This window comes from Pinus tabuliformis, chromosome 3_2, assembly GCF_031772625.1.
Source record: "Pinus tabuliformis cultivar Carrire ecotype Pingquan chromosome 3_2, CPIR1, whole genome shotgun sequence".
NCBI lineage: Eukaryota > Viridiplantae > Streptophyta > Pinopsida > Pinales > Pinaceae > Pinus > Pinus tabuliformis.
Window position 1 is genome coordinate 176,140,022 of NC_142302.1, and position 72,089 is coordinate 176,212,110.

The 72,089-nt window shown below is 38.3% G+C and overlaps 1 protein-coding gene, 1 non-coding gene and 1 pseudogene across 6 annotated transcripts; 1 reads left to right on the top strand and 2 right to left on the bottom strand.

Annotated features, from left to right (window-relative positions):
* Nucleotides 1-8,580: 8,580 nt before the first annotated feature.
* On the top strand, nt 8,581-9,658 carry LOC149180359 (OVARIAN TUMOR DOMAIN-containing deubiquitinating enzyme 12 pseudogene; annotated as a pseudogene).
* Nucleotides 9,659-31,942: 22,284 nt separating this feature from the next.
* On the bottom strand, nt 31,943-43,687 carry LOC149180360 (protein CORTICAL MICROTUBULE DISORDERING 2-like). 5 transcript variants are annotated; one of them, XM_089416077.1, is made up of 5 exons: nt 43,329-43,687; nt 42,421-42,512; nt 42,082-42,252; nt 40,845-41,919; nt 31,943-32,615 (listed from the first exon to the last, which is right to left on the bottom strand). In XM_089416077.1, the coding sequence occupies exon 4, from the start codon at nt 41,853-41,855 to the stop codon at nt 41,082-41,084; it is 774 nt and encodes a 257-aa protein (XP_089272203.1). In that variant the 5' UTR covers nt 41,856-41,919; nt 42,082-42,252; nt 42,421-42,512; nt 43,329-43,687; the 3' UTR covers nt 31,943-32,615; nt 40,845-41,081. The 5 variants fall into 5 exon arrangements, with proteins under 5 accessions (XP_089272203.1, XP_089272202.1, XP_089272200.1 ...); XM_089416076.1 differs by having other exon boundaries at nt 40,845-42,252; XM_089416074.1 differs by lacking the exons at nt 42,082-42,252; nt 43,329-43,687 and having other exon boundaries at nt 42,421-43,318.
* On the bottom strand, nt 43,622-43,693 carry TRNAD-GUC (transfer RNA aspartic acid (anticodon GUC)). The gene has a single exon. It is a non-coding gene; the product is annotated as a tRNA-Asp (tRNA).
* Nucleotides 43,694-72,089: the final 28,396 nt, after the last annotated feature.

The following is a 72,089-nucleotide window of genomic DNA, read 5'->3' on the forward strand; positions in this document are numbered from 1 at the left end:
ATATATATATATATTGTTAAGACATGTCTCGTTATATTTCTTTGAAATTAATACATTCATGATTTATCCAATTGCTACCTAATATTAAATAATGCTTGTGTTTGTCGATAGCTAGAAGATATTGATGATACACCTACTAATATGCAAGTTCAAACTGGGTTATTAAATTTGGATGGGATGATCCAAACCATCCTTTAAACCACACTAAGGTGGAAAGAGTAAGACTGCATAGCACACTACCAACTGAGAAATTTGAAGAGATTATGAGATTAGCATACATTGTTGAAATGCCTCCACCTAGCCTTAATGATGATGATGATAGTGAAAATGAAATTCATGAAGAAGGATTGAATGAAATTATTACAGGTTTCTTTGGGGATGGAAACAATGATGACGATAATGATCATGTGGTTGGCAGTAACAACGATAGCAGGGGTAATTACCACCAACGTAATCTTGATGATAACAACCTGAAAGACTCAATCAAGCAAGAAATTAAGACACAGTGTTCAGATTAGGTGCAAGAAAAACCTCAAAACTTGCATGTGCATTAATATTATTAGAAATCAAGTCACTATTTGGTTGTTCAAAAAAAGGATTCACTACCCTACTGAAGTGATTTTAAATCTATTTCTTACTTTTCATTGTCAATTGGTGTACGTAATTTGTAAACATTGATCAACTTCGTTTATATTTCTTTAAGGGGATTTTAAAACCATATATTGTATATAAGCATTCCTAGTATAGATTGACATATCAAACGTGTATATCATAATTCAAATATTCAATTGATCTAATCTTAGGAAATGTTATAGGGCACTAAAAACTAAAATATTCCTTGAAGAGAATGTGTTAACATCAACTTGCAAAAAATCACATCAGTTGTTGGTTGTGTTGGGGATTAAATATAAACAAATTCATTCATGTAAAACTGATTGCATTCTATATAGATGTGAATTTTTCTACAAGGTAGAATGTCTTGTGTGCAAAGAGGAGATATTGTACAGATATACAAGGTACTATAGTTTCAAAGAAGGTTTTACGTCGCATGTCAATTATACCTAGACTTCAATGAATGTTTCATTGCAAGTCACTAGCACATTTGATGGACTGACATGTAATGAATAGGAGTAAAGATGGATTGATGTGAATTTTGGCCAACTCCAAAGAAATGAAACATAGAGGAAAAATGGCCAAGAAAATTCAAATAAGAAACCCGTAGTATTAGGTTTGGTCTTGAAATTGATGGAGTGTGCCCATTCTCTTTCTTGAGCTCAAATTATAGTGTTTAATCAATCAGATTGATAGTATACAATATTCCCCCATGGATGAGTGTTATAAAGGAGCACCTTATACTGACTCTCATTATTCGAGGAAAACATCAAGTAAAAAAAATGGATGTTTATCTTGTGCCTTTTATTGATAAGATGCAACTACTATGAAAAGGCATAACAATGTATGACATATCACGTCTTGCATCAAATAGGTCCCTCACGTTGTATGGTGTGCCATGTTGGACAATTCATGATTTCCCAAAACTTGGTGCTTGTTCTAGTAAGATAAAATATTTGTGTATTTAATAATAATTCATTTCCATCCCAACTTTCATACTTACGTTTATACTATTGTTTTGATGTTATTAACATTACTTATTGAATTGAAGTGCTTAAAACAAAGGGGATATTTGCATGTCCAAGATGTGCAGAACAATTTCAACAATGTTACTCTAAAAATATACATAAATTTATATATGCAAACAACAAGGTTTTTCTACCATCAAATCATAAGTTTAGAAAACACCAAAAGAATCAATTTGATGGAAAAGTTTAAAATAGAGGCCCTCAAATGATTATGGGTCAATGTGATTTTCTTAAGAAGTATGAAGATGTTGAATCAAAAGTTTGGGAGTATTTTTTTATCACGGTGATTCAATTGAAGAACCACAACAAGTTGTGGTTAATATGCCAGAAGAAATGAAAAGGAAATCCATATTTTATGAGATCCCTTATTGGAAGGATCTATTAATAGCTCACCTATTAGATCCTATGCACATCCTCAAAAATGTCCCAAATTCTATATTTCAACATATATCAAGCAAAGAGAAGGACACCTTGTCTTCAAGGAGAGATATTGCTCTTTCGTGTACCAAATTTGATAGAAGACGTTTGTGGAAAAATATGGAAAGTGAAACATATGCAGAAGCTCCATGGATTTTGAAAAAAAAAGAGCTAGAACAACTAAAAAAAAGTCATTCGTGTGAAAATTTCTGGATCTGCACATCAGAAATCCTTTTGCAATCACTGGTTTATCATCTCCTACTTGTTTTTACATTCAACAAGTTATTTAATTATTTAAATAGTGATGAAAACACTATTGTAGACTACACATACATACAGATCATGAACTGAAAATAGAACGAGACAAATACACAAGGGACACCGTTATTTTTTGACAAATGTCCCCGGAAAAACCCAATGCAGGAAAGCCAGTGCAACGCAGAGAGAGTTTTTATTATTAAGCAGTAGTTTTGAATACAACTTTAGATTCCTTGTATGCTATCCAGTTACAGAGATAAAAATATATTGGCAAAAACCTAAGTGAGATTACTCACTTCAACCGGAAAAATCTCTCCATTCCGGCAATTGGATTGACTATCCTCGCCAACAACTGTGTTTCCCCTTCGCAATAGTTGTGTGGGCCTACGTGGAGCACACTGGGACATTGCGCTGCATCCTCTTCCTCCTGGATCTTTGATGTCAGCCTTATCAGTTGATCCTGCTTGCTCCCTAACTGAATTTAGACTTTTTTTGGAGGGTGGCTCTACCCCTGCAATGGCACTGTGTCAAGCAATGCATGGGCCCTTCCTGGCTGAGCGTCAATCTCCCTGGGTCTGCGCTGCCTCATGCAGTGTCTGTCTACCTCTCTCTACTATGTATTCGAGGTCTTGGAGAATATCCTCCAACCTCAACTATCTCGGCCCCTCTACTGCAACAAATCACTTCTTTGATTTTCTCAGCAAACCTCGCCCTAGAAAAATCAAACTAACTGATCTCTCAAGTGTATCTCCAACTGACCCTCAAGCCTCCTCTTATACATTTCCTATTGATGAATCAACAGTTGATATTAAGTCCCTAATCAATGACTAAGATTAAAACATATTTGATCTTCGTCACTTAGAATTTTCTCACCCATATTCTTATTAATACCCATTAATATTTTTATTTTCCTAAGTTTAGACTTAGGAACCCTTTAAAAATATTAATTATTTTAATAAATCCTCATCCGGGTGGAATTTCTCCAAATGGTTTTTGGGTTATGGAGATCTCATGTGTTCTAGCCCCTCCACAAAATTCCGGAGCTAGAGTACATGCGATGCTACCTGAAATCAACACTCCCTCTTAGCGAAGAATGTGCTCTAATACTTGTCAATAGAAGTATTACACTGATCCACTGCATTAGTCCTCTATGCTACTGATGCTTGGCTTGATGCCCTTCATCCACTGCACTATTGCTTCCTGTACTGTTTCCCATGACTTTGCCACTGTCACTGCTACATTTGTACTGCAGCTCCCTCTCAAAATGTTGCCCATAGCACTACCACTGCTAACTGCTACACTGCAACTCAGTTGCTGAGAAGTAAGAAACTGAAACTATGACCCAAAAACTGACATGTTGGTTAGTATGGATGCCTTGTGATGCTGAAGCTACCTCTACTGCTAATATGTGCTGATCCTTTGTGGCTATTGCGTTGTTGCAAACTTCTATGTGCCTCTCGCACTACTACAACATCCACTACGCTACCTTAGACTTTGGCACTTTAGCTCTGCCACTGTCACTCCATCACACCTCGCTCCAACCAACACCTGTCATTTTTCTATTATCTTTAAGGGCTCTCGTAGCCGTATGTGATCCAAGAGTTTGGGCACCTCAAAGATCTTGCCCATCCCTGTAGTCCTCTCGACTACAACTTGATGTCGCCCCACCTCTTCTCCAAGGTGCATGAGCACTCATGGCACAATCATCATCATAGCCTTCCCTGTCATCTTCTGCTAGAGCATCCTTCGAGTCAAGAGCCTCCTCTTTGCCCTTCTTTCGGGGGCACTGAGTGGCAAAATGTCCAAGTTCCCCACACTTGAAGCATCTGACCTTGGAAATATACTTCTTCTTCTGCTTTTGTTTCCTTTGCTATCTTGATGATGCGAGAGTTGCATCCTCCTCCTCCTCCTCCTTCTTGACATGGGCTCCTTTGCCACTACTCCCTGCCTTGGTCAACCTCTTGATCTCTTCTTGCCGAAGAGCTGCCCACATCTCCTCCCAACTAGGGAGAGTCGCTCTACCTAAAATACTTTGGAAAAATGTCTCCTAGTCCTTGGTGACTACATTCAGGGAAGTCCTGACCATGAACTTAGGATCTGCTGCAGACCCCACAGAATTCAATTGGTCGTGAATCCCTTGCAACCTATGGAAGAAGGATCGATCTCTTCTCCCTTCTGCATCTGGTACTATCTTAGCTGATTTTCTAATAGCATCTTCTATTGGACGGAAGTGCCCTGGTACAAGGTGGTCAATGTTTCCCACATCTCCCTTGTTATGTCCTTCTCAGTAATGTGTGGGACCACATGACCTTTGACCGTGTCTAGAATCATGCATTTATCCTTCGCCTGGGCCTCCTCATACTTCTGCAGTGGATCAGCATCGATCGAAACAAAAACTACTTTCAAGGCATAGTCCTTGATGCGATGTTTTTCTAGGACTGCTAGGATCCTAGCCTTTTAGATGACAAAACTAGATGTTCCATCCAATCTGTCCTGATCCCTCAGTCCATTTACAACCATCTCTGTTAAAAAAAATAGGACTGGTTCTCTTCTCCCTCTCCTGCTGTTAAGCAAGACTTGGATCTGGATTTCTTTGGTGCTAGAAATCCTCTAAGGAACAAACTCCTCTAGACTCCCTCTGAGTCTTGATTTACTTCATGAAAATCCTTCGACCAAATGTTGAATCAGTCCTCTGCAATCCTCCTTTGCTGCTGCAACCCAAATCTATATTTCTTTGGCTAGAAATATGTCAAGGGAGTGACTCCCTCTACCTTGGCTCTGTCTCCACAGACATTTTTCTGCACCAATAGAAACAATGCCCCATTAGCTCCACTGATCGAATCCGCACTGCTTCTCTAGCCACGAAAACTGACTAATTCGAGCCTCTTAGGCTTTGCGCTAGCCCAGAGAGCTGATGTGGTCACTGCATGAGCTCCTCTCGGGTATTGCGTCACCCTCTACAGGCTCAAAATGTTGATGCAGGCACTGCGTGAGCCTCTGCGTCACTCTTGCAGTTGCTCTTCTACCTTTGAGACAACACTGTCACTCAGGACAACTGCTTCTTCATAGAAAATTCTTTAGATCTCCCAGCTGGTGTCTTCAATATCATATGATCTACAATGCTTTGATATCATGTGAAAATTTCTGAATCTACACATTAGAAATCATACTGCAATCATTGGTTTATAATCTCCTACTTATTTTTACATTCAACAAGTTATTTAATTATTTAAACAACAATGAAAACACTATTGCAGACTACACATACATACAGATCATGGATTGAAAATAGAACGAGACAATTAAATGAGAGACACCATTATTTGTGGACAAACATCCTCGAGAAAACCCAATGCGGGAAAACCGGTGCAACATATAGAGGGTTTGTATTATTAAGCAGTAGTTATAAATACAACTTTGGATGCCCTGTCGGCTATCCAGTTACAGAGATAAAAATATGTTGGCAAAAAGCTAAGTGAGATTACCTCACTTCACCCGACAAAATATCTCCGTTCTACACAACTAGACTGACTATCCCTAGCTACAACTGCGCTTCCCCTTCACAGTAGTTGTGTGGGCCTGCGTGGAGCACACTAGGACACTGCCAGCACTGCGCTACCTCCTCTACCTCTTGGAGCTCTGATGTAAGCCTTCTCGGTTGATCCTGTTGCTCCCCGGCTGAATTTAAACTTTTGTTGGAGGGTGGCTCTACCCTTGCTCTAGCACTGCGTCAAGAAATGTGTGGGCCCTTCCTGGCCTAACGTCAGTGTCCCTAGGTCTGCATTGCCTCCTGTGGTGTCTCTCTGCCTCTCTCTATTGTGTATTCTAGGTCCTGGTGAAGATCCTCCAACCTCAACTATCCCTGCCCCTCTGCTGCAACATATCACCTGTTTGATTTTCTCAGCAAACCTTGCCCCCGAAAAATCGAACTGACTGATCTCTCAAGTGTATCTCCAACTGACCCTCAAGCCTCCTCTTATATTTTTCTTATTGATGAATCAATGGCTAAGATTAAAACAAACTTGATCCTCGTCACTTAGAAGTTTCTCACCCATATTCTTATTAATTTTCCTAAGTTTAGACTTACGAACCCATTAAAAATATTAATTATTTTAATAAATCCTCATCCTGGTGGAATTTCTCCAAACGGTTTCTGGGTTCTGTAGATCTCATGTGTTCTAGCCCCTCCACAAAATTTCGGAGCTAAATCACATCCGATGCTACCTGGAATCAACAATTCATTCAATGAGGACACCCTATCCATGGGTCATCACTCGAAAAAGCTTCTACAGTTGATGGACACCTGACATGATTTAAAACACGTGATTTTCATAATTTCATGAAGGTATTATCATCATTTAACTTTTACTAGTAGCTATCGTACCCAAATATTGTAACCATTGGACTCCTAACACAACATCAACACCACCCGTTGAAATGGAAAACATTGAACTATTCAATACATATTCCCCATCGTTAGCTTGATATTATGGCACTTCCCTGAGAAGTTTATAGTTCCTCCTTTTGCAACCATCACTTGAGACTCTGGTGTTGGATATAGAAAGTAATTCAATTCCTTGGCTATCTTACAATGAATAAAATTATGGGTATTACTCAAATCAATGATCACTCTTACCTTTTTATTCTTGATATATCCTTCTATCTTGAGAGCTTGAGTGGTAATTCCCGCCAATGCATTACAAGATATGGTTAGATTCATTTCCTATTTCTCTAGCGTTGGTTCCTAGTGTATATCCTCTTTTATGTATGTTTCTTGTTCCTTTTATTCCTCCTCTTCACAATCAATGTAAAATAATTTATTCTCAGTACACTTATGACCTTTAGTGTATTTTCTATTACAATTGTAACAAAGTCCTTTTTCTCTTTTTTCCTCTAGTTGATGTGGTGTCAACCTTGTAGGTCGTGGGAGGCTAGAAGCAGCAACACTTCCATCTTTATAGTTGTGAGTGGTAGACCTCCTTGTTGCCATAATTTTGCTTTAAACTTTTCTTACCACATTGAATGCATTTTCCAATGAATTAGGTTCCCAAAGGAAAATCTCATGTTGGATGTTATCCTTTAAATTTTCGTTGTAGCTGCTACAACAACACCCAAAATTTTGGGTACTTCCAAAATTTCGGGTCCCCCATGCTTGCCTTAAGCCATTACAGTTATGATCGAGCTTTGGAATTGGTTTATTTCCCCATGACTCATTTCCTTTAAACCTTGTAAGTGTCTCCCCTCACATTATGCATGTTATCTTTACTCTTCTTGACTTATTTCGAGGCTCTACCACACAAATGCACTAGGGTTTAGGGGAATACCTCTTGTCTATAACTTCATCTCACCATGGTCCTCATTTCTCCAAATGGCATTAAGGTTGGAAGGCATTCATTGTTTTAGTGATGCATTAGAAGTCTCATGTGGCCTCCAACTTTATTTCTCTACCATGTGCACTGTAAGAGAACAAAGACATCTTGCGTTGTCACCATGGCATCTCTCAATTGCATTAGGGTTTATGAAGCTACCACCCCTGTCATACATATTTAGAACCCTAAGTTGTCATGATCAAGGATCCAACCTTACTTTGGGCTAATCCTCACTCTCCAGAATGTATCTTCACTTCAAGGCACTCACATTATAATTACCTCATCACCACGGGTAGCACATAAATGTCAAAGTTTCTTACAATTAGCATTCCCATTAAAGTGCCCAAACTTTGATTTGATTTTCAGATTTGAGCATCTCTTGTTATTTGTAATTATATTATCACCTCCAAATTTAATTGTTTGTATTATTTTAATTATTCCCTTCTTTCTATGCATGGATTTAAATGGAGTTGAATTGGGCACATATTGAATGGAGAAGGGTGAGATTGAACAATAGGGACCAGTGAAGCAGCTATGATCGTATTACTGCATATGAGTCTTTTGTATGCATGTTTCAATGCATATAGTTGTGATCATATTACTGCATATGAGTCTTCTGCATTCATGTTTCAACGCATATATGATATTGACTGATCTTCTGCCAGTGGACAACTTCGTTAGTATGGTGCACATTTGAAATGTCGATTATAGTACAATAGGTTATATACTTGATTAGATCACCTAAGAAAGTTTTCAAGGCATATGCCTTCTGTATTGGTGGATAGGTTGAAATAGCAGTTAACTGATAAATTATACTTTGATTTTAACCTTCAGTTCAACATATAGGTCCTTATCTGAGCAATGACACTTCAAGGGAAACTAAGTTTTGTGAAAAAATGGTGACATATGAGCCAGATCCACATGTTGTCCGTTGGGGTCTCCATATTCTTGATGGGATTCTTTTTTCAATACAGGTCGTCAAATTAATGCCACTCAATTGAGTGACACTAATTTATATCGGGGGATTCAAGTTATGGAACCTCAATTTCCGAGAGAGTCCATGAATCTAGAGAATGATGAGATCATTGCACATGCCCTTCAAGAATAATTATCCTATCTGGTAGTTGTAGAAGCATTAGGTGACCCACACCCTGTCGAATATCATTTATAGGCCTCAATTGTTGCACATGATTGGCTTGGTCCAAGCCATAAAATATGTAGTGAAGGCCCATGTCATGTTAGGAACAATGAGAGTAAAGTAATTAAAAGGAGGTTGCAAGTCCATGCTCAATTCTGGAAAGAAGGCCTCAAGATGGTTATGAGGTTATCTATACATCTCTTGAGCTTTCAAATGAGTTTTCTTCTTTGGATGGGGAAGTTGGCAAAATATTGACGCGGATGAATTATGTGCCTCATATTTCTAGTATTAATGGAGACATTGCTACGATGGATGAAGCAACCACAAACCATCGAAGGTTGTTGGATAGGTTAACAATATGATTTAAGTGAACTCATAATTCCTGGAGATGGAAACTGCTTGTTTCAAGCACTTTTTGATCAGTTTTATCGAACTCTTGAGCATCATGAGTTTGACAGGCGACAAGTTGTTAATTAGCTAAAATTCAAACCAGAATTGTATGAAGGATATGTACCTACGACATATGATGGGTATCTAAAAAAAATTTAGTGATGATGGTGAATGGGGGCGACAACGTTACTTTGCAGGCTGCTACAAATTGTTATGGAGTTAAAATATGTGTGGTGACATCCTTCAAGGATACTTGCTTCATTGAAATTATACCAAAAGTTAAATGTTCAAAACGAGTGATATTCTTGAGTTTTTGGGAAGAAATACACTATAATTCCATCTATCCTAAAAGGGAGCCACCATATTTTTGTGAAAATAAGATGAAGAAACATTGCATGGAAGATATTTTCTTTGACCACCAAGTTCAACTCTTCAAAATGGAATAAAAAGTTGCAAAGGGAGATTGAGACTTCTGGCATGGGTGTACCATTGTACACAATCATGAAAAAGGCAGGATGTAACCAGGGTTGGTGAAGGCCAAAGGAAAAATACCAAAGACAATAGCTATCATGGAGAACATTGGGCGTATGTGGAAAAACATACACATGGAAAAAAGTAATTTCCATTTCACTGAGTCGCAAATGTGAGGCTTTCAACCTCTTCCAGTCACATGTCAGGCTCATAGTGGTTTCTCACTACAAACTAAGTTTGTGATTTGTGACCTATTGCAAGAATAGAAAACAGACAACCCCTTATCATACCAATATAAAGTAATGTGTAAGATTGTTAAAGGGGTGTTAAACACTTTAGGATGCAAACCAACGTGGGAATAAATAAAGTTTATATGAATACATGTCCAAACCAATATCAAAGAAATTTTGTCCTTTTGGTAAAGGGGTTAGGTTTCAAATTTGCTTGACACTGAAACTGCAAGAAAAAAGAAAGAAAGAAAGAAATTATTTTAACGTCCACAAGGCTAAAGATAGCATATGGGACAAATTGCTTCTTCATATGTTTGATGTATTCGACCCTTTTTTTGTGAAGCTTCAAAATAAATGCTCCCAGCTTCTCCACAAACCCCTCGCTAAATAGATTATCCCAAGAGCTAGCTGCCAGCATATCTACATAATTTTCTCTGTTGTCTTTGAAGGCCTCACATTCTAAAATGAAATGTTTTTATGTTTCCACTTTTCCAGAAGTCTTTCCTCTCACACTTCTTTTGGCATTTTCCAGCACCCTGTTTCACAACGAAGTTTATGAGAATTAGTCCTTAACTAGGCAATAAGAATTTTGGCTCTCCAATAGATATTGGCCTCTATGTATGCTTTTGGTTGATCACTATGAGTGGGATTAAACACTTCAATATAGTATTTTTTCTTTCTTCCTAGCTCCTTATCCCAAGTAAGCTTGTGGAACCTTTCCATGACAAAAGCTTTCATCTCTTTGTTGTTTATGGGATACGCATTCAAGCAAATACCCCATTTACTAAACCAATTGTTATTTTTCTGCATCCAAGTATTTTTTCTCTTGCACAATCTGTCATTAAAGACAACCTTAGGTCATCTACCCTTTTCCATTTGCTCGATTTTTTTTAATTACCTTACGAATTGCACCATAGCAATTGCTTCAATACGAGCAGTCCTTGTTTCACTTAACAATATAGTATAAGTAACTTCACTTTTAATCTTGAATTTGTTTGTAATCAAACACTTCTGAATTTTCTCAATTTGTCTCCACTACATGTCAGATGTAATGCTGGCCCATAGTGCACAGCCATATAGAATTGTCGGAATCACTAGAAGCCCAAAAAGAGTTTGAGTGGTTTTACAGTCCCATAACTCTACCTCTCTACACCTATTTTGAAAAGCATAAAATGATTTCCAACCCCTCAAAGTTCTTTTCTTTCTACAACCATTCCAGCTTAAATTTTTATTGAAGTCAATTCCGAGATTTTTGTAATCCGCAACTTCTTCCAGGATGTTGCCTTCAAAGTAGAACTTATGTTGGTTATATTTTATTTTTTTAGAGAAAACCACTACTTTCGTTTTGTTGATATTGACTTGCAATCCCCACACTTCTACAAAAATTCTCAAGGGATAGTAAGTGCTCTTGCAAACCAAAAGCCGATTTAGCAAGCAGAATAAGGTTATCTGCATACAAAAGAATCCTTATAACAAACTTGCCCAAATAGATATTGTCACCCCCTTGCGAATTTAACCACTCCTCAAGCTTGTCGATATATAAACCAAAAAGGGTAGGAGACAGTGGGCAACCTTGCTTGACCCCGATATCGCTTTTGAAACTTTCTTCAGAAATGCTTCCTGCAGTTCATTTTGACTTTCACCTCTTCATACAACTTATGCACAGCTGCTCTCAAATGTTTAGGAACCCCAAGTTCCTCCACTCTGTGCCAAAGCTTATCCCTATGAACCGAGTCAAACGCTTTTCTGAAATCAACAAAGCAACAAAAGACTTCTTCCTTTTTCTCCTAAACTTTTTCAATGATGTGCCTTAAAGTTATACAATGATCAATTGTGGAATGCTTAGGCCTAAAACCTGCTTTCCTTTTAGCACGCTTATCTCTTTCTTCTGCTCAATCGCTAATTTTTTTTTCTAGCATGCTTCGAAATAGCTTTGCAAACAAAGGGTTTAGCATGGTGGTCCTATAATTGGAGGGATTATTGATGTCACCGCTCTTAAAAAGAGGTATTGCAAAACTAGTTGTCCAATCTATGGGGAGCCCCTGTTGTATGATGTTGTTGAAAATTTTTGTAATGTGAGGTGCAAGAATTTTTTAGCCCCACTTTAGATATTTTGCTTGGATTTCAGTTAAGTCTTTTGCTTTTCCCACACCCAACTTCTTGATACCCATCTCTACCTCTTACACCGGAAGAGTTCAGTGTTAGTATTGACCAATGGGGAAGGGTCACCCTTGGGATCTTGCTCATAGAGTTGTTTTTCATAGTCAAACCATTTAGAAGTTGTAATACTATTTCCAGTTTGTATCTTTTTCGGTTGAAGCTCCTTCCAAAATAATTTGGGATTATTTTTCGCAAGGAAGATTAGTTCTTCCCTCCTTGAAACCATGAAATCGGTATTTTTCTTGCTTAATAACTGCTTGTAAGCTTTGAGCTTTATGTTATCCTTGTTTGACTCTTTCCACATTCTCCTTGCCTTTTTGCATTCCTCGTCAAACCAAGCATTAACTGGAAAGCAATTTGTTTCAGACTTCTTAATTTTGCTATTTTGCACTTTGCAAGTGCACATTGAATTAATTGTGTTAGTTCATGACAATGAAGGTTGTGAATTGTGATTTTCTCCTTCTCGAAGAGCCTCTCTAGTGTCATTTTGAAGGTATTACAATTTTTTGGGGTCAAAAGAATTATGCCCTGTGGGAGGTTTTGCTGGACATGCTGAATTTTTTACTCTAATTGTTTCTTTCCCGTCTAAGAGAAACATAAATAAATTGGCTTGTGATCGGATTTTAAGTCCCACGGCTGATCTCCAATCAAGACCTCCTCCATTTTCTCACACAAATCATGTGAGCAAATTACATAATCTACTACACTTGCTCCATTGTAAGTATTGCAAGTGAAATTACCGAACTTTGCTCATCTAGTCAAGCCATTACAAATGACTAAATCAAAGGCCCCACATAAAGTAAACAATTGTTCACTAAAGAGATTACAACCCTTGTCCTCTGAAATTCTTTCCCACTGATGATTACTCTCTTATGTAAGCCAAATAGGCTCACAATCATCTTTACAACAAAGAATGCTAGCTTGCTCACTTGCAGTCCTAACATTGAAATCACCCACTAAAAGGACTTCACCTAGCTGCGAATAAGTTGCAATATCCGCTTTTAAGACTGCAAATGGATCTTTGTAGTCAAGCCCTCTACTTTTGTAGATTTTTGAAACATGCAGCGCAAAATAGCATGCTGCGATTCTGATGTGGTTTCCATTTTCTGATATTTTTAACCAAATGAATTGCTTATTTGAGTCTTCTTTTTCTAACTGAATGAGACAGCCTTCTTTCTCCCTTACTAAAACCATGATACCCCCATGCCCTTTTCTATTCCCTGTTGCCTTGTTCCACATTGCCATCTTCCAGTATCCTTCAAACAGAGGTGCCTTGCACCCTTCATGCTCATGTGTTTCTATGAGGAAAAAATATCTCTATCTTCCGCAAGAGGCTCTAACCCAGGTCCTCGTCTCCATGGGTAACCTCTGCAGTTCCAACAAACTAATCTTAAGGAAACCTGTGTATGACTTGATTGCTATTTATTTTGACATGCAAGACTCACATTTGAGTCTTTGTCCTTGCTTTACCATACTAACCTTGCTTCATGATTTCTTGTTGAAGAGTTTGTTGCATCTTCTTTATTACCATTTTGCTGCTCTGTTTTGGAAGGAGGTCCAAATCGCACTATCACAACTTTGCCTTTATAAATCCATGCTCTCTTGCCTTCATCTCTTGCTGCCCTAACCTTTAACACTTCCTCTCTTCTTTCCTCTTGTTGTTTTACATTTAAATCTTCTTTTAGGAAAAAATGAGAACCCCTCAAGAGATAGTTTATAAATCTTGATAAGTGTTAGAAATAGTAATTACTCCCGGATGAGGAGTTGGCTAAACATAGAGAGTCAATTAACTTAGTGATTGAGTGTTGAGTCAAGTCAAGTGATAGACGACTTTTAGTGTGGTTGCATGTGGATGCATGTCAAGATATTTTAAGCAAGTTGCTAGTTGGAAAATGTTAAATACCCTTCATCGGATTCATTGTAAGAGTCATGTCTTGTGTGATCAATAGAATAACAACAACTCATGTTTTATGTGTGAATCCATGTTTTGTTTCCTTCGTCTTTCCAACAAATTGGTATCAGAGCAACACTACACAGAGCGAGTGAGAACAAATATCTGTGAGAGGAGAGAAATATATTTTATCATAGTGAATACTATAACGCACCTTGTAAGTTACATAGAAGACACACAAGGGTTCTCAGCGTTTTCTAAGCACGCAGGTAAAACCAAATTTTCGTGGCGTGAGAGGACTAACTCTGGGGTTTGTCATCGTGCAATGTGTTAGTCGCATGCCCCTAACACATGCCCTCATCACGAGAATCCCGTTAGTGTAAACAATTCGTGGAGTTTCGTAAGTTTCAGGCCTCAATCAATCACGGTCGCGTTAATCAAGTGGAGCAATTTTTAAACAGGCAAGGAAATTTGCTTAAAGAGGGTCACGTAAGTTTGTTAAGGAGTTGACTCAAACCAAAAAGGTTTGACCCTTAAAAGTTTGTTAAGCAGTTACGTAAATTTTAAAGGAGTCATGATAAAGTGTTTTTCGAATTCAAAAAGAGGGTTTGGAAAAGTATTTTTAATAAACAAAAAACAAAATTGGTTGGAATTTATTAGAAAGGAGAAATTTTTAAAAGAAGGGTTTTATTGAAAATGATGTTTTTTTTGTCAACCTAATAAAAAAGAAGCCTTGGATTTAAAAAAAAAAAAAGAGTTTTTATTGACAAGAGAATTTAGGGCTTTGTAAAGTCCGTACAAGTTTTGGTGTTTTGTCAAGCATGACAGTTTTTTGGGTGAAGATTGTGCTTTATGGGGGCGCATATTGAAAATCATATTTTCGTTCAGGGGTGATATGGAAGATAGCCTCATGCAATCAGGAAAGAAATTATAAGGCAGAAGAAAGACCACAGTCATAGGTCGCAAAGCGCGACTGAAGCATATTAATAACAGAAATCAAAAAGAAAAGACAAAGATCATTGCCATGATTAGAGAGGTTCAGGCCACAACCAAGGAACTGAGAAGTCTAGCAGAAGACAAAGAAAAAATCGAGGGTGATTGGTGTATCTTTGATCTGCTACCACCTCCTATGTTTACAAGTGAATATTTTGATCATTGGGTTATCAAGATGTTAAATTTTCTTAGAGCTAAAGAGTTAATTGAGGATGGGTCTAATAACTCATATGATGCAGTATGTGATGTTTTAACATTGAATTTTATAAAATATGCATTGAATGAGAAGTGTTTGTGCAAGGTATAAAAAGCTACAACCTCCAAGGAAGCGTGGAAGATCTTGGAAGTAGAGTTTGGCACAAAGGAGAGTGACATGCAGCAGCAGGTTATGTCACAAGCAAAGAAGTTAGCCGCAGATATGAGATTAGATGAACAAGACTCTGAGAGAAAAACAAATCTTAGAGAATCCCACTCAAAAGTGGATGATGGTTATCAAGACCATAAAATTGAAACCCATTATGCAAGCATGCATATGGATGAAGAAGATGCAACAAAGATTGCAGAGAGAGAAGCAACAGCCTCTGTGTGTGAAACAGAGCAAGAGCATATAAATGCTCAAATACTCCACTGTAGCATGGATGATATAGATGACGGTGAATCCCATTATGATGAAACACATGTGGATGATAACGGCAAAGTTATATGTGAATTGGTGAATCTAGCCGCAGCTGATGGATTTGGTGAAGTTGAAATTGTCAATGAAATTGACAATGAGCACATGCATGCTCGGATATCCCACCATAGTGTGGATGAACATTATGTTGATGATATGTGTGTTTTGTTTTTTGATACAAAGATTGATTGTGGAAATATGGTAAGCGCCATGTTTGATGAAGCATTGAAGAGTGAAGATGTCATTATAGCAACAAGATATGAAACAGTTGGCACTGCTCATGAAGCAGTATGTCATCTAGCATCAATTGATGATCAAGAACATGATAAAGTGATTGAAGAGTTTTTATAATAATATCCATTAACAACATAACAGTGGAAGACAACCTCCATGCAGTTGAAAAGAAGGCAGATGTAGAGCAGGAGGCTCTCACTAAAGAGAGTCATATGAAAGATGTTTTTAACATTGTTTTTGAATATGCAGGTGTTCAAAATAGCATGGGAGTAAAAGTTGAAAGCAAGGTTATTAATAAATTTGATGCAGATTTGAAGCTCATTGAAGAATGGATTTAGAAACCAATAGAACAAATTGATGTGAGTCTTAAAGAAGCAGTTGGAATAAAAGAATTGAATGAAATGGTGAATATTGATCTTGAGTGTGCATATTACAAGAAAAAAGCAGTAGTACCTAATGATGAAAGTGAAAAAAATGATATGAAAGACAAATATGAATGCATTGAAACCATTTTTGAAGATCCAATGTTTTGGTAGCAATCCATAGTTGAACGAATATTTGAAGAGGAAGTTGTAGAGGACATGATCCAATTGTTTTTCAGAACAAGTTCAAGACAAGTCAAAGAAAAATTGCAACAGCAACAAGTGAATAAAGCCTACAACAAGAAAGTTCAAGAGAAAATGAAGCAATTTCGAGGATTTGAAATTTGGAAAAAGAGAAAAAGAAAATGCAAAATTGTAAAAGCCTTGAGTCATTGTAAGCCTAGCTAAGACATAGACCAGCATGCATGTTTGTGTGATAGTTAAGTCATGTTGATTTATGTTGAGTTATGTTGAGTCATACGGTCATAATTAAGAGGGAGTGTTAGAAATAGTAATTACTCCTGCATGAGGAGTTGGCTAAACATAGAGAGTCAGTTAATTGAGTGATTGAGTGTTGAGTCAAGTCCAGTGATAGATGACTTTTAGTGTGTGGTTGCATGTAGATGCATGTCAAGATATTTTAGGCAAGTCGTTAGTTGGAAAAGGTTAAATACCCTTCACTGAGTTGTGTGATCAATAAAAGAGCAGCAACTCATGTTTTGTGTGTGAATTCATGTTTTGTGTGTGAATTCATGTTTTGTCTCCTCCGCCTTTCCAACAATAAAAACAACCCATCAAACATGTATGTCACCATCACTGAAAACCGATACAAATCAATAATATTGCACCATCTTGCTGGACATCTGCTACGACTAGAATCCACGTATTAACAGCGCTGGCAGCATGGTTGAGCTTAACCTTAATAATGAGGCAATCCAAACGCATCACTCGGGCCCATCGAAATCCAGGGCATCATGCACTATGCCAACAAATGCCTATGTTGAAATTATGATTGTGCCAATGCATGTTGGATATTTTTAAATGGGAAAATACCAAAACCAGCAAAATATTCACCACAGAGACAATGCTCTGTTTACTCTGCCCAAGATCTTTTGACAGGGAACCTCTTAAAACCAAAATGACTCAGAAGACACCATTACACAGTCACAAAGCATTTCTATTAATTTAAAAAAAAAAGAACTGATACATATTTCATCCTCTGTGCAAAGAAGGATTCACAAAACAAAACTCTCTTTTTTTTTTTTCACTGATTTTCCACTGCTGTGGAGATTACATAAACAATCCTCTGTTCTTCAATGGAAAGAGGAAAACATTACATCCCTGTTTTTCTTTTTAATATTTCGCACTGCTGTGCACCCAAAAAAAAACTATCGCAACTCTACGCAGCCACCACACCATTACAAAAAAAAACTACAACACATAAACTACATTTATGTCAACGTATATATAAAAACATATATAAAAAATATAAAACATATTAAACGTGCCCATAACTATATTAAAGGCATGGGACGTATGCCCATCACATATTAAAATTCCTCCACCAAAAAACTACGACAAACATTAAACTCCATTGAATTCCTCCTACGGCAGTCAACGCATAAGTTTTTTTTACTCCACGCAAGATGTGATTTGACGCGAGTGGAGGGCAACTTTGGAAATCGACGGCTGAGATCGAGCGCCCTGATCACTTGGCTGATCCAACGAGGTTCGCACACCAACCTCGGGAAAACAAAACGAACTTTAACGTCCGGGGAACAACGGATTTGACTGCTGTACAAGGGACGCGTGGCGCGGTTTCATTGTGTCGGAGCCCCTCCTGCTCGTACAGTCTTTGGAGAATGGCGGTGCGGGGAGACCGGGGTGGTTTTCGGAAAACCACCGCGCGCTGTAAAATTACAAATTTAACACTCCCCTTTAATTTTAACAGCCGCGCGTTCGGTCATTCCCAAACACTTTCTCAAAAATTCAAAACTCTTCTGAACCAGTGGCTTTGTCAAGATGTCTGCAACCTGTTCCTAGGTCCTGCAATGTTCGAGGACAATTTCTCCATTGTTCACTAATTCTCTGATGTAGTGAAACCTTGTATCAATGTGTTTCGTTCTCTTATGAAACACTGAATTCTTTGACAAAGCAATAGCAGAGCTATTGTCACAAAAGACCACTGTCACTTTTGCTTGCTCTTGGCCTAAGCTTCTCAACATCCTTCTCATCCAAACTGCCTGACAAGTTGCTGCTGTCGCTGCCACATAGTCTGCCTCTGCTGTAGATAATGCTACAATGGACTGCTTCTTAGAAGCCCATGAGATGGCTCCTGAACCCATATTAAAAACATAACCGGAAGTGCTCTTCCGATCATCTACACTTCCAGCCCAATCACTATCAGTGTATCCAACCAAATCTGAATGTTTTGAGACATGATATAAAATTCCAAACATTTTGGTACCTTTCACATACCTCAAAATTCTCTTTGTTGCCTGCCAATGTGCCTCCTTTGGCCTCTCCATAAATCTGGAAATTAAGCTAACAGCATACATAATATCAGGTCTAGTTGCTGTTAAATACATAAGGCTGCCCACAATGCTTTTATACAAGCTAGGATCAAAATCCTTGCTGCTGTCCTCTCTGCTGAGCTTTAATCCCATCACTGTGGGAGTAATTGCTGCCTTGCACTCTTCCATCTTAAATCTGCCCAAAACTTGATTTACATATCTTGCTTGAGATATAAAAATTCCTTTTTCATTTTGATCTACTTCTATGCCTAAGAAGTATCTCAACAAACCCATGTCAGTCATTTCAAATTCATCCTTCATGACTGATTTAAAATTCTCAATAAGATAAATATCATTTCCAGTGAAAATAACATCATCTACATACAAGACAACAATTAAAATTTTACCATCCTTTTCCTTGATATAGACTGTGGGCTCTCCTTCACATTTGTCAAATTCATTATCCAATAGATATGAATCTATCCTGCTGTACCATGCTCTTGGCGCTTGCTTCAGCCCATAAAGAGCTTTCTTCAATTTGCACACTTTGTGCTCTTCACCTTTCTTCTCATATCCGAGAGGTTGTTCAATGTACACCTCTTCTTTTAACACTCCATTTAGGAATGCTGACTTCACGTCCATTTGGTAGACTTTCCATTTGTTTTGAGTTGCTATGGACAACACTGCTCTCACTGTTTCCATTCTTGCAACCGGGGCGAAAGTCTCCTCATAATCTCTCCCATACTGCTGCTTGTAGCCTTTGACAACCAGCCTTGCTTTATGCCTTTCAATCTTGCCTTCAGCATTGCTCTTGGTCTTGTAGACCCATTTCACACCAATGACTTCTTTGCCTTTTGGTAACTCAACCAAATCCCATGTTTTGTTTTTCTCTATGGCATTGATCTCCTCATCCATAGCTTCTATCCATTTCCTATCTTTAATTGCTTCTCCGAAATGAATAGGATCATCAACATGACAATACAAGGCAAATAAGGAATTCATTCCTTCATCATAAATTTCACTTAGATTTCTAAACTTCTTACCTCTTTCACTTGGTGTGCAAGTGCTTGAAGATGCACTTGAATTTCCTCCTTGTGGTGTGCTTGGAGAAGCACTTTCATTTATCCTCAATGGTGTACCTTGCTGTTCTTGTGTTGGTGCTGCTGTTTGGAGATTCATTTCAGCCACTTCCTCTTCATCCTCATCATGAGACAAACAGTTCTTGACATTCACTGTTTTCTCTATGCTTCCATCCCAAGCTTCCTCTTCAATGAATTGAACATCTCTGTTGACAAAAAACTTCTTGGTGGATGGGATGTACAGCCTGTAGGCTTTGGATTCATCACTGTATCCAACAATGATACACTTCTCCCCTTTGCTGTCCAACTTCTTCCTTAGCTTATCTGGAATGTGTGCATAGGCCACACACCCAAAAACTCTCATGTGGGTGACTACTTGCTTTCTCCCACTCCATGCCTCTTCTGGCACTTTGTTCATGACTGCCTTTGTAGGACACCTGTTCAAAATATAAACTGTACAATGTACAGCTTCAGCCCAATACTCATTTGGCAAATGCTTTGCCTTCAACATGCTCCTTGCCATCTCCATGATGGTTCTGTTCTTCCTTTCAGCAACTCCATTTTGCTGTGGGGTGTACCGAGTTGTGAACTGTTTATGTATTCCATTTTCTCTACAAAACTTTAGGAATTCATTTGAGATATACTCACCTCCTCTATCAGTTCTCAATACTTTTATGTGCAGCCCGTTTTGGTTCTCCACAAGTGCTTTGAAATTTTGGAATTTCTCAAACACTTCACTTTTGTTCTTAAGGAAATATATCCAAGTCTTTCTTGTAAAATCATCAATGAATGTCAAGAAATATAGGCTGCCAGCTAATGATGGAGCTTGCATTGGTCCACACAAATCTGAGTGGATAATTTCTAAGGGTGCCTTTGCCCTTATGCTTTTCCCTGATGGAAAACTCTCTCTATGTTGTTTGCCCAATATACAACCTTCACAAAGGCTGTCTGGCTTCTCTATCAATGGTAATCCTCTTACCATTCCTTTTCTACTCAACAAATTTAGACCTCCAAAATTTAGATGCCCGAATCTCAAGTGCCATAACCAATTTTCATTCTTTGGCACGCTTTGGAAGGCCTCTTGGGTGACTGCTGCCATTTCCCTTTTGTTCTTCATGTCTGCCCTGATCCGGAGAGGGAACATCTTGTTCCTTGTCATCTTCACTTCAGCAATGCATCTTTTGCTGGGTGGTATGTCCTTGATGGTGCACACATCATTTACAAAGTAAACATTGTAACCCTTTTGGATAAGCTGTCCAACACTCAATAGGTTACATCTCATTCCGGGGACATAGTAGACATCTGCTATGGTTTTCCTTTCTCCTTGCTTTGTAAATATTTTTACCTCCCATTTTCCCATAACAGACACTTTACTATCAGTTCCTAGTGTGACCTCTGATTTCAAATTCTGATTTAAGGCTGAAAAGAGGGCTATATTCCCTGTCATATGGTTGCTGCAACCTGAGTCTAAAAACCATATGTCCTCACTATGTGTTTCAGCCATGTTACAAGCTAACAGGACATTTTCTTGACTGTTGTTTTCTCTTGTAACATTTGCATTTTGTCTGTTGTTCATATCATGCTGTTTCTTTCTACAATCACTAGCATAATGTCCATACTTTTTGCAATAATAGCATTGAACATTAGATTTATCATACCTTTGTCCTTGAGCCTGATACTGATCTCTTTGTTGGCTGCTGCCTTGACCTTGGTTCTGATTTGGATTGCTGCCTCTTCCTTGTGCATTTGATGGGCTGTTCCTTCCACCTCTGTTCTGGCTTCTGCCTCTTCCTCTTTGGTTTCCTCTTCCTTGACCTCTTCCTCTTCCAAAGGACATCTGGGTCTTGAAGGCTTGCTCAAGAGATGAGTTTTCATTCCTACTCAACCTCTGCTCATGAGTTATCAGTGATGCATGTAGCTCATCAACTGAATATTTTGAGAGATCCTTTGTCTCTTCAATGGTGGTGACTATGGCATCAAACCTTGAGGGTAAGACCCTCAATATTTTCTCCACTATTCTTCTATCTTCAATTGTTTCTCCATGAGTTCTCATTTGTGTGATTACACCAATCACATGAGTGAAGAATGATTCAATGTTGTCTGACTCCTTCATGTTCAAGTTTTCAAAATCCTTTCTCAGCATTTGCAATTTTGTTGTCTTCACTCTCTCCATGCCTTGATAGGCTGTCTTGAGAGTTTTCCATGCTTCATGTGATGTTGTAGCTGCTGCTATCCTTGGGAATATACTCTGGTCCACTGCTTGATACAACAAGACAATGGCCTTTGCATCCTTTTTGCTATTGAGCTTCAGCTGATCCTTCTCTCCCTGAGTTAATGCATTGAACTCAGTTTCATCTGCTAGTTCCTCAAACCCATATTCTACTAGTTCCCATATATCTTGAGAGATGAACAAAGCTCTCATGGTTATAGACCAGTAGTCATAGTTCTTCCCATTAAAGTGTGGGAGCTGGGTGTTGAACATACCCATGCTTGTGCTTGCCATTCCTTGCATCTTGAACTATGGTTTTAAATCCTTGACTGTGATTTTTTTTTTTTTTAAACTGACTGTCTTCAGCAATAACAAGAGAAATGCTTTTGGGGAATACCTGAATCCTTCGCTGTCTGAGTCTTCTGTCTGCCTGAGAAGTTTTGCTGCAGCAACAACCTTCTCCCTTCAACTTCTTTAACTTCTTTAAAGAGCCTGGTCCTGCGCCGATACCACTGTTGGATATTTTTAAATGGGAAAATACCAAAACCAGCAAAATATTCACCACAGAGACAATTCTCTGTTTACTCTGCCCAAGATCTTTTGACAGGGAACCTCTTAAAACCAAAATGACTCAGAAGACACCATTACACAGTCACAAAGCATTTCTATTAATTTAAAAAAAAAGCACTGATACATATTTCATCCTCTGTGCAAAGAAGGATTCACAAAACAAAACTCTCTTTTTTTTTTTTCACTGATTTTCCACTGCTGTGGAGATTACATAAACAATCCTCTGTTCTTCAATGGAAAGAGGAAAACATTACATCCCTGTTTTTCTTTTTAATATTTCGCACTGCTGTGCACCCAAAAAAAAACTATCGCAACTCTACGCAGCCACCACACCATTACAAAAAAAAAACTACAGCACATAAACTACATTTATGTCAACGTATATATAAAAACATATATAAAAAATATAGAACATATTAAACGTGCCCATAACTATATTAAAGGCATGGGACGTATGCCCATCACATATTAAAAGTCCTCCACCAAAAAAACTACGACAAACATTAAACTCCATTGAATTCCTCCTACGGCAGTCAACGCATAAGTTTTTTTTACTCCACGCAAGATGTGATTTGACGCGGGCGGAGGGCAACTTTGGAAATCGACGGCTGAGATCGAGCGCCCTGATCACTTGGCTGATCCAACGAGGTTCGCACACCAACCTCGGGAAAACAAAACGAACTTTAACGTCCGGGGAACAGCGGATTTGACTGCTGTACAAGGGACGCGTGGCGCGGTTTCATTGTGTCGAAGCCCCTCCGGCGCGTACAGTCTTTGGAGAATGGCGGTGAGGGGAGACCAGGGTGGTTTTCGAAAAACCACCGCGCGCTGTAAAATTACAAATTTAACAATGCACAAGGGTCACCTCGCCATGCGTTACAGTTTTGAGGAATGCTCATGATTACAACACGCCACGTTTGCAATCAATAAATGGGCTTGTAATGGGCAAAACTCAATGAGAGTTCCAGAAGGTAGGGTTGGTGGCAGGTTTTATCTCAAGCTAAAAATATGAATTTCTCCTTGTCAACCGTGTTGATGAACCTCACGGAGATATTGGGATCTTAGCCCTCGGTTTCCATCCATCAAAGGATATAGTAGGAGTTGTTCCTAGGGCGGAAATTTCAAGCTATGGGTTGACATAGGCAGGAATGTGGATAGGATTATGGTTGGAGGTGTCGATCGGTTGGCTCATGCAAACGAAAGGCTATGTTATCTTTTGGTACCTAAAAACAAATCGTTTCGTTCAGTCATTGGAGGGCCATTGTGCTTAAAGTCATTCTTAGCGCTGCCATTTATTCGAAAGCCACATCTTTTGTATCTTCAGTCAAAGAGCAGGGGCCACGTGGGTATGAAGCCATGTTTGGACATAATCGCTACCGACCCGAGGTCGCCAGATCGCATCCTGGGGCTTCAGCAGATAACCAGAAGACGTGATCCAACCTGCGTTTCGTTTTCACGACCCCTAGACAATTACAAAGTTGCACCTGGAAGCCCCTCATCCACCTTGAACATGCGATCTCGACTATAATGCGACTGTGCGACCTTTTCTAGGGTCGCCGAGTCACGAAATCGTACTTGAAAAGTTCATGGCTAGTTTGACCCATCCTCTTTGGCGACTACTCACGATATGGATGTGGATGTTAATTTTGGAAGTGGGCCACATGAAGTCGATATAAAGGGCAGACTCGCTTCACAACCGTGTGAGGTAATAGCTTTATACATGGTGCTCTCTAGCATTATACAAAGTTGCCCAATGTCAAGCATGTTACTATCAACACTAATGGTATTAAAACACAGGAATTGGGTGAGTTTTGGTACTCTCAAGAGAATGGACATTAGAATGCACGAGATATTTTTCTCTGTCTTAATCCAAGAAGAAACCTCCAATTAATCGTACAAAGTGAGTGATGGTGAATACTTCGAAACATGTCACGAAGGTTGATGGGGTTGTGTAAGAAGATGCTTATTGAGTGGCCGTCAGAAGAGCCCCAGAGAAAACCTCAAGCGCCTACACGAAGCATATGGTGACGGTACTAAGGGCTCATATAAGTTTTGATCATGTTAACAAAATAAACGCGGAATGTCAGCTGATTGCGCCACTGCGAGTATGGGGTTCACAATGGAAAATGTAACGTTTCCAAAAGAAAATCAAGTACTCAAAAATGAATAGAGGTCAATGAATTTCATTGTAAAGTGAAATCTTTATCCATGAACTACACCACTAATTTGTATGGGTCGTTGCCATAATTGGCTTTGGTGCATAAACACCATGAATAAATGGTATTGTAAGGTAGTGATGGAAGAATGGGGCACAAGTGACATATGAATAAATGGTATTGTAAGGTAGTGATGGAAGAATGGGGCACAAGTGACATATGAATAAATGGTATTGTAAGGTGGTATTGTAAGGTAGTGATGGAAGAATGGGGCACAAGTGACATTGATACAAATATGAAGCATCCGCATTGGATCACACATCACCACATATGCAGAAGGTACATGATAATGTGGCTATCCTTGAAGCTATATTTAAATGTTGGGGTGGTCAAACAAAGTGCTACTAAGGGGAGTACCATGAATACTACACACAAAGTTGTGATAAAACACGCCTATTTGAGAATGTAATGCGTAGCTAATATAGACACGAGCTGGAAAAGGAAATCAGTGGTCGAACGACGTTAGAAGAATATCACGCCACCAACCTTTAAATACTTTATTGGGTTTCATGAATCAATAGTATTAACAATAAGTATTCCTTATTTCATTGAAACATGTTAAATATCCCAAGTCTTAATTAATCTTTACGTGTTTTGAAAATAAGTGTTAGTGATCATTCATGCCTAGTGCTTGGGAATTCTTGAACCAAATCAATAGTGATAGTGGAATGTACAAATTGGTGTCAAGGTTGAAGACTTAGAGAATAGACCCCAACAATGTCATATCGAAGAATTGCACAAGGTAGAAAAGGGAATGAGATTTTGGCATGTGCAGAGGAATTACAGTTAGCGATCATTCATGCCTAGTGTTTGGGAATTCTTGAACATAACTAGTGCTTGGGAATTCTTGAACCAAATCAATAGTGATAGTGAAATGTACAAATTGGTGTCAAGGTTGAAGACTTAGAGAATAGACCCCAACAATGTCATATCGAAGAATTGCACAAGGTAGAAAAGGGAACGAGATTTTGGCATGTGCAGAGGAATTACAGTTAGCGATCATTCATGCCTAGTGCTTGGGAATTCTTGAACCAAATCAATAGTGATAGTGGAATATACAAATTGGTGTCAAGGTTGAAGACTTAGTTTCAACTTATAAATAAACTGGTTCCATACAAGCTTCAAGAACCATTTAATGAGATCAATGGTGTGAATTCTAAGTTGATTGGATGTAAAGGAGGGGCAATAGCCTATGCAAGTCTCCATGATTCCACTATTGGAAACAAGAACCCTAGGGATTCTCATAACCTTCTTTGTTCCTCTCACATTTTCTCTTCTATCAATATGTAAATGTTCTTATCATGGTATCAGTAGCTATGTTGAGATCAATGGAGCATGTACTAGGCAAGAGGCATGAGAGAGTAGTAAGAAAGTTCAAGACTAATGAGGGTAGTTCAAGGGTCACGGTAGGTGAACAATCACTTCATCTCTATAAATGTGCCATCATGCCTCATTACAAGGGGACTTTAGCACTTGAATAGGGGCTAGAATAAGATAGATGATTTGTGCTTGAGAGCTAGAGGCACTCAGGCTCTTGGCAGCTATTAGGGTGAGTGTTAGTGAGGCTAGAGTTTTGTATTGGATAATGGAAGGAGTAACCCATTCTCAACTATTGAGCTTTGATGGTTTGCATAATATGTACTTGTCTTTGCAATAACTTCAATAAGAAGTGATTTGTCTTCTGCATTGATTCCCATGATTTTCAACTTGGTTATATTGGCTCTTCAGTATTTCCATTGTGGTTGTATGTGTGTTTTCATGTGAGTAATACGTTAATGAACTAGTTTGTAACTCATTGCTTGCATGTCTACTTTGAATCCTTGCTTTCTTACTCCATGCCATGTCGGTGACCTATTGTGAATTAATTTGTGACTAACCTTTGGCATGTTCTTGTTCATGTATGTCTGATTGGGTTTCAGCTCACTAATCCTTATCGTGGCATACTTCTCCTTGTTATTGTTGTTGCATCCTTGTATCTCGTTTTGCAAGTTGTTAATCGTGGGTTGACCTTGCTCCCGTAATCTAGGCATGTATTCCTTGTTTTTACTCTAACGTCTACACATTTAATAACCAAGAGCGAAACATTCATGGTGGCAGTCGGGATCACATACCAGATGGGGCTCCTATCCTAAACTGTGTGAGGTCTAATTGGGACCTCACATAGGGGAGACCCTCTAATTGTTGGCGACATCCAAAATCGTCAACAAGTCTCTATGAAAACATCAATCATATGCTCCTCTGGAATATTAGTTACATTGATATTCAATCTTTGAAAGTCGTCAATGTGCTCTGCCATTGAACCCTTTTGTTTGAGATTTATCAATTAGATAAATAAAGTATTACTCTTTGTATCCTCATAATGTGTTACCAATTTCTCCGAAAAAATTGTCCAAGTGACAATTGATTTATGAGAACAAAGCCATTGATACCACACAAATTGATTGGGTTCTAAATATAAAGATCTAGTTTGTACCTTTTGTGTGCATGGCACATCATTGTATTTTATGTTTGTATAGTTTTGAAAATTTTAAGTTGATTAATTAGAATTAATCATTTTTACTTATTTAGAAAAAAATGATATTCAAATTATTGTGCCTAAAACACTCTAAGCCTAGTATGAGATGTTGTGTAGTAATGTTACATTTAAAAATAATAAAATAATACTCAGATTAGAAACTTTAAAAATAGTAATAATAGTAATAGCAAAACAAATCAATGTCCACCATAAATAAAATACTTCAATTTCTACCTTAATTTTACATCAACTTTATATAGAAACATATAACAATTGAATGTAAAATAATAATAATAATCGTCCATGAAGATAGCTCAATCATGTTAGGAAGTATGATGTAAGTCAAGAGGTTTTTATATTAAAACATTGTGGATCAAGTCAACAAAATAATAATAATTTACTTTTAAGTACGAGAAATATATATATATATATATTTTTAATTGCTACCGAGCTAAGGTCGTAAAATCGCATCCCAGGGCTTCAGCATATAACTAGAAGATGTGACCCAACCTGCTTTGCATTCTCACTGACCCCTGGACAATTCGCAAAGTCGCACCTGGAAGCCCCTCATCCATCTTAAACATGCGATCTCGACTATAATGCGACTGTGCGACGTTTTCTAGGGTCGTTGAGTCGCAAAATCGCACTTGGAAAAGTTGATGGCCAGTTTGACCCATCCTCTTTGGCGACTACTCATGATATGGATGTGGATGTTAATTTTGGAAGTGGGCCACATGAAGTCGATATAAAGGGGGGGACTTGCTTCACAACCGTGTGAGGTAATAGGTTTATACATGGTGCTCTCCATCATTATACAAAGTTGCCCAATGTCAAGCACGTTACTGTCAACACTAATGGTATTAAACCACAGGAATTGGGTGAGTTTTGGTACTCTCTCAAGAGAATGCAGGAGATATTTTTCTCCGTTTTAATCCAAGAAGAAACCTCCAATTAATTATACAAAGCGAGTGATGGTGAATACTTCCAAACATGTCACGAAGGTTGATGGGGTTGTGTAAGAAGATGCCTATTGAGTGGTCTTCAAAAGGGCGCCAGAGCAAACCTCAAGTGCCCACACGAAGCATATGGTGATAGTAGTAAGGGCTCATATAAGTTTCGATCATGTTAACACAATAAAAGCGGAATTTCAGCTGACTGCGCCACTGCCAGTATGGGGTTCACAATGGAAAATGTAGCGTTGCCAAAATGATTTGGTAGAATGAATATAGCTCAATGAATTTCATTTTGAAGTGAAATCTTTAGCCATGAACTACACCACTAATTTGTATGGGCCGTTGCCATAATTGGCTTTGGCGCATAAACAACATGACTAAACGGTGTTGTAAGGTAGTGATGGAAGAATGGGGCACAAGCGATATTGATACATGTATGAAGCAGCCGCATTGGATCACACATCACCACATATGCAGAAGGTACATGATAATGTGGCTATCCTTGAATCTATATTTAAATGTTGGGGTGGTCATACAAAGTGCTACTAAGGGGAGTACCATGAATACTACATACAAAGTTGTGGTATAACATGCCCATTTGAGAATGTAATGCGTAGCTAATAGAGGGACGGGCTGGAAAAGGATATCAATCTTGGAACGATGTTGAAAGAATATCACACCACCAAATACTTTATTGGGTTTCATGAATCAATGTTATTCACAATAAGTATTTCTTATTTCATTGAGACATGTTATACCTGTTTTACATATAAGGGTCAACGATTATTTATGCATAGTGCTTGGGAATTTTTGAACCAAATCAATATTGATCGTGGAATGTACAAATTGGTGCCAAGGTTGAAGACTTGGAGAATTGAGCCAACAATGTCACATCGAAGAATTGTAGAAGGTAGAAAAGGGAACGAGATGTTGGCATGTGCAGAGGAATCACAGTTCTCGCAGAAATAGAGTTTCAACTGATAAATAAATTGGCTCTATACAAGCTTCAAGAACCATTTAATGATATCAAAAGTGTGAATTCTAAGTTGATTGGATGTAAAGGAGCGGCAATAGCCTATGCAAGTCTCCATGATTCCACTATTGGAAACAAGAACCCTAAGGATTCTCATAACCTTCTTTGTTCTCCTCACATTTTCTCTTCTATCAATATGTAAATGTTCCTATCATGGTATCAGTAGCTATGTTGAGATCAATGGAGCATGTACTAGGCAAGAGGCATGAGAGAGCAGTAAGGAAGTTCAAGAGTCATGAGGGTAGGTCAAGGATCACAGTACGTGAACAATCACTTCATCTCTATAAATGTGCCCTCATGCCTAATTACAGGGGGACTTTAGCACTTGAGTAGGGGCTAAAATAAGAAAGATGATTTGTGCTTGAGAGCTAGAGGCACTTAGCTCTTGGCAGCTAGTAAGGTGAGTTGTAGTCAGGCTAGGGTTTTGTATCAAATAATGGAAGGAGCAACCCATTCTCCACTATTGGGTTTTGATGGTTTGCATAATATGTACTTGTCTTTGCAACAACTTTAATAAAAAGTGATTTGTCTTCTGCCTTGATTCCCATGATTTCAACTTGGTTATATTGGCTCTTCAGTGTTTCCATTATGGTTGTGTGTTTTCATGTGAGTAATAGGTTAATGAACTAGTTTGTAACTCATTGCTTGCATGTCTACTTTGAATCCTTGCTTTCTTACTCCATGCCATGTCGGTGACTTGTTGTGAACTAATTTGCGACTAACCTCTAGCATGTTCTTGTTCATGTATCTGATTGGGTTTCGTCTCAGTCATCCTTATCGTGGCATACTTCTCTTTGTTATTGTTGTTGCATCCTTGTATCTCGTTCTGCAAGTTGTCAATCATGGGTTGACCTCGCTCTCGTAATCCAGACATTTATTCTTTGTTCTTACTCTAACGGCTACACATTCAGTAGCCATAAGATAAACATTCATGGTGGTAGTCGGCCCACATATCGGATGGGGATCCTATCCTAAACTGTGTGAGGTCTAATTGGGACCTCACACTGGGGAGACCCCCTAGTTGTTGGCGGCATCCAACACCGTCAACATGTCCCTATGAAAACATCAATCATATGCTCCTCTGGAATATTAGTTACATTGGTATTCAATCTTTGAAAGTCCTCAATTTTCTCTACCATTGAACCCTTTTGTTTGAGATTTATCAATTGGATAATTAAGGTATTACTCTTTGTATCCTCATAATGTGCTACCAATTCTTCCGAAAAAATTTGACAATTGATTTATGAGAACAAAGCCATTGATACCAGACACACTGATTGGGTTCTAAATATAAAGATGTAATTCATACATTTTGTGTGTGTGGCACATCATTGTATTTTATGTTTGTATTGTTTTGAAAATATTAAATTGATTAATTATAATTAATCATTTTTATTTATTTAGAAAAAAATAATATTCAAATTATTGTGCCTAAAACACTCTAAGCCTAGTATGCAGGAGATGTTGTGTAATAATTTTACATTTAAAAATAATAAAATAATATTTACATTACCAAATTAAAAAATAGTAATAATAGTAATAACAAAATAAATCAATGTCGGCCATAAATAAAATACTTTAATTTCCACCTTAATTTTACATCAACTTTATATAGAGAGATATAGCAATTGAATATAAAATAATAATAATAATAATAGTCCATGGGATAACTCAATCATATTACTAAATATGATGTAAATTAAGAGATTTGATATTCAAAGACATGTGGTTCAAGCCAACAAAATAATAATAATAATTTACTTTTAAGTACTAAGAATATTTTTGTTTCATAAGCAAAAAACTGACTGGAATTTTATTCAAAGCATTCTGAAAATTGGTTCTACTAAAAATATGCATATATCCAATCCAATGTTCGAAAATTGGTTCTACTAAAATATGCATATATCCAATCCAATGTTCTTAAGGTCAGAAATGGAAATGTTGAGAAGTCTTCATTTTCCCAAAAACAAAAATATGTAAAGAGCAGAGATCAAGAATGACCATAACAACAACAATGACCAAAACCGTGTCCTGCTACGGGATAACAATTATGCATTCCTCCCTTACTGTATCATCTGAAATAAAGTTGTAGAAAATGAAGCCCTCTGGATCGCGCAATTCCATCTTTGAAAGAGCATCAACAGTCCTGTTTGATTTTCTGTATATGTGCATCATAGTGAAATTCCTAAAATTCTGAATCAAATCCCTGATTTGATCTCTCCATCCCCGAAGTTCTGGAGGGTCGAAACAGGATATACCAGAAAATCCATCAATGATTGTTTTAAAATCCCCGTATATATGAATATTTTGGAACTCCTTTTCCTTTACAAACCATAATAAGCCCCAGAGGGCTATCATCTCGGCCCTGGAGTTTGTACCTCTCCCCCATTCCAGTGATTCCAGTGTAACTTGTAGCCAGTGTGTTCATTGATGCACGACCATCCCCACACCCACATTGTCCCTGCTGTGCAGGACCATTAAAGAATCCAGCCGACAAATTTATGCAAAGATTTAAGAAGCGTCTAGACATGTCTATGGTGCGTTGTCTCCTTGATGCCATATGCTCCAGCTCCAGCCATAAGATAACTTAACAGATTTTGAAATCGTTGATCGACACCCGATGCAAAATATAGTGGTTGTGTGCATTCCAAATCTCCTAGAAGGTAAACAACGGAATGAAGGTTTGAGTCCCTACCCCGGAGGCACCCCATCTCAAGCATGTTCAATGGACAGAAATACTTTGAAATTTAACCTGCAAGACGACAAAACGACAAAATCATAGACCAGATATGTAATTCAATATTGTAGTGTATGAATAGATGAGTTACCGTTTCATTACCCCCGCCACACAGGACACAATACTCGGGGGTCCAAGAAAACAACGTTTGCACAAATTGTCCCATGTCAGTAAGCGGTTTCTCCATTCCAACCAGCAACCAGCATAAAAGGATGACCTTTAAAGGTGCGGGTAATCTCTAGATCGACAAAAATCATGGGCGTGGTGCATATTCTTTATTCTTGTGCATGATGTGCTGATAGAAATCCGCTACTACCACCATGTCATTTTTAAGACTGCCCTCCCATGTAAGGGTGTGCCCACTCGGATGTCGACATAGATCCGCGCCCCTAATTCTATTTATGTATGAATGCCATGCATGTGCCGACTTCCCCATCAATGGAAGTTGTTCAGCCTCCCTTCAAGTCGGGTGTACCCATTTCCAACTGTTGATCACCTGTTCCAAGAAGAATAAACCCCGTTGGTGCAGTGCCTCCAAAATGTCCTCCGGGAGTCTAAAATTGTCTGATAAACCAACAAACCGGTCCTCCGGGAATCTAAAATTGTCTGATAAACCAACAAACCGGTTTTTCCCAATAATAATCTTATTTCCTCTCTCAAATGACCATCTGATATGCTGAAGTAAACTAACATTTGCACGAGATGTTGCAAAGGAAATACCGTAAGGCATAAATTGAAGAACAATCGCAACATGGGAATGGACAAATCTAAATAAGATGCAGAGATGTAGCAGAAATGAAATTCTAAAGCTGTATAAACTAAAATTGATTTAAGGTGCCTAAGACTATATTTTTTATTAATTATTGAATTGATATTTCTTCCTTTAAGCTATTTGACAGAAGCTTCATTTGTGCTTCTGCAAATCACCTAAATTTAATCACTGACTCAATGCTTATTAATTTTCCCTAAAAAGTCTTTGGAACCTAAACAAAGTAATACATGCGATTTTGCACAGTTGGCAAAGCAAATTAGCCGATTGGACTTTCTATTTCTATTAATTTTTTTTTGCTAGAATACATGCCTGATAATCCCCACTTTGCACTTAACGATTAATGGCTCACATGATTAATGGTACCATGTACTATGAATCTAATATTTTTATGCACTTATAATTAAGGGAACAAACAAGATCCAAAGAATGTATACCACAGGGAACAATAAACAGTCTATTTGATAATCCTTGTTAGGCTCATCAAAAACAACATTATTGCTCCTTAAATTCTTTACAGTCAATACAAATATTGTACAACACAAGGTTCATGTGGTTGTCAATCAAGCAAATGTTCTAATCGAGAATGCCAGATCTCCTTGCTAAAGCACGAAGATTGTCTTGAACAAGAGCATTAGCTCTTTCTTGAGATTTATGTTGAGCAGACTCTGCTTCATCAACACCAGGTTGATGGTCTTCTCGGAGCTTACGACAACAAATGAGACAGAGATCATAACAACAATTTGGGCAGCTTCTATGGTAATCAACAATAGATGTTGTACAGTTGTTACTGCAAAACTTAGCAAACATGTTGGATTAATATGTTAGATAACCAGCATAATTCAGGTTCTCTAAAGAAGTTCTTATTAAACAAAATATAAATTCACATCATGATCAAAATAGGTGCATATTATGTAAGTATGATGTAGTTTCGTAGAACAAATCTTCCACAGTAGCCTCAAGAAAGGATGCAAATTGGCGTTGGACTATTTGTCTTGGATAAACTTAAACTGTGCATCCAAATTCACTCATTTCAAGGGATAGTTGAAAGCATAGACATTGCCAACTCATAGAAGCTGACTCAGATTTGTAAGTGCAAATATTTGTAGTTGTTTGCAACAACTCTCCGGACTTACCCTCAAAATTATGCCAAGCGTTTAACCCTAAAAATGTGCCAAGAATTCTCACAAATCTACCTTCCAAATGTCCTTAAGAGGATTCAAAATAAACCCATCGTTTCTGCCCTAGTGGGTGTTTGGTTAGGACATCACTGTTAAGCCTTAAATTCTTTTATTAGCTTCAGGAATTAGGCTCCAAATGCTTACTTCAGCCAACTACCTTAGCCTAATCGAATGGTTGAACACTCTGCAATCGTCTAACGTATAATCCAACCACATAGATGGATGACAGGTGGTCTAGAAAGAAGCTTTTCTAAGCTCTCACATCCTCCAATGATTTTCTACAATATCAACTTTGACTTTTCATGTGTTCCTACTCGGTTTGAGATAGTCTGTGTACAGTTCTCTTGGCCCCTTCTCTCCTTTACCAATTATATTTAAGAACCTATGCTCCCTTGTAGAAGATACCCATCTAATTCTCACAGATTTTGAGAGAGGAGTTAGCCACTGGAGTTTGTTTTCTGCTTTACAGTTAGGATGGTGCTGCAATGGAGTAGGATTGTTGGTACCTTTGGCGTCATTCTTCTGCTTGCTTTTCATGTACAGGTAATCCAATTAGTAAACTTCAACAGCGTCTTTTTCTTTTTTCATTTTCTCGTTTCCGATCTTCAGAACTGGAGTTTCATGATGAGCTGATATGAGTATTTGTTTTTGGTGAAATTGGTTAGCAAGGCAAAGGAATCCAAGAGCACACTGTGTTGATTTATGGACTTGGGCATGGAGCATGGTGTTGGTATAAAATTATTACTCTGCTTAAGCAGAAGGGGCACAAAGTGACTGCTTTGGATCTCACCTCCAATGGGATAAACAGGGCAGCCCCTACAAATGGAATCAATTCAATTACACACTATGCAAAGCCACTACTATATTATATCATCAACCTCGGGAATGATTAGAAGGTAAATGGATTCTCTGGAACTTAACAATAATTGGTAGGATCGACAACAATAATTGTATAACTACTAGATCAAAGCTGATGACAGATGACATGACTAAGGATGTCCCATGCAAGTTATGAATGTTACATGTTTTCAGGATGCCTCTCATTATTATTCATAATAAGCATTTCTATAAAAGTTATGGCCTTCTAAGAGATGGCAAAGATCAGGGATTAGTCATGGGTAGAATTTGGGAAAATTCTCAAATCTGGCGGATATGGGTGAGGCTAATATCCCATGTAATATCCTGTTGAATAAAACACTCAGAACTGCCTTCTCTTACAGATGTGAAATAGGCAAGGCATATTTTAGCACATGTCAAGGCAGCCAAAAATTCCATCTATACGTTACGGGAGTTTGAAAATTGAGTTCACCCATCAAGGTGAAAGACTTAATTGTTCATCCTGGTTGATCAAACACAATTGCCACAACTCAAGATGTTAGATATTTCATATTTTGATGCTCCAGATTCTTAGATTTGTAATAGTTCTCTTTATTATAGCCTTCACAAGTTCTTCTCTCCTATTACAAAAACACATTAACGAAAAAAAGTGGTAAGGGAAAAACGTATTCCTGAAATTCTGGTATTGGCTAACTCTAATAAAGCGTTGACAGAAATCTGGATGAAAACAATGTGTTTAGTCTATGTCGTTGTAACACTCAATCTGCATTCAGAATTATAAGAAAAGTTGTGCATGTCAAATTGTTTTAATGGTTTTCTTTCCTCATTATCGTGTTTATCTAAAACTATATTTATATTCTTAATCCAAGTAGTGCACTGTACTCATTCTTAGCCTAAATAGTATTAGATTAGTTAGCCTTTAAAATGTATGGCAGGTGACTCTTGTAGGTCACAGCTTGGGTGGATGCCCATTGTCTTATCCGCTGGAGATGTATCCAACCAAGATCTCCAAGACAGTTTTTGTGTTTGCATTTACTCCTAGCAACAATCAGAGCTTCCTTAGCTCTGCTAACCCAAAGGTGCGTTGTCGATTTTCAAATCATTCAAATCTTTATGCAAATTGTGTCTTTGAATAGTCAAAACTTTGTCAAAAGAATATTTTACTTTCCATAGTTTGTGTTATCAAGTGATTGTTTGTTTGAGCATTTTAAACTTTTAAATATGGAATTTTTTGTTACCAAAATTGCCATGCTAGTTGTTGAAACCACTTCCACGAAACATCATTTATGTTTTCATTGGAAAAGCTTACATTGTGCTTGAAAAGGTTTCTATTTCCATTGAAGAAATCCAGTGACATTATATTTGTACTCTATTTCGGATTGAAAAGACTCAAAGCATTATTTTTAAAGGACTGTGAATAACAAGCGTATATAGATATAGGAGGGAATAAAGTAATTCTTCTCCTTCTTCACCCACAAAAGTAATTTCTATTCGTATTTGCATGATGCCAGTGTCCAAAATATTTTTAGTATTTAACAAAATGGTTTTGCTTCCATCAACAATGATGCACATAAAGCGCTATAAGGAAATCTCCCATGTAATATCCGGTTGAATAAAAGACTCAAAACTGCCTTCTCTTACAGATGTGAAGCAGGCAAGGCATATTTTAATGCATGTCAGGGCAGCCAAAAATTCCATGTGTATGTTACGGGAGTTTGAAAATTGAGTTTACCCATCAAGGCCAAAGACTTGATCATTCATCCCGATTGATCAAACACAATGCCACAACTCAAGATGTTAGATATTTCATATTTTGATGCTCTAAATTCTTAGATTTGTAATAATTCTCTTTATTATAGCCTTGATAGGTTCTGCTCTCTCCTATTACAAAAACCCATTAACAAAAAAAAAATGGTAAGAGAAACGTATTCCTGAAATTCTGGTATTGGCAAACTCTAATAAAGCGTTGATAGAAATCTGGAAGCAAAAAATATGTTTAGTCTATGCCATTGTTAACACTCAATCTGCGTTCAGAATTATAAGAAAATCTGTGCATGTCAAATTGTTTTAATGGTTTTCTTTCCTCATTATAGCGTTTATCCGATACTATATTTCTATTCTTAATCCAAGTAGTGCACTGTGCTCATTCCTAGCCTAAATAGTATTGGATTAGTTAGCCTTTAAACGTGGGAAGGAGAATGCTTTTAAAATGCTAAAAAATGCTACCTAAAAGTCACATACCTTTATGCTATTATGAGTAACCATTGGCAATGCTGATGCATAAAATCTTTCTTTTGCCTTTTTTGCCTGGTCACAAGCCAACCATCTCAAGCATTCATTCTCAAAGACCATCTCGATCCAATGTATAGAAAATTTGTATTCATTTTAAAGATCTTCTCTACTCCTGTTTCTTATCGTTCGTGCAAGCTATGTTGAATCTCAATGGTTTGTGTACGTTTTGTCATATAGATTCTGACAATATTCAAAATTTCTAGCTCTTAGCATGGTTAATTGCTACTGCCCTCTGAGCACGAGATCCAAATGCATAATAGATATTCAATATATTTTCTCATTGGATTTCCCTTCGAGCATGAGATCCTAATGAATAATACATATTCAATACATTCTCTCATTGGATTTCTCTCCAAGCATGAGATCCAAAGGATAGCCAACGACACACCAATTCTAAGATAGTGTGGGGATGGGACTTGTGACCAATGCCTTCACTTCCCTTTTAGCCATGGGTAGAATTTGGGAACATTCTCAAATCTGGAGCATGAGATCCTAATGAATAATACATATTCAATACATTCTCTCATTGGATTTCTCTCCAAGCATGAGATCCAAAGGATAGCCAACGACACACCAATTCTAAGATAGTGTGGGGATGGGACTTGTGACCAATGCCTTCACTTCCCTTTTAGCCGTGGGTAGAATTTGGGAACATTCTCAAATCTGGCGGATATGGGTGAGGCTAAACAAGTAACTTCACTCCGATCTATCAATTTTTCAAATATTCTTGAAATTCCTAATTAAATTCAGTTCAACTCCAACATAAATCCCATTTTATTGTTAAATTCCTATGTTACCCCTTTTATTGTTAAATTCCTATGTTATACTGTGGAGGTCTTCAAGTAGCATTTCTGTTCTCTGGTTACACTGAGGTGTTATTGGATTGGAATAACCAACCCTTCAAGGTCAGGCTTGGGGATTGACATGGGCTAAAAGGGTTTATACTTACCACTTAGAAGACTTGGGATAGATGACCTTAGAGAAGACATTTTAGACCTGGTTCATGTGATTGTAATTATAATTGAAACCTTTTGTTATACATTAATTAACTTTTGGAGAGCACTGAGCTTCATCATGCTCTCATTCTTGATTTTCTTATGACCTTTGAAGGGCATTGACTTCTTTGCATAAAATGTATGGCAGGTGACTCTTGTAGGTCACAGCTTGGATGGATGCCCATTGTCTTATGTGATGGAGATGTATCCAACCAAGATCTACAAGACAATTTTCGTGTCTGCATTTACTCGTAGCAACAACCATAGCTTCCTTAGCTCTGCTAACCCAAAGGTGTGTTGCCGATTTTCAAATCATTCAAATATTTATGCAAATTGTGTCTTTGAACAGTCAAAAAATTGTCAAAAGAATATTTTACTTTCCGTAGTTTGTGTTATCAAGTGATTTATTGTTTGAGCATTTTAAGCTTTTAAATATGGATTTTGTTGTTACCAAAATTGCCATGCTAGTTGTTGAGACCACTTCCATGAAACATCATTTACGTTTTCATTGGAAAAGCTTACATTGTGCTTGAAAAAGTTTCTATTTCCATTGAAGAAATCCAGTGACATTATATTTGTACTCTGTTTACATTGAAAAAACTCAAAGAATTATTTTTAAAGGACTCTGAATAACAAGGGTATACATATGTAGGAGGGAATCAAGTAATTCTTCTCCTTCTCCACCCACAAAAGGAATTTCTACTCATATTTGCATAATGCTAGTGTCCAAAATATTTTTACTATATAGCAAAATGGTTTTGCTTCCATCAACAATGATGCACAGAAAGCGCTATAAGGAAATCTCCCATGTAATATACGGTTGAATAAAACACTCAAAACTGCCTTCTCTTAGAGATGTGAAGTAGGCAAGGCATATTTTAGCACATGTCAGGGCAGCCAAAAATTCCATCTGTATGTTATGGGAGTTTGAAAATTGAGTTCACCCATCAAGGCGAAAGACTTAATTGTTCGTCCTGATTGTTCAAACACAATTGCCACAGCTCAAGGTGTTAGATAGTTCATATTTTGATGAACCAAATTCTTAGATTTGTGATAATTCTCATTATTATAGCCTTCAAAGGTTCTACTCTCTCCTATTACAAAAACCCATTAACGAAAAAAAATGGTAAGAGAAAAACGCATTCCTGAAATTTTGGTATTGGTTAACTCTAATAAAGCATTGATAGAAATCTGGAAGCAAACAATATGTTTAGTCTATGCCATTGTAAGTTTGTAACACTCATTCTGCTTTCATAATTATAAGAAAAGTTGTGCATGTCAATTTTTTTTAATGGTTTGCTTTCCTCATTATAGTGTTTATCCGAGACTATACTTCTATTCTTAATCCAAGTAGTGCATTGTGCTCATTCTTAGCCTAAATAGTATTGGATTAGTTACCCTTTAAATGTATGGCAAGTGACTCTTGTAGGTCACAGCTCGGGTGGATGTCCATTGTCTTATGTGATGGAGATGTATCCAATCAAGATCTCCAAGACAATTTTCGTGTCTTCATTTACTCCTAGCAACAATCATAGCTTCCTTAGCTCTGCTAACCCAAAGGTGTGTTGCCAATTTTCAAATCATTCAAATCTTTATGCAAACTGTGTCTTTGAACAGTCAAAACTTCGTCAAAATAATATTTTACTTTCCATAGTCTATGTTACCAAGTGATTGTTTGTTTGAGCATTTTAAGCTTTTAAATATGGATTTTGTTGTTACCAAAATTGCCATGCTAGTTGTTGAGAACACTTCCACGAAACATCATTTATGTTTTCATTGGAAAAGCTTACATTGTACTTGAAAAGTTTTTTATCTCCATTGAAGAAATCCACTGACATTATATTTGTACTCTGTTTCGATTGAAAAAACTCAAAGCATTATTTTTAAAGGACTGTGAATAACAAGGGTATATAGATATAGGAGGGAATCAAGTAATTCTTCCCCTTCTCCACCCACAAAAGGAATTTCTACTCATATTTGCATGATGCCAGTGTCCAAAATATTTTTACTATTTAACAAAATGGTTTTGCTTCCATCAACAATGATGCATAGAAAGCGCTATAAGGAAATCTCCCATGTAATATCCGGTCGAATAAAACACTCGGAACTTTCTCTTACAGATGTGAAGCAGGCAAGGCATATTTTAGCACATGTCAGGGCAGCCAAAAATTCCATCTGTATGTTACGGGAGTTTGAAAATTGAGTTCACCCATCAAGGTGAAAGACTTAATTGTTCATCCTGATTGATCAAACACAATTGCCAAAGCTCAAGATGTTAGATATTTGATATTTTGATGCTCCAAATTCTTAGATTTGTAATAATTCTCTTTCTTATAGCCTTCACAAGTTCTGCTCTCTCCTATTACAAAAACCCATTAATGAAAAAAATTGGTAAGAGAAAAACGTATTCCTGAAAGTCTGGTATTGGCTAACTCTAATAAAGTGTTGATAGAAATATGGAAGCAAACAATATGTTTCGTCTATGCTGTTGTAACATTCAATCTGTGTTCAGAATTATAAGAAAAGTTTTGCATGTCAAATTGTTTTAATGGTTTTCTTGCCTCATTATAGTGTTTATCCGAGACTATATTTCTATTATTAATCCAAGTAGTGCACTGTGCTCATTCTTATCCTAAATAGTATTGGATTAGTTAGCCTTTAAACCTGGAAAGGAGAATACTTTTAAAATGCTAAAAAATGCTACCTAAAAGTCACATACCTTTATGCTATTATCAGTAACCATTGGCAATGCTGATGCATAAACTCTTTCTTTTTCCTTTTTTCCCTGGTCACAAGCCAACTGTCTCAAGCATTCATTCTCAAAGACCATCTCAATCCAATGTATAGAAAATTTGTATTCATTTTAAAGATCTGCTCTACTCCTGTTTCTGATCGTTCCTGCAAGATACGTTGAATCTCCGTGGTTTGTGTATGTTTTGTCATATAGATTATGACATTATTTCATAATTTCTTCAAGTTTTGGAGGGGATGAAAATTGAATCCTAAAAAGCCATTTATGAACCCTATGGGAATCTCCTTGACTTTTCCCAGCATCTTCCGAGGACCTGACAATTCTTGAACCTTTGTCAAAGGCCTTCTCCAAGAACCCTGTAAACCAGTTTTCAGGTTCGATTTTAACCTGCTTTGCAAGTGCTATTATGTGGAACAAGTTGTTCTTTTTCTTTGAGTCAGGCACATTAACAGGCTGTCGTTCTGTGGGGACTGGTTGTTTCCCGTGAAACCTTTGGTCTGAGATTTCTGTCGATCTCAATTTATTTGAACCCAAATTTAGATTGTGATTATTTTCTGATATTAGGTTGTCATCATTTTCGTTACATTCTGCCAATGTCCTTGATAAAATTTTATTAGAACAGGACATAGATTGACCTAATGGTCTTTTAGCAGATATAGAAGGAATTGAACCTCGAGTGAAAAGACCTCCTAATGAGCCTTTGTTAGCATCTTCAGATGCCCTACCCAGACAGCTTTTCACCGTTCTCAACGTTGATTCTTCCGCAGCTGTATGGTGTTTTAACTCAGGGTTAACAGGGCAGTTCTTCATATCACTTGACAAGGTTGTTTCTATCCATGCCGCAGCAGAAGCCCACATCCCTGAGTAGTCCGACATTTTTTCTTTGACATCTGAAGCCTCGCCTCTATCAATAGGCATACTTTTAGTCCACGATTTCATATCGACAACGAACTTAGATACCCGCCCGTGTAAATCCATGAAACTTTCTATAGAAGTTTCAGGAGCTTCGGGTTTTGCTGAAGAACAGAGTTCAGCAAGGTTCCTGAATCCGGGACAAAGAACTTTTAGTGAACCTCTGTGCAAAACATTTTTACAAGGATAAAATAAAGTTTACAACACTCATAAAAATGACAAGAGTAATACAAGATCCAAGTATCCTGAACAAAACCCAGATGACATAACAATTAAAGGATCAGAAAATTACAATATATCATTGCTCCTTGCAAACTAAAAGATAGAAAAAAGACCCTATCTGAGCTCTGACGGACCAACCCGGTAAGACCTTGTAGTCAGGACCTTACCGCCTTTCAGGACCGACCTGGTCTGACCTTACAGTCAGAATCTGACCAACTTCGTACAGTCTTTTCAGGATAAGCTGAATCCAGATGAATTAAATTAAATAACAAACTAATTTAGGAATCTCGGCGAAATTGTCCAATTCTCTAAGCTACAGCACTGAAAAAGACCATCTAAAAGAACCCGTTTCATTAATCTACACAAAAAATTTAAAAAATTCACATCTTTTCACTATCAATATACTGACCTCACAATCTGAGCCATTGTTTCCGTCGCAGAGGCTAGCTGCAATGCTTCCAATGCATCCAGGTAAGCTTCGTCCCGCCTCTGCAAAGCTTCCTGTGCATTTTTCATTTATTAGTCATCAAGGTTTCTCAAACCCTCTGTGCATCCAACGAAAAACCATGAGCAGACTAATCATGTATAAAAGGACTTGAGACATTCAGTATGCGTCCAACAAAACCCACAACTAATATCAAGGAAACCTTAAGGTATCCAACAAGAATTGGTGATGAGCACCTTTCACTCATACATAACGGCTTTGCAAGCCCTCGTTGTACCAAACAAGAATTCATGACAAGACTAATCATCCATAAAGGACTTAAGACATCCAGTTGAACTTTCTCTGTTACCAATAGACCCTACAAGCATACATACCTCCAACAAACCCCACAACTGATATCAATGTTTGACAAAACCTCATTGTACCCAGCAAGATTCGCTGAGCACACCATTCATTCATAAAGGGAATTACACACTCAATATAACTTTGAATGTTACCAAATAATCCCTCAAATGACACGTCCAACAATCCCATGATGAAAATAAGCTTTTTTTTCCAGATCAACCCTTAAATGAGACCTCCAACAAAGCCTAGACGAAAGTAAAATTTATAACAGATAAAACATCAGATGAAACTTCAAACAAACCCAAGAAAAAAATTATAAATAAATCCTCGAACGACATCACCGATAAATCCCGTGATTAAAATATTTTTTTCCAACTAAACTCTCGAATTGATCTCAAATAAAACCCAAAACTAAAATAGTTTTTGTCGAAAAAACATCCTCAAATGATATCAGCGACAAACCCCAGAATTAATTTTTCCCTGTATTGCTGCGGAGGCCCTTTTTCGATTTTAGGAAGCTTTCTTACCAGGTAAAATCTTTTTAAGACTCTCACTCACAGCTTGCACAGCTGAGACAGGTCATACAGAATAAAATATGTCTATAAAGAATTTAAACCTCGGCGAGGAATATTATCCCCTCCGCAAATAACGGTGGAAACAATCCATCTTACGCCATCAACCTACACACGGTTTTTAGAATCCGCCAAAATGGTCATGTATTCACATCTACAAATTTACTTCACCTCAGATGACACAGCCTCAAAAGGTTCTCGGAGCCACAGGAAGGAAGAACAGATGGCTCCTCCAAACCTGTAACACCCGCCGTTGCCGGGGATCGAACCCGGGTCACCCGCGTGACAGGCGGGAATACTTACCACTATACTACAACGACAGCTGATATTCTTCCTGATGAATAATTTTTAACGTAGCTAACTGAAAGATAAAACAGAGAAGACCAGTATGATTATAAATATATTTTCTTCGACTACAGAAAAATCATCAGTAAATACAGTTCAAAACTTCAATCAACCTCTTGCACCTGGCGGGAATCGAACCCGGCTCTGTATCGTGGCAGGGTACTATTCTATCAGTAGACCACTGATGCGAAGATATAGATCGGGATTATTATACCATAATACTGATCAGTTTTGTAGTAGACTGATGCTAAATGACATTGATAGAGGATATTGACGAGCAATATCCCCTATTATTGTCATTCATTGACGTGATCAGATTGAGGTAACAATGGGCTGTAGCCTACAATTCAAATCGATCTGCTGCCCAATCTTTTCTTACTGAAATACTTTGCTTGCTTCAATATCACTTGCACACACAAAGAAACCTCCATTGCAACACTTGATCCAATGCATATATATTCCTACAAAAATCATGAATTTGGGTGACTGTATGATAACATGTCATAGTCTGCAGACAACCCATTAATCTATGGCAATAATCCATAATCTAGAGTCTGCAGACAACCCATTAATCTATGGCAATCATTCATAATCTAGAGGAATTTACTAAATTGCAAAAGGTGTATCATCGGATCATAATGAGAAGTTTGAATCCCCTTAAATGCTTAGACAAAACAATAGATAGCTATGCTTCATCGTTCCATCATGATTATAGACTTTGCAGGGGTCACAACCCTTCTAAAGGAGTTCTTCCTTGTTACCATATGCTGGCCTGATTAATATCTCATAGAATTCATATGCCATATGATGGATGATATAATAGAGGGTGTGCTGGGACAAACCAGAAATTTGCAGCTTGTGTATAACGATCCACAGGATCCACTTTTGCGTTTGCTTCTGCTGATGTGAAAGATATGCCAGAGGAAGGTACTAAGTGAACAATTCTGCAGCAAAGTTTATCCATGTGGACTGAGGGCACATCATTATAAGCTACAACAATTAGGTCGGCTCAGAAAAATCTTGGATATTAGTTCAGTTCAACAATCATTTTACAAATGATCCCCCCTCGGTCACTGATGCTCCTTAGTCGAGCTTGCTGGAGTAAGTTAAAACAAAACCACCTTAAGTGGTTGTCTTGGCCACTTGCACCACCAATCACAGGAGAACCAGATCTAAAATAAAAAACAGAATGTTTTGGATGGAATCCGCAGGAGATGATGTAATTATGCATAACTCCTCCGATAACAAGTTGTTCAAGACACTTGCACCGGTGCATTGTACTTACATATTCTAGTGCTTCTTACACCATGAATCCCAACAAATGGGACATCCCTTGCAAGGATGGAAAAATAAATGGTGTAAAGACTTCAAAAACTTTAAGCTACACATTAAATTATCCAAAGTAATACAGATATGTTGGTATTTCCAATGCTTTGGGGATGAATGTATGGCTTGTTGCCCTCTGATCTCTCTTCTTTTGCCTCCGCAATTTGCTAAAAGGTCCATTGAATGGTTGCTATCATATTTGTCCCATAGAATAAAGTTTCAGAAATAATCTGTCTAGTATGCTCCCCATAGGGTTCTTATCTCATGTCGTAGTGCAGACCATAACCCCAATGTCATAGTTTGAATAGCTCATTATCACTTTATCGACTTTTATTCTAGTTATTAACCTTGCGTTGCTTTACCAATAGAACCAATATAGATAAAACGCATCTAAGCTCAAGGTGATGTGAAGAGATGGCTTGGCAAAACAATGTTTTTGTAATATAGCGAAATAAAGAGGTGATGGAGGATACGGGACTAGTGCCTACCCAAAATCGGCCCAATGGAGTCGAGAGGTCAAGCAAAGTGAGCAATTTATGAATGGTTAAGACCAATAGAGCTGTTAATCTTCATGAAATCAGTTTCTGAATTGTAGTTTCTGAGCTGCTAACTTTCAACTTTACTACTGCTACTCTCTTTTGGCATTCCATATTTAGGAATGGAATATCAGTATCTGCCTTATGTTTTGGTTTTTCAACAGTATCATGCTCTTTGGACGTTCTTCTCACTTCTTTGCCCTTTTTTGGGAGAAAACTCAAGTTGGGAAGTTAAATTATTGGAAACAACAGCTTGAGAGGCATAGATATTTGGATCAGGAACCTTAAGAAGTTAGAACCAGCCACAAGAAAAAAAGTTGGCATGAACTTTTGATCTCCAAACACATGCTCAAAGATGGCTTCAATGCATGCAAAGTCCTCCGGAATGCATGAACAGCCTACAAATGTCCTGCTTGGAGTGCCAAGGCCATGGACTACTTCATGGCAGCATAGAAGGTCAGGTTTACATATCATTCAACAAAGGTGATGGGGAGAATCAATGGCCTGGATAAGGAAATGCAAGTTTACCAACTGGGGTGCAATGCAGCATGGAGAATAAAACAAGATGTCCACACAAGGCCTTGAGAACTATTCATTTCACAAAAGACATTTGATTTCAAATCTGTATGAAATATGCACGTTTGCAAAAAATACAAGATGGAAAATAACCAAAAAACTATTATATACTAAAATCAATTAATGAACATACACAGGATACCAAACATGTAGTAATATTTAAAATCTAGATCTGCGAGACTTTAACTGGCTGGCCAGCTTATCCAGGATCATATATAATGAATACTTTTACCAAGGATTTTTATACCACCATAATTTCTCGGCATCACATGCATATTCTATATTGCTCATGAGGCAAGTCAATTATATATATATCATTCCAAAATTATGTTGCATGAAATAGGGTACAACGAAAGTTTCTGAAATTGGCATGTGTTTTGGGGATGGTAACTTCAAAATTACAGAACATGCGGAAACACAGGCATGAGATGATAGAAAATTATATATTTAAAAAAGAGAAACACAATCATTAAATAATAGAAAAATATATATTTCAAAAAATAAGACAAAATAATAGAAAAATGTTACAAGCCAAGTAGAGTAGATTAGAGCCTGTACCATATAAAGAAAAGGGCACTAAATATTAAATCATCAAATAAATTAGATAGGGCGAAGCCCATACATAGATATGGGAAAATGGAAACATGTGTCAAGATCGTCAAGCAACCTGTTGTCTGTAAGCAACTTAAAAAGGTCATATGAAAATTGGGGACGGTTCACTTACACTCTCAACAAATCACATTCAAAGTTTCACCTGTTTCTCATCCACGAATAGCAATATGTATTTTAATGTGGAGCACATGCAGCAATAACGAATGAACAAAGCATGAATATATACGATCCAATCATATCGTATTATTCAATTTCCTATTCAAGAAGATTTGATTTGTGTATGTGCTCATGTCGCACTGAAAGCACTATCCGTTAAAACCTGTGCAAACAAAGATTATATGCTCCACTGGATTTATAGGAAATAAACTTGCTTCACAATGTTGTTATTCAATGCAAGAGACTTGAGGTTAACACGCCTGCAAAGCGACAATGGCAGATCCTCAATAGAATTACCAGAATAACCAATCAAGATCACATCGAAGTGCAGAGATCCCCAGAAGAATCAGTGATGTATTGCTGGTCTTTTAAAAGCATTGAGCGAAAACAATTTTCCAAGGACAGCAATGCCTCGTTGGTCTTCTTAAAACTTTGAATGCCAAGGAAAGTGATGTCTCGCTGGTGTTCTCAAATCTTTGGCCAAACGTAATTCATCAAGGATGCCTACTGTGATGTGTCGCTGGTGTTTTTAAGTCATTGAACGAAACAAATTTGCAAGATCATAGTTCTCGAGGCTGAGGTCACAGTTCTAGAGGCCATTGTAAGGTCAGAATCTCAAGGTCATGGTTTCTGAGGTCACAGTTCCAGCGGTCATAGTTCCCGAGGTCCCAATTCCTGAGGCCAATGTTCTGGAGGTCGATGTCACAATTCCTAAGGCCAGTGTTCTAAGGTCAATGCCAAAGTTCCTAGAAAAAGATTGTGTCAATGATTTAGCCAGTTTACGCTTTACATCATATGACTATGAAGATATAAAAGAGAAGTGGCACAACAAGTTGCTATAACAAGTTGCTATACCATGATAATCTTAAGTAGAAAAACTTAAGGAACCAGGAAAATTCATTGCTCAAGGTCATAGTTGATGAACTTGATGTCATAGTTCCTAAGGTTGAGGTCACAGTTCAAGAGGCCAAGTTTATAGATATGGAGGTCATAATTCTCGACATTAGAGTTCTTAAGTTTTTGAGGTCAAAGTTCCCTAGACCACATTTTCTGGGGTCTCATTTCCTAAGGTGACAATTTTGGAGGACTAAGCCACAAGTCTCGACGTCACAATGTCTAAGTTTTCAAGTTCACAATTCTCAAGGCCAAGGTCACAATTCTCAAGGCCAATGTTATAATTCCTGAGGTCAAGGTCATGGTGCCCAATGTCACAGTTCCCCATGTCACAATCTTTGGAGCTAGGGTTTTTCTCAACGGGGACCAACACAATTCTTGCCCCAAGGGTCCATTTTGCAAAAAACTGGTTTGGGTGGTTATAGGTAGGGTGCTCATGAGAAACTTGACCAAAAACACTTGGTGGAGCTTACAAAACTCATTTATATGGGGTGGTTTGGTTTTCATGCCCACAGACCAAATTCACAATGTGTCTCTAAATGGCTTCAGCAACTGAGTTGCAACTTGCCATAAAACTCTAACCATGACTTTGATGGATAAATTGTCAATTCCATTGGACTCCTGACACCATCCAATGTTATCAAGACCGGACCGAACCAGTGTAAACCGGTCAGTCCGACCGGTTTGAGGCCACATCTAGTTCGAACCGGCGACCTAAACCGTTTTTGGCTGGTTTGGTACCGAGCCAACCTTTTTTCATTGAACCAGCTGGCTTTGTACATTACTGCCAAGGACCCTTTGAATGCAATTTGTTTTTCAAAAACGTTGTGATTTATGACAAAAGAAGCTTAGTATTTAACCATATTGCCCTACTAATGCTATGCAATTCATGCTAATGTTAAATTCTTAAAGTAAAAGTGACATTCTCCTTTATCTTTCATTTTTATCCTTTTACTTGATTTTTTAACATTACCATGAAATGACTCAAGATGTTTGAGAGTGGTTTTCACCTCATTGGATTTCATATGGAGAAAGTAGAATTTTAGATCTCACTCAAAATCCAGCAGGCTTAAGCGTTTTCCAAGATTTTAGGATTGGGGGATTGCAATGCTGCATTGCATTTTGTCATGTACTAGGGTATGGAACTAGTATTTAATCAAGAGCACCAAGCCTTCTATGTACCTTGATGTTAGTGGCATTGGTTGTCGAACTCCTCTATCACAAGCCTACTAAAAAAAGTACCCATTGCTCAAACAAAATCTTTACTTGACATGTTATGCTTTTTCTGTCTTATTTTAATGCTTAGAGGGTGATATTGGTAACGAAGATCCCAATATAGGCAACGATTTTGATGATATGTACGTATTTGTTGTAGCATAATTTTTCTGGATGTTAGAGACCATGTGGAGCTTGTTTGTTGATGTATTTCCTAGTACATCTTATTTGGGGATTTTTTGTTTCAGCTTTTCAGGGATCTCAAATTGTTGTCACCTGTCTATAGTCTCACCTGCGTACCTCATATCTGGCCTTGAAGATAACGATGTCTGTTTCTTCGCCAATTAAACACTCAAGCAAGTGGATCTTATGAAGGAAGGGTCTACAGTCATCCTGCGTAATGCTAAGATCAACATGTTTAAAGGTTCAATGCGATTGAGGTGACTGAGCCTGCGGAATTCTGGACGTTCTCCTTCGACTTTGAGGAGTGTGGAGTACGAGTTCATGGCGTTCTCTTGACAGAGCCTGCGGATATGTTTGTTTCTATTGGTATTCTATATGTGCAGCGGAATTGGTATTTTTGTTGCGTGGAGGAATGAGTTGCGATACCCGTTGAAATCTTTTCCTTGGACAGAATGGTATGTCCACTCCTGTGTTTTTTTATTGTGTGCTGCATCATTGGCATGAGTGTGTTTCAGTGTTGAAAGTCTCAGAGCTAACACCACTGCTCCTATACCGCTTATGTATCTCTGCTACGCCATATGACATACAATTTTTAATACGCGTGGCAGTTTTTATTACATGTGCTTTGGGCATTCATAATATTGTATACGTTTTGTCAATTATATACCTGCGCCATGGCATAATATACCTCCGGTTTGTAAATGTGTTAGAAAACCTGCAGAGATGAATCTAGCTAGTAAAAGTTGAACACACAGCGTTACAGAGCAAAAACACTAAAAGAAAATCGAAAGAAGAAAAGAATGATACATTCGAAAATATGTTACAATGCTCATGATATAGCATCACTGGGTGAAAATCCCAAGGTAATGCACTATAGTGGTGATCAATGAGAAGACTCAACACCTACAACAAGTTCTGGAGATAACTAGTCAATTGCGGAGTTAAAGAAGGAGCAAATCAAGGAGTAAATCATGCAAAAGGAATCTTGCATGCAATCCCATGCTCTAACTAAGAGTCCGCATGTAGGTGTGTAGTAGTTCCAACATGCAAAAGGAATCTTGCATGCAGTCCCATGCTCTAACTAAGAGTCTGCATGTAGGTGTGTAGTAGTTCCAACACCCCCCCTGAACACCACTATGGGGAAAAATAGAAAATGGGCCCTGGCAACTAAAGCCAAAGGTCACCCAAAATACAGTGCAACTTGTACTAAAATTGAGGAAAGAGGGAAAACCTCGTGGGAAACCCCCCCCCCTCAAAATACAATGTAATCAAAAGAAAAGAGGAAGAAAAATACAGTTGCTAAGCAATCGTGTCCTTCACTCCAAGATGATCGCGCAAAGAGCGAAACTTCTGCTCAGTGAATGTCTTGGTGAAGATGTCTGCAATCTTTTCTGCTGAAGGACAGAACTGCAAATCAATGACCCGATCATGTACTAAGTCTCTGATGTAGTGCATATGGATCTCTATGCGCTTCGTCCGCTGCAGCTGTACTGGATCCCTGCAAAATTTGAGAGTGCTCTGGTTGTCACACTAGATGACAATGGGCTGGTGGAACTGGATGCCCAACTCAGTGAGGAAGTGCTTTAGCCACAGAGCCTAAATGGTGATGTTGACTACTCCTTGGTACTCAGCCTCAGCTGAAGAGAGAGCAATAGCAGCCTGCTTCTTGCTCGACCAACAGATAGGGCCAGATCCTAGACTGAGTGAATATCCGGAGGTGGACTTGCGATCAATGTTGTCTCCCGCCCAATCAGAATCTGTGAAGCCAAGGAGATTCAATGCAGTGCCTGCTGCATAGTGAATCCCGAAGGTGATGGTGCCTTGCACATATCGGAGGATGCGCTTGGCAGCATTCCAGTGTAGCTCATGCGGCTCCTGCATGTATCTGGAAACTGCCCCTACTGCATATGAGAGATCTGGTCTGGAGTGGGTGAGGTACAATAAGCTCCCCACTAGCTGTCGGTAGAGAGTGATGTCAACTAATGGAGTGTCACCTCCATCCTCAAGGCAGACCCCAGACAGAAAAGGAGTCGGTGCTGGCTTGCAGTCAGTCATGCAAAATCTCTCGAGGAGATCCCGTGCATACTTAGCCTGAGAGAGTTTGATGCCTGTGGCATTCTGGCTGATCTCAAGACCAAGAAAGAAGTGTAATGGACCCATGTCCCTCATCAAGAACCTATCATGCAAGGCCCTCTTGACTGTAGCAATGGCTGAAGCCGAGCTGCCAGTTATTAGGAGATCATCTACATACAAAACTAAGATAAGAAGAGAATCATGTGTCCTAAGCATGTAAACATTCGGATCAGACTTACATCTTACAAAGTTTTGTGATAAGAGAAAAGAATCCATCTTCGCGTACCAAGCTCTCGGGGCCTGCTTAAGGCCGTAGAGAGATTTCTTCAATCTGCAGACCAAAGATGAATCCTGAATGAAACCATGTGGCTGCTCCATGTAGATCTCGTCAGTTAGGTCTCCGTGAAGAAAGGCATTCTTCACATCCATCTGATGTACTTCCCACCGCTGGGCAGCCGCAATGGCAAGTGTAAGGCGTATGGAATCCATCTTTGCTACTGGAGCAAAGGTCTCGTCATAATCAATGCCATGCACTTGTTGGAAGCCTTTGGCTACTAGCCTTGCTTTCCGTCTAGTGATTTGCCCATTTGCAGCACTCTTGGTCCTGTAGACCCATTTGCATCGGACAAGTTTCCTTCCTGAAGGAAGGGGGACCAGATCCCAAGTTTGGTTCTCGAGGAGGGAGTTATACTCCTCCTCCATGGCGGACTCCCAAGATGGATGCCCAACAGCCTCAGCATAAGACTGTGGATCAGAAGACTAAACCAAATGACAATGCCAGGAAGGCGATGGTTCAGTGGCAATGAGGACAAGAGGAGGCTCAATAAACTCTGATCTGGTCCTCTGTAGATCAGAATTATCCCCCATAAGACCAACTGCTAGACAAGAGGAGGCTCAATAAACTCTGATCTGGTCCTCTGCAGATCAGAATTATCCCCCACAAGACCATTTCTAGCAATTGGTTGGTCTTGTGCATATATGTCACGTAAGCTCCTTGTTCTCTGATTTATGACAGGGGAATATGATTCACTGCTGGAAGCCCGATCTGGGCTTGGATGTGGATCATCATTTCCATGCACTAGATTTGTATCTGAAGACTCTGTCTTTGCATCTGCATGCTCTTCCTCGGCATCTGCATGATCTGTATCTGCATCTGAGTGCACTGAGTCATCATCTCGGACATGAGGTAGATAAAAAGTGTCTGCATGCGGCGCTTGAGGTGCATGCAAGAGACTTTCCTCAAATTTGACACTTCGCTCAATGATGAGCTTGTCCGTAGAGGAAATTAGGAGTTGATATCCCTTCACACCATCAGGGTATCCAACAAAGATGCACTCAATGCTCTGTGGATCAAGAGCTTTCCTCCTTTCAGAGGGGATCTGGGCCCATGCTCGAGAGCCGAAAACACGGAGGTGAGTGACCTCTGGTTTAGTGCCGCTCCAAGCCTCAAAGGGGGTCTGATCCTTGACAAACCTATGAGGAGATCTGTTCTGGATGTAGTTAGCACAATTAAGTGCTTCGGCCCAGAGCTTATGAGGCAGTGACTTGGCATGCAACATGCAGGAAGCCATCTCTTTGAGAGATCGGTTCTTTCTCTCAGCAACTCCGTTCTGTTGCAGAGTGTATGGAACTGTGTACTGCAACTGTATGCCGGACTGAAGGCAAAGGTTCCGAAGTGCTGTGTTAACATATTCCCCCCCATTGTCTGTACGGAGGGCTTTGATCTTTCTCTCTGACTGTGTCTCAACTAGTGCTTTGAAATCTTCAAAGTGCTCAAAAACTTCAGATCTGTTCCTGAGAAGATACACCCAAGTATACTGTGAGAAATCATCAATAAATGTAAGCACATACCTTGTTTTGTTGATGGAAGGATGAGGAAAAGGCCCCATGAGATCACTATGGATCAGATCTAGAGGAGAGGATGCTCTGTGAGTCTTGCCGATGTCAAACTTTTCTCTGGGATGTTTGCCAAGAACACACCCTTCACAAACTCCTTTGGAGAAACTGATATTTGGCAAGCCTTCCACCATCTCATTCTTGCTTAGCTGCTGCATATACCTGTAATTTAAGTGACCAAACCTCCCGTGCCAAAGCCTACTACTATCATCAGCATGTGTAAGCAATAAGGAGGATTCAGATTCAATAAATTCAGAAAATGTATACAGTCTGGCTCCATTGTTTACCTCACCAGTTGCAATTTTGGCACTGCTATGTAGATCATATATGTTCACTACATCTGGAGTGAATTCCACTCTCTTTCCGGTGCCGGAATGAGTGATCTGATAAACTGAAAGCAGGTTTACCGAAAGTTTTGGAACATGAAGCACATCTTCAAAGCTTCCGTGTAAAAGTTCCACTCTACCTTTTCTGGTGACCTCAATAGGTGAGTCATCTCCCATGAGGATGGGAGGTCCTTTGCATGCATCCAAAGAGGAATAGACTTCCTTTGCAGTAGCCATATGATGTGATGCACCAGAATCTATAATCCATGCATCAGGAGAAGAATTAATTGCAACTAAAGCATGAAAATTGTTACCTTTCCCGTGTGGCGGATCCTCAGTTTTCTTCTTGGCGCCCTGAGGGATGTGGTCCCCAAGGTTGTGCTTCTGAAGGATTTCCGCCATTTGGTCAATTTGTTTCTTCATGCAAGAGGATTCTGGATGGAATCCTCTTTGACAGTAGGTGCATCTGTTTCCTTTCTTCCCTTTCTCATTTCTCGAGTCGGAGGAGTCATTGAAGGGCTTGGTGTACCCTTCCTTCTTTGGATGGGAATGTGCTTTTCCTTTGTCTTTTTGCTGCTGATTTTTCTTATTTGAATCAGATTTGTGATTTTTATTGTGGCCGCCATCATGCACAGCAAGTGCATGTGCTTTTGGAGGTTTGATTTTCCCCATGCCAATGAGTTTATCTTGCTAAAAAATAAGGGACTCCATAAATTCTTTGAGAGAAGGCATAGTGTAGGATTTACCTGTTGCGAGCCTTACTGAATGAAATGTAGACACAAAGATGGAGTATTCCGGTCCGAGCTTTGACATAATAGAGAGAACTTGGCGACTCTCCTCCTTGGATTTGTCAATTCCACAACCCTTGAGTTGCAGCAATAGATCATTATATTTGGTGAAGAAGTCTTGAATTCTGTCATAGTTCCGTGGATCCAATGATAGCAGCTCCACTTCGAGCAGATGTCCTTTCATCTCATCTTGTTTCCCGTAGAGATCTTCAACCTTTTTCCAAATCTCATTGGGAGTATTGCAGGCAGATAGATGAAACTGCAACTCTGGAGAGATGCACATGCATATGGATCCGTGGGCCTCATCCATACGGTTGAGGTACTTGGATTTCTCTATGGCTGAAGTGGGTTCCACTTCTGTAGCCATGGTAATCCTGTACAACCCTTTATGATGAAGGTATTGAGCCATTTGATCCTTCCATTCATGATATTTGTACGGTGTTAGGATTGATGCTTTGGGAAACTCCATTTTTCTGTCAATCTTCGATCTCCAAGCTATAATACGTGCAAAATAAAGCACTGGTGTGCCTTTTATCTAGCAACTTGTGGGCTCTGATACCATGTAAATGTGTTAGAAAACCTCCACAGATGAATCTAGCTAGTAAAGGTTGAACACACAGCTTTGCAGAGCAAAAACACTAAAAGAAAATCGAAAGAAGAAAAGAATGATACATTCGAAAATATGTTACAATGCTCATGATATAGCATCACTGGGTGAAGATCCCAAGGTAATGCACTATATTGGTGATCAATGAGAAGACTCAACACCTACAACAAGTTCCAGAGATAACTAGTCAGTTGCGGAGTTAAAGAAGGAGCAAATCAAGGAGTAAATCATGCAAAAGGAATCTTGCATGCAATTCCATGCTCTAACTAAGAGTCCGCATGTAGGTGTGTAGTAGTTCCAACATGCAAAAGGAATCTTGCATGCAGTCCCATGCTCTAACTAAGAGTCTGCATGTAGGTGTGTAGTAGTTCCACTCTTGTGTGGAGTAGGTATGTCCACTCCTGTGTTTTTTTACTGTGTGCTGCATCATTGGCATGAGTGTGTTTCAGCGTTGAAAGTCTTAGAGCTAACACCACTGCTCCTATACCACCTATGTATCTCTGCTACGCCATATGACATACAATTTTAATACGCGTGGTAGTTTTTATTACATGTGTTTTGGCCATTCATAATATTGTATACATTTTGTCAATTATATACCTGCGCCATGGCATAATATACCTTCGGTTATTGTGTGTGACATTGTGAAATACAACGGTGCCTTCCACGTTGTCATATAAACCCTCCCATATAGTATGGGTATACTATATGCATTCAATAGTGCTCCCAATCAGTGTCCATACCAAGTTTCGGTTACACTATCGCTACAATACACTCCTCGTAGACTCGCTCCCACTTCCATTTACCCTTACGGTAATCCCATCTGGCCTTCGACCAAATCCATTTCCCAAAACCGCAGGTAGGGCGACAGGGCCGCAGATAATCCTATTTTATTCTACAGAGTCATTCTATCCACATGCAACCACGGTATTAGCTTGCTCACCCGCTGTATTGTGTGTATCCTGTGCGTTAACGTGGTTTTGAAGATCCGTTGTTTGAGATATCGTGTGGTATATGTACGATGGTCCAAACTCTTGGTGTGTTTGATGTATTCAAGGTCGCTGCTTATTGTATGGCAGCCGATGGGGTGACTATAGTGATGACACATATCATGGTATGTGCATATTCATATGCGTTTGTATCTTGCATCTTGCCTTGAATTGAAGCCATGGTATATGAAGTATATCGCTGGTTTGAAAACTATATTTATTATTCTACAATAAGTTCATAATTTTTTTTAAGTGGGCCTTTAATAATTTTAATTGTCTATTAAGTTTGTTGTCCAAAGCTTTAAACTCAAGGAGAGGTGGATAGTAATACATTTCAAATCCTTTGAGGCCTTTATTTTTTATGAGAGAATGTCCAAAATTACTAAGGTATTAGAGTTCCTAATAACTCTGGTACATTCCACTAATCATGATACAGTAAAAATAAACAAGGACACACTTTTTGATATTGAAATATGTTTACAAGATGCACAGGAAATGAACGAGTTTCTGCAACTTGAATCTCAATTCCAGCGAGATGAGTTACAACAGAATAAGCATCATGACACCCATGAGCAGCTAGCAAGTGGTCAAATCAACAACATTAAAATAGACTCCCATCAGCGGCAAAGATATAAAGTTGAGGTTGATTTACATTTAATGCCTAGTGCAAGAGCAGAGTTGCATGTGGAAGTTGAAACTCAGCATACGCTTCCCAAGCCCATCATCAAACCTTGGGAAGAGCTTGTCCATAACAAGCATAGAACAGGTCTTGGATATGATAAGGAGGTTTCCTTTCACATTCCAGATTACTCAAAGCCCATCCAGTTTCAGAGTGTTATATTTCTTCATGACAATTTACCTTTAGTTGTTTTAGATTCTGGTCCTCTTCCACAATAGCCACAACAAATTGTTAAATGTCAACATTGTGACAGAGTTGGCCATGTGAAAGATCATTGTTTTGATCTTCATCCGTGCAAGCATTGTGGTCAGCATACCCATTCTTCACACAGATGCTTCAAAAACAAATCCCTTGCAAGCACAAAGATTCATCTTGGTTGGATCACTTCTTGGCAATGGGTTTCAACAACCAAGAAGATATTTCACTCATACAACAAGATTTGTTCTCGAATATTGAAAAGACTTGCAGTTGAGATCTCTTCATCTTCTCACCTTGTCTCTGACAGGGGGGCAAGTGATGGTCATATACAAGCTTCAAAGCCACATCAAGCGAGCCTAAGCCACAACTTGCCATACCAGATTCAGAGTTGTAGCAATAGACAAATATGCCCCTAAGCATGCCTTCGGTTGGTGATCAGCTTTAAACCATCTATACGGGGTTGGGACATCTCTTCAAAGAATTGGGGACACTTCCTCTAGTAGAAGACTTTAGCTTCTTGCCAATTTTGGAAGAGTTCCAGGAATTGCATTAAGCATTCCAGAGTTGGTGGTCATCCTTAAACTATAACAGGTTGGGACCTTCCTTTTCAGGTTGAGGTTCTCCCTTTTTATGCAGAGTGAGACCTCCCTTTCAAGGTTGAAGGTTTCACTCTTCAAAACATTAGGAGCACTTCCTCTAACAGAAGACCTCAACTTCATGTCATATTTGGAAGAGTTTCGGGAATTGCAATAAGTGTTCCAATGTTGGTGGCTACCATGCATTTTTTACACATTTTGTATTACAACTCTCTTCTTGGACTCATACATACCCCTTCGGATTAAGGGGGGGAATGGTAGACACCTAATCCTCTATGGGTTGGTGTGGAATGTGAACAACCACCGAAGTTCAAGAGACCTTGTGATCTGAATATGAAACTACTTGAAAATGCTTAGCAAAGGTATTCATTTCAGTAAATATACTTGTGCAAATGATGTACATGTCTTGTAGTTAAAAACAAATGAGTTTTGATGTTGTTTATAACCCTTTTATGTGTAGTATAATTAATTCATTTCTCTGTTAACATACTAAAACAGATTTGTCTGAAAGAAAAATCAACCATAGATGCAATAGCATATGATGAGCAGTTCACCCCTCCTAGGCTACATCTGCTGGGTCCAAGGCTCCCAAATGGGCATGTCCTTGATTTGATTAAAAGCTCAAAATAAATGTACAGCTAAATACAAGCCTTAACAGGTGAAATGGATTGTAAAAATGGATTCAGAATGCTCAAATCAGTCAGGAATGACTACTGGTTCTCATCCAATGGATACCTGCAACCCAATACAGCACTCACAATTCTGGGCCCTGGTGGCTCCTAAAACTTCCACATAGCAAAAACACAAGCAAACGACCTCTGATTGCTCTCTAACCTATGCCAATGGCTTCAAAATCATCTTATTAGTCAAAATAAAATAAAATAAAAATCGTCTCAAAAGGCCTTTCCTAGCCAAAGTTATGGCTCATTTACTCCACTGCTTGTCTGTCCCTGAATTGACTCTAGTTACCTAAAGTTAGCGGGCAATTAAGGCCACCAAAGTTGGTGGGACCGCTAAATTTGGCGCCACCGTCAAAAGTCCCGCTAAATTTGTCTTAACCGTCGATTAATTGCTAGTCTAACCCGCTGCATGTGACTGTTCCGGAGGACGGGGTTAGTTGCATCGGATTTCTTGCCAAAACCGCCAACTACACTGTTGGTTACTGTGACCGCCGGAGGTTGCATGTGACCGTTTGCATGTGAATGTTGGTTACCGCCGGAGGTGGATAGGCCATGGTTCTAGGGCCAAGGTTATATGTAGCGGGGCTGGCCCCCTTTGGACCTGCCATAAACCTTTTGAACACTTTAAATAATTAATCCTCTGCCATTGTATTAAGACCTGGCCGCTTGGTATAACAGTAAGTCTGTGCATTGTTTGTTGATTGGTCAGGGGTTCAATCCACCGAACCACAACCAAAATGTTTTATATGCCAAACTTCGACGAGTTTGGGGCCACATGGCAGCCTCTGGGCTTGCCACGTGGCACCCTCTCATTGGTTGCCCCAACAGAATATTCCTAAGAATATTTTAAGGAATATTTTTTGGAATATTCTATTTTATTTTTTTTTTTTGAAAAATTCAAAAATTAAGGGTTATTGGGCGATTTTCAATTTGACATAACTTCTGCATACGGAGACCATTTTTCAAACTGTTCACAACACCAGAATCAGGAGGACGATATCTATTCGGTTGTTCAGGTTCAAACCAGTTCTAAGTACTTTAATTTTTGAGCATTTTTCGACACTTGGGACATGAGCCCCTGATCACGCCTCCCCACCGGGAAGCTTTTGGACCCCAAAAGCCTTCAATTCCCTGTTAAAAAGGTGAGGGTACAGTGCCCTCACTCTGTCCACCTCCATCCACTTTTCCTTGTTCGGTTTGCTGCCTTTGAGACCAACCCAGACATAATCAACATTTCCCCTCCTTGAAATGCGTGTCCTTCTGTCAAGGATAGCATCTTCTTTCAGCTCATCCAAAAATTCTAGCGAGAAATCATCTATAGATGGCAGCTGAATATCACTTTCATGATCAACAATCAAAGGAGGTTCATACAAACGTAAATTATCCACAATGACAACATAATACATTTGCATATATGAAGGCAAATCTAGTTGAAAAGCATTATTTCCAACTTGATTAATGATTTTGAATGGACCATAATGAATAGACTTCAGATTTTTACCTTCTCCTTGCATTCTTTCCTTACCAATGTACAGCTATACCTCATCCCCTTCTTGAAACTTGTGATCGACTCTATGCTTGTCATGTCTCTCCTTGTACTTGCCTTGACTTTTTTCAAGTTGTTCTTGAATTTGCTGATGTATTAGTTGAATTCTTTCAATGAACAAATGAGCTTTGTCAATATCACTATGTCCCTCAATGGTCACATCCTTCTCAAGAATGAAATCAAGAGGTGACTTTGACAAGTAACCAAAACAAGCTTCAAACGGTGAGGTGTTTGTGGAAGAGTGCTTGGCACAGTTGTAAGCATGTTGTATGTAGTGCAAATGTTCATCCCAAAGCTTGGGATGCTTGTTGCAATAACCTCTCAAGAGGTGCACAATGGTTCTGTTCACAACTTCTGTTTGCGGATGGAAAGCAATACTCTTCTTCAACTTGGTGTCCATCATCTTACATAGATTGGACCAAAAGTTTCCAACAAATCTGGAATCCCTGTCACTAACTATGGAAGTAGGCAAGCCATAATGGACCCATACATGTTGAAAAAATAATTCAGCAGTTTGTTCAGCAGTTAGAATTTTCTTACATGGCATAAGTATACACATTTCGTTGAAACGATCAACTACTACAAAAAGATAATCATGCTGCTTTCTAGACTTTGGTAAACCTCCTACAAAATCTGTAGAAATACTCTACCATGGTCTAGAAGGTATCGACAATGGCGTATATAATCCAAGCTTCCTATTACTAGGCTTGCTTGTAGCACATAATGAACAACCTCTAATGAACCTTGAAACATAATCTACCATGCGAGGCCAATAACAATACCTTTGTAGATGTGCAACTATTTTGCTTACACCGAAATGTCCAGCAATAAGAGAAGAATGAGCTTCTCTTATGACACTTATTCTCTCCCCCTGTGGTATACACAACTTGCCCAAATGAAACAGCAAATTGTTATGCAAGTGATAATCATTCTCCTCAACATGATTCCCTTTACTCAAGTTAGCATACACATCTTTAAAATCATCATCATATGCATACTGTTCTATGTAACTCTCATGTACAATGGAATCATTCTTAAGTAAAGTAACAACACCAATAATAGGCCTTGAAATCATATCAACAACTTTATTCAAAACACCTTTCTTGTACCTTATTACCAAGTGGAACTGTTGCAAGAAGCCCATCCATCTTAAGTGTCGTCACTGTTGTAACTTGCTTTGTGATTGCAAGTACTGTAAGGGCTGATGGTCGGTATGTATCACGGTTTCTTTGCCCATCAAATAGTGTTTCCACTTTTTGACGCTTTGTACCAATGCATACAACTCCTTATCATATGTAGGATAATTTACAACAACACTATTAAAAATCTCATAATGAAATGCAATAGGCTTACCATGCTGTAGAAGAACTGCACCCATGGCATAATCACTAGCATCAGTTTGAATCTCAAATGGCTATCTCAAATCCAGTAATGCAAGGACTAGAGATGAACTAATCTTATCTTTCAAAGATTCGAAAGTTTTCTGTTGCTTGCCTCCCCATTGGAAAGCACACTTCGCACTTGTCACTGCATGCATAGGAGTTGCTATAGAAGAGAAGTTAGAGATGAACTTCCTCCAATATTGAGCTGCACCCAAAAAACTTCTTACCTCTGTAATGGATTTGGGAGTAGGCCAATTCACAATAGCCTCAATCTTAACAGGATCAATTCTCAAAGTGCCTCCTCCTACTATGTGTCCCAAATAAACCAAATAAGTCTTTCCAAATTCACACTTTGACATTTTAAGAAATAACTGATTCTTCTTCAAAACATCAAGTACTTTCCTAACATGCATGACATGATCTTCTCTAGACTTGCTGAAAATTAAGATGTCATCTAAGTAGACAATAACGAAATCATCAAGAAAAGGACGCAAGACATCACCCATTACTTGCATGAAAGTTGCAGGTGCATTGCACAAACCAAACAGTATCACAAGCCACTCAAAGAGTCCTTGTTTGGTTTTAAAGGCTGTCTTCCAAATGTCGCTTTCTTCAATTCATACTTGATGATATCCACTACGCAAGTCTAACTTAGTGAAATATCGAGCATCTTTCAGCTGGTCTAGAAAATCATCTATCCTTGGAAGTGGGTAACAGTTCTTTACTGTTATCTTGTTCAAGGCCTTGAAATCAACACACATGCGCCAAGTGCCATCTTTCTTTGGAATCAATACAATTGGTGATCCACATGGAGAAGTACTTGGCCTTATGAAACCCTTGTCTAACAAGTCCTTGATTTGCTCCTTGATTTCAGCATTCTCCATGATAGACATGTGATACATGCCTATGTTTGGAAGAGGACAATCTGGATGCAAATGGATTTCATGCTGAATCTCCCTCTTAAGAGGCAAACCTGTTGGTTCCTGAAACATCTCATGATGTGCATCAACTACATCATATAAATCCGATTTAAGTTTGGGATCAAAATTGTCAAATGACTCATGATTCACATCAACCTTAGGCTTGATCATAAGAAGAACAAAATTCTTACTTGAACTGACTAGCCTTTTTACTTGTCATGCATTCACCATCGCTACATTTGTCTTCTTGCGATGAGCTCTAACAATGTACTCCTTGCCATCTTTGAAAAAATGATATTTGTTTTCATGGCAATAGAAGATAGCTTTCTTGTCAAATAAGTAAGGACTTCCCAAAACAATTCTTGCTATATCAAACGACACTACATCAAGTTCAATTGTGTCAATAAAATGTGCAATAATTACAAAAGGCAATATGCACTTTCTTTAGACTTGTAAATTGGCATCCTTGCGTATCCATCCAAGTGGATAAGGCTTTGGATGTGGAATGGTCTCAAGTTTGAGCTGCTTGACCAAGTCTTCTAATATAAGGTTTGCTTGTGACCCACTATCAAAAAGTGTGTCAATCTTAGTATGTTTTGAAACTACCCTGACATGAAACAATTCAATACTTTCTTCCTCATTAGGAGCTTGTACATGACAGTTTGAGGTACTAGTGCTGGCTTGAGTTTCAATTTCTTTTCCCTTCAAGTTTTTCAAACTTGTAAAAGCAATTTTGGTTTCATCACCTGAATCATCCCCTAAATCTTGTGGTGTAGATGTAGTAGCTGCAGTTTTCTGTTTCCCTTTGGTTTTGTTAAATTGGTTTCTTTTTTCAGGATGCAGTTTCCAATAGTTTTTCTCTTCATGGCCTGCTTTAGAACAGTGTTTACAGAACACTTTCTCACTCTCCTGTTTGACAGATGCATTCTTTTTGCCTTTTCCCTTGGAGGTTTTCTCTTTGTTTTTCCCCTTGGGGGGCTTGTTTCTACCCTCTTCAAATGTGTTTTTTCCCCTAGCCTCTAAATGGGTAGCTTGAACACAAACCTCGTCCAGGCTAGTAGGATTAAACATCAGGATGGTATGTCTAAGGTAGCTATGCAAGCCACCTATGTATTTCAACAAGGTTTCTTGGGTCTGTAAATCTACCCCTAACAAGAGAGCTCTTCTCTTGAATTATTGGGTGTAGTCTTGGACATTCTGACCCTTAAGCTGTCTGAAATTTTGCCAGTTCATGATGGCTTTCTACATGTGGGCAAGAGGATAAAATTGTTTTTTAATGGCTAAAAGAAATTCAGTCCATGTTAAGGTAACCTTACCAAATTTCTTGATTTTCAACTAGATTTGCCTTCATATATGCAAATGTATTATGTTGTCATTGTGGATAATTTACGTTTGTATGAACCTCCTTTGATTGTTGATCATGAAAGTGATATTCAACTGCCATCTATAGATGATTTCTCGTTAGAATTTTTGGATGAGCTGAAAGAAGATGCTATCCTTGACAGAAGGACACGCATTTCAAGGAGGGGAAATGTTGATTATGTCTGGGTTGGTCTCAAAGGTAGCAAACCGAACAAGGAAAAGTGGATGGAGGTGGACAGAGTGAGGGCACTGTACCCTCACCTTTTTAACAGGGAATTGAAGGCTTTTGGGGTCCAAAAGCTTCCCGATGGGGAGGCGTGATCAGGGGCTCATGTCCCAAGTGTCGAAAAATGCTCAAAAATTAAAGTACTTAGAACTGGTTTGAACCTGAACAACCGAATAGATATCGTCCTCCTGATTCTGGTGTTGTGAACAGTTTGAAAAATGGTCTCCGTATGCAGAAGTTATGTCAAATTGAAAATCGCCCAATAACCCTTAATTTTTGAATTTTTTCAAAAAAAAAAATAAAATAGAATATTCCAAAAAATATTCCATAAAATATTCTTAGGAATATTTTGTTGGGGCAACCAATGAGAGGGTGCCACGTGGCAAGCCCAGAGGCTGCCATGTGGCCCCAAACTCGTCGAAGTTTGGCATATAAAACATTTTGGTTGTGGTTCGGTGGATTGAACCCCTGACCAATCAACAAACAATGCACAGACTTACTGTTATACCAAGCGGCCAGGTCTTAATACAATGGCAGAGGATTAATTATTTAAAGTGTTCAAAAGGTTTATGGCAGGTCCAAAGGGGGCCATCCCCGCTACATATAACCTTGGCCCTAGAACCGTGGCCTATCCACCTCCGGCGATAACCAACATTCACATGCAAACGGTCACATGCAACCTCCGGCGGTCACAGTAACCAACAGTGTAGTTGGCGGTTTTGGCAAGAAATCCGATGCAACTAACCCCGTCCTCCGGAACAGTCACATGTAGCGGGTTAGACTAGCAATTAATCGACGGTTAAGACAAATTTAGCGGGACTTTTGACAGTGGCGCCAAATTTAGCGGTCCCACCAACTTTGGTGGCCTTAATTGCCCGCTAACTTTAGGTAACTAGAGTCAATTCAGGGACAGACAAGCAGTGGAGTAAATGAGCCATAACTTTGGCTAGGAAAGGCCTTTTGAGACGATTTTTATTTTATTTTATTTTGACTAATAAGATGATTTTGAAGCCATTGGCATAGGTTAGAGAGCAATCAGAGGTCGTTTGCTTGTGTTTTTGCTATGTGGAAGTTTTAGGAGCCACCAGGGCCCAGAATTGTGAGTGCTGTATTGGGTTGCAGGTATCCATTGGATGAGAACCAGTAGTCATTCCTGACTGATTTGAGCATTCTGAATCCATTTTTACAATCCATTTCACCTGTTAAGGCTTGTATTTAGCTGTACATTTATTTTGAGCTTTTAATCAAATCAAGGACATGCCCATTTGGGAGCCTTGGACCCAGCAGATGTAGCCTAGGAGGGGTGAACTGCTCATCATATGCTATTGCATCTATGGTTGATTTTTCTTTCAAACAAATCTGTTTTAGCATCATATTCTGCATTTGCCATGTATTTGTTTAACATTGTTATTAAGTATGATGCCTTAAGACTCCATTTCAAGTGGAATCACTCCAAAATACCCGTGTTAACCCGTGCTAAAAAATAGTAGAAAATTACTACTTTAAAAACCAGAAATTCAAGAACTAGTGAGCTAGTTAACTTATCAAATGCCTAACCTAATCAAGTGAAAATTCATTGAGGTAAATTTTGTTATTAACTTGAATGTTTTTATGGCCTAATCCAAGTGGAATCAACTCAATTGAATCTCATTAACATGTTCTAAAAAATAACAAAAAATTACTATTTTTTGCTACAAGGGACTTCCAGAAATTCTAGATTTGGGAACTAGTAAACCAATCCAAGTAGCTCAATGGTGACTATGAAATTTAAAAGATATTATAAGGATGCATCATGCTTGTGACTCTGTAAATAGCTTGCAAAAAAACTCACTTCAATCATTTAACCATATCCTACAACAAAAGAAGCATCAATATAAAATGCAGAAATAGGAAAAAGAAGAATAAGAGATGCATGTGAATAAGAAATGAAAATAAGAAAGACAAATTGTACAAAAGGCTCTGAGGCTCCTAGGATGGCCAAGCCTAAGGATACTCAGAGTCCTATGAAGGAGACCAATCTTTAGAAGCTAAAAATAGCATAAAATTTCATTATTTGAATCAATCAAAGTACATCTCTGCTAGAAATGAAAGTGGAGCTACAAAAATACGAGTTTTCTCCACAAGAAGACTAAGAAATACATGCCTCTAGAGGCAAACTCGAATTGGTACTTCTACAAAATGATGAGGAAGCATTCTCCTTGAAGGGAGGAAATTTTTACCTCCAAAATCCCTCAAATAGTAGATCTAGGTCCCAACACTAGGAATCTGCATTAAATGACAGGGAACACATTCCTAAATTTTCTCAATCACTGGAGCTCCAAAATTTGTGCAATAATTTCATGATATCATGTTGATTTATTATCCAATATTGATCCTCCTGTGATAGGGAGCAAGCCCCTAAATTATTTCATCCTCCAAATCTTCATAATCTACCCAATGTCGCGGGGGCTTCACTCAATGAACCTCTGACATATCATGTGCGTTCATGGCATATTAAACAATACCCTTAATTTGATCACATATTGGAAAATACCTCTAAAAATCACATTATTTAACCCCCTAACAATAAAAACCCAATACACCTTCCCAATTTAAAAACCCCTACTTTCACTATATATTGTAGGTATCCATTTTTTCATTAACATTTTTTATACCCTTTTTATATTTTTCCATTGACTTTGGGGTCCATTTTTTATACCTACCAATATAAAAGCCCTCTACCCCCTATATATCCCCCAATATATTACGTCAGTTTCTCCTCAATAAATATCCCCCAATATGAACTCACGTGGTATGGTATTGCTCTCCAAGTGAAGCCCCTGTGCCCAATGTTCTCATAATTTTCTACAAAAATAAATAATATTAGGCACATAATAAGAAAGGGTAAACCAATTTCCTAAAGGCCCATTAATACTACAAATTAACTCTATGATGTGCAAGTCAGGGAGTCAAATACATGTTTTAAGTATCTATAAATAATCAAATGGGCCTAATAAAATAGACAATTTTGGGGCCCATCATCTCACACCTACTGAAATTGTTGCTCACCCTTGAGAGACCTAGCCTTCTTCTTCTTTCCTTCCTTTATCATGGCGCCCTTTGGTATCTTCTTGATGTCTTAGGCGGTTGTAGAGACGGTTTCTTCTGAATAGAACTCAACCACGGATGGTCTTGCTTTAGGCAACACCTATGATCCTAATACTAGCTTGATGAGAAGACTTGGTGTTGTTGTCCCAAATCCTCTACCTTATTTGATTTTGCAATCGGCATCCCTCTGTGAGTTTTTCCCCTCTTTTTCCAATTTGAATAAGAGGGGTACTGCAAATTTCTCGGGAATAAACCTTCCCGCTTTCACAAATTTATAATAGGACTCTTGGTTAGGCTTTGGTTCAGGCTCTTCGAGTTCCTGGGGGCTTATTTCTACCTCTTTCGATTTTATTGCCTCCTCATGTAGCACGTTTGTCTTAATTTGTTCCTTCCTATAGCAACCCTGTCTTTCTCCTATAGCACCCCTACTTTCTCCTGTAGCAAGGTTGTTTGTGCTTTTAGTTTTTTAGTTATGGCTGATCTAGTGGTTGGCCTTGTCATGGGTGTCACAAATTGTTAACCCTTGACTATGGGGGAGGTGTCCTCCTCAATTTTCCCTTCCCATGGCCCCAATTCTTTTCTTGTTGGCTAGCTAACTATTTAATTTTGATGGGGACCGTTGAAGGAGGTTGAGGGTGATGAAAACAAGGCTAGATGAAAATGAGACTAATAGTGATGAAAACAAGGTTGGTGGTGATGAAAACAAAGTTAGTTGAAGACGAAGCTAGTGGGAGACGAAAATGAGGCTAGGTAAAGATTGAGTTTGGTGAAGAAATTGGCTTGTGGATGGTTTCCTTTATTGACCCCCAATACTCACACACAAAAGAGCAATTACATAGCACTCATGAAGCCCAAAGGATTTGATTACATACCTTGCTTACATGTGGATCGGATTGATGGAGGTGATTGCATGCTGAAGCTGGGCCATATACATCATGATATCAGAGGGAGTTGACTCTTTTTCTTGTTCCTGGTGCATGTCTTTAGAACTTGATTATACCTTGACTGATAACTTTTTTTTTTGTGTGTAGGTGCCTCTATAATGTCTAGGTTGATGCTGCTGGTGGAATGCCTTCCCAAGGATGATGTGTCCCTTCCTAGTTGCACACATGGCTTCATCATGCTTTTGTTGGTGGAAAAAAAAGATCTCAAATATTTATATTGTGACTGCACAGGTTGCTACAGGAGGAGTTTTCTTCCTGTAGCAGCCTTTTAATCCTCCCTTGAAGTCTTTAGATTTCATGATGGTGTTGAGGGTAATGATGAAAATTCATGAGGATAGGGTTGGAGTCATGAGGGAGTAGAGTAGACATTGGAAAAACAGAAAACAATGGCTTCTGTGGTTTTTCTCTTTTTTTTTTTAGAAGTAGGATAGAGTGGAAATTTTGAGAAAGTTTTGGTGAAATGGAATGTATAGGTGATGGATGTGTGATGAGTGAATCATTGGAGGACCTATGTAAACCTTCCCTAAAGAATACATGACTTTTTTACCTCTTTCTCCAATCATATCTGATTCCTGTAGCAATTATGGTCCCTCCTGTAGTATATCAAGACAATGTCCTATAGCAGAATTGTTTTATCCATATCTCTTAAATGTTAGACTGGATTGATATGAATTTTTTTTAGCATATTTCCATCATCCTTATGCATCTCCCCATAAAAAATCTTGGCCAATGGATGCACGAATCGCGAGAAAAAATAAAAATGGTTGTAGGTGATGGAGGTTTATGTCTCGAAAAGTGTGCACTTGAATTTGCTAAACTTTCTTGAGCATGCTACCATCATCTATATGCATATCTTCATGAAACATCTCAATCAATGGATGCACGGTTTTCAAGATATGGTAAAAATAATTTTCTGCTCTGTGTATTTTGGCCTCCTGTAGCAGAACAGAGCTCTCCTGTAGCATTTTAGGACAACGGGGAAAATGGATGAGGGTGATGGATTGACATGGCTTTGGTCCTTTTGAAGAATCTGAGCAAAGAAGGAGAAAGTCCAAGTTTGACTTCTTTTGACTAGGTTTTTGACCAACTTTTTCTTTTGGTGCTAACTTCTTTTTGTTGCTTGCAAAAGTTGGATAGCCCCTTCATTCATCAGAGAGAGATACACAGAGTAAAGAAATTTTTTCATTTTTTTCTTTTAAGTCTACTAGATGCCTCAATGAGGTTTTCAACTAGTAGGTCTCCCTAGATGCCTCAATGAGGTTTTCAACTAGTAGGTCTCCCTATGCGCCTCAAAAGAGGTTTTTACCTATGACCTTTTATTTTTCTCTTTTTTCCAAGCCATTGTCCGCCTCATGGAAATTTTCAATCAATGAACCAATCTCAGGCACCTCAAATGAGGTTTTCACATGAGATTTTATTTTCCTCTTATTTTTTTCATTTTTTTATTTTTTTTTCTCTCCTACTGTACTTGAAAAAAACAAAATCTCTTTCAAGTATAAGAATACTTCCAATGGAGCCATGTGCACATCAAGATGACATATAAATTGATGTGTAGGCTCGAAATATATGCTTTGACATGTACATGAGTTTCAGAGACCAGATGCTTTGACTTTGATGATATCAAGCACAGTTGAAGAAGAGAGTGATGCTCCATCTTGTTAATTTTCTGGAATCAAACCTCAATATAGCTTCCATGCTTTTGGTTCGCTTGCTCATCTGGATCATTCTTCATGTCTTCTTCTATCTTGACATTCAAATCTTCCTCTTTTTGTTGATTGTTCTCTTGAACACATGGAGGATATGATGGTAAACATGAGGGAACTTTCTCAATCTCTGATTTTGATGTCTGCTCTTCATCAAGTGCATCCCATGATTCTTTGATCTTCTCATTTGAATCTTTTTTTCCTGAATGTTGTCCTTCAATGACATCAAGAGAATCTCTTTTTTTGTAGTACTTTTCTTGAATTAATATGAATACCATTTAGATCAAAAGGAGATGTTTGGAAGTGTTGTACCTTAGCATTGTAAGTGGGCTGAGCTACTTCCTTGTGTGGGTTTGGAAATGGTGGTACAGGTAGTTGAGTGGGAGTGGATCTTTGAGATGGATGTGGTTGGGGTTGTGGTTGTGGTGGAGGTGGATGTTAGGGATCGCTTGAGTTGGGTATGGAGGATATTGAAGAAAATATTGAGGATATTGTGGATGGCTCCAATAAGTTTCTTTCCAACCTTGTTGCCAAGATTGGTTTTAGGGTTGAGATGGCCAAGGTTTCCAAGGAAACAGTGTGTTCCAATTACTGTGAGACAGATGTGCATAACCTTGAAATTATGAATTAGGTTCTTGCATAATAGCAGGTTGATTAGGTTGCTATGGTCTTCTTGGAGCTACATAACATAGCTTCTTTGGTGATTGAATTCCTCCATTGTCCTCTTGGTAAACTTCCTTCAACCTTCGTAATGATGGGTAATATTTAACAACATGTGATTCTTCATGGACAACACAAATATGAGCATCTTCTTTTTCTTCATCTTGCATTCTTAATATTTCTACTTGTTCGATTAGATTGCTAAGAATTTATGTTTTAAATTCATCAAACAAATTTCCAATTTTAGCTTGACTTACCGATCTTGATGTTGATTTACTTACTCTTGCCCTTCTTATTGATATATGTTTGCATGTTTCACAAATTTCTTCAAATGATAACTGGTATACGTCATCTCTACTCATGGGATCAACAAGATCAATCCACTCATCTCTAATTGTTCTAAATAAAAGGGTTTTTAGTGTGTCAGATCCTAAATGATGTAATTTTTCCCTGTTAACATTATACATTAACCTCTCTATTAGATATTCAAGGTTCTCATCTTCTTTTTTATTCATTCTAAAGATTTCTTCTTTAAGATCATGTTCTTTATATTTTTCAAGATATATCTTTTGCATATCATTCCATGATAATTAGTCCATAAACTCATAAACCATTTAAGAGCTCTATCTTTTACTGTTTCCGGAAACAATCTCAATTTTTGAACGTTTAATAAGTTACCATATGATTTACAAACAATTTCAAATTCAAAGAGAAAGGTTTCCAGATCCTCTGACCTCATACCATGGAAGTTGAGAAGGAAAGATGGAGGGATGTTCTTCATATGCACACTGACATCAGTATCTTGAATGGGAAATCCAAGAGGATCTTCTTCATTGTCATCATCTCTATCCATTTCATCTACATTCTCTATCACCTCCTCTTTTTCTATTTGTGAAAATGGGTCATGATGTGGCTCTTACTGTACCACGTGATCAAATGTGGGGGGGTTAGTGTTGGAGAAGGTTTTTTTTTTTTTTTTGAATAAGAATGCCAATATAATGCAATTTTCTGTTTTTGAAAAAAGTAAAAAATATGAATCAACTAGGGAAGAAAACAATGCTTACTTTGACACTTCCCCGGAAATGGCGCCAAAAAGTGATGAGCCCTAGTATTGCAACAAGAATGTTGCAACTCCCAAGGCTACCAACTTAAATTATCAACCAGGGTTCGTACAAACTTAAGAGGTGTCAGCACTATATGTGCAATATACAATGTGCCCTTCTTTCGTTGATCTGATGTAATGGAGTGAATTTCATTAAACCAAAGCCTAAACTAATTTTAGAAATGGAAATGTTACTTTGAAAAAAAATTAATCCTAGGCAAGAACAACAATTTGTAATTGAAATCCTATGAGCATGAATTCAAATAAATAAGCCTAATCTACTTTGTAAAAAGGCATGTCCTAATTCGTGTTTATTCTTCCTTAATCATGGAGTTAGAGCCTAGGGGTTATGATTTAAGCCTAAGAGACAAAAACCAAGCTTTTGGAGCAAATCTGATTAAGTTTACACTTGTTACATGAGGTTGCTACACTCAAAACAAAATTGCTATAGGAGGAGATAATTCACCGAATGACCAAGTAAATCAAATGAAAATGGGATGGGACAAATTTTGTTATTAAGTATGATGCCTTAGGACTCCATTATAAGTGGAATTACTCCAAAATACCTCTGTTAACACGTGCTTAAAAATAACAGAAAATTACTATTCTAAAAACTAGAAATTCAAGAACTAGTGAGCTAGTTAACCTATCAAATGCTTAATCTAATCAAGTGAAAATTCATTGGGGTAAATTTTGTTATTAACTGAAATGGTTTTATGACTTAATCGAAGTGGAATCAACCTAATTGAAGCTCATTAACATGTTCTAAAAAATAGCAGAAAATTACTATTTTTTGTTACAAGGGACTTCCAGAAATTCTAGATTTGTGAACTAGTAAATCAATCCAAGTATCTCAATGATGAATATGAGTTTTAAAAGCTATTCTAAGGATGCATCATGCTTTTGACTCTGTAAATAACCTGCGAAACAACTCATTTCTATCATTTGACCATATCCTATAGCAAAAGAAGCATCAATACTAAATACAAAAATAGGAAATTCTAGAATAAGAGATTCATGTGAATAAGAAGTGAAAAGAAGAAAGACAAATTGTACAAAATGTTCTAAAGTTTCTGGGATAGCCAAGCCCAAGAATACTCAGAGTCTTA

Coding starts and splice junctions, on each gene's coding strand:
- LOC149180360 (XM_089416074.1), bottom strand. CDS start 42,527: ATGAAAAATGCACAGGAAGCTTTGCAGAGGCGGGACGAAGCTTACCTG. Junction 41,920..42,420: donor ACAATGGCTCAGATTGTGAG/GTCAGTATATTG, acceptor TCCCGGATTCAG/GAACCTTGCTGAACTCTGTT.